The sequence below is a fragment of the Benincasa hispida genome, chromosome 3 (assembly GCF_009727055.1).
Source record: "Benincasa hispida cultivar B227 chromosome 3, ASM972705v1, whole genome shotgun sequence".
NCBI lineage: Eukaryota > Viridiplantae > Streptophyta > Magnoliopsida > Cucurbitales > Cucurbitaceae > Benincasa > Benincasa hispida.
The window spans coordinates 55,159,544-55,213,517 of NC_052351.1; the positions used below are offsets into that span (position 1 = coordinate 55,159,544).

General features: G+C 35.0%; 3 protein-coding genes across 8 annotated transcripts; 1 reads left to right on the plus strand and 2 right to left on the minus strand.

The window, feature by feature from the left end:
- The first annotated feature begins 14,002 nt into the window (after window positions 1-14,002).
- Window positions 14,003-20,571, plus strand: LOC120072646. Of its 6 annotated transcripts, none has more exons than XM_039025070.1 (9): window positions 14,003-14,228; window positions 14,342-14,439; window positions 15,646-15,806; window positions 15,877-15,934; window positions 16,022-16,105; window positions 16,234-16,568; window positions 18,626-18,832; window positions 18,960-19,163; window positions 19,314-20,571. In XM_039025070.1, the coding sequence occupies exons 4-9, from the start codon at window positions 15,898-15,900 to the stop codon at window positions 20,307-20,309; spliced, it is 1,863 nt and encodes a 620-aa protein (XP_038880998.1). In that variant the 5' UTR covers window positions 14,003-14,228; window positions 14,342-14,439; window positions 15,646-15,806; window positions 15,877-15,897; the 3' UTR covers window positions 20,310-20,571. The 6 variants fall into 6 exon arrangements, with proteins under 6 accessions (XP_038880998.1, XP_038880994.1, XP_038881000.1 ...); XM_039025066.1 differs by having other exon boundaries at window positions 15,646-15,734; XM_039025072.1 differs by lacking the exon at window positions 15,646-15,806.
- Window positions 20,572-25,300: 4,729 nt separating this feature from the next.
- On the minus strand, window positions 25,301-28,358 carry LOC120072495. The gene is made up of 4 exons (XM_039024852.1): window positions 28,206-28,358; window positions 25,859-25,901; window positions 25,645-25,736; window positions 25,301-25,540 (listed from the first exon to the last, which is right to left on the minus strand). Exons 1-4 carry the CDS (start codon window positions 28,284-28,286, stop codon window positions 25,460-25,462), a joined length of 297 nt encoding a protein of 98 aa, XP_038880780.1. The 5' UTR covers window positions 28,287-28,358; the 3' UTR covers window positions 25,301-25,459.
- Window positions 28,359-45,379: 17,021 nt separating this feature from the next.
- LOC120074568 (glycerol-3-phosphate dehydrogenase [NAD(+)] GPDHC1, cytosolic) lies at window positions 45,380-50,110 on the minus strand. The gene is made up of 6 exons (XM_039027725.1): window positions 49,741-50,110; window positions 48,461-49,523; window positions 47,668-47,889; window positions 46,769-47,016; window positions 45,923-46,062; window positions 45,380-45,727 (listed from the first exon to the last, which is right to left on the minus strand). Exons 2-6 carry the CDS (start codon window positions 49,095-49,097, stop codon window positions 45,604-45,606), a joined length of 1,371 nt encoding a protein of 456 aa, XP_038883653.1. The 5' UTR covers window positions 49,098-49,523; window positions 49,741-50,110; the 3' UTR covers window positions 45,380-45,603.
- Window positions 50,111-53,974: the final 3,864 nt, after the last annotated feature.

Below are 53,974 nucleotides of genomic sequence, written 5' to 3' on the forward strand. Positions count from 1 at the left end.
GACGATCGCGGAAGGTGGGTGTTATGCGGAGCACACTAAGCGATCGTGTACTTCAGGCTTCATCGCTTAGTAAAGGTACACGATGGTGTAGTAATAGCTAAATGATCGTTTAGATTTTTCTAAACGATCATGCAGTAAATGCTAAACGATCGTTTAGCTCTGGGAGCGTTGGTAAGCGATAGAGCAAAGCGTTTGTTTTTTCGTGTCGACGATCATGGGGTGCTTGGTACACGATGGTTGGAGACGCAATGCTTTACCCGAGCAGTTCAAGACCCGGTTCACCTGTTTGAACCGGAGACTCCTTGTCTTTGTAATAGTTAGCTTTTCTTTTGTGATTTTAAGGCAATTTTACCCAGTTTATCAACATTAGTTTTCTTATACATGTGATGTATGGTGTATATGCCAAAGTGTTTGTCATATAGTCAAAATCCACCTTAGGTTGTGCAATTATTCATGCATCATGTATTATAAATGTTATAATCGAGCATGAAGAAATTACGTGAAAGCATGCGCATGCATCATGAAATATAAGAGTTATATTTTGCATGTAGTGAGCATTCTCATGCATCATCCTTATATTCTAAGTTATAGTCTAAGGGTGAATGGAAGCATGTTTTGCTTGTTTCATTGCGGTTTTGTATAAGTGTTATATAAAAGAAGTAGCAATGAATGGACAATGCATTGAGCATGACACTTAGGCTGTTTATAAGCATTATGAATGCCTTGCATGTGTTAGCTTAGCATTGTGGTTGTTTTTGTTTATAAGTGTTATAAAGGAAATTAGACCTAAAATAAATAATTCAGAGTTGCATGCGTACTTAGGATGAACTTAATTAGGGTTTTAAAATTTGATTGAGATAAACCTAAGTTCAAGTGGTTCTAAAGAGTTTAGTAACCTAGATTAATCCTTTAAAATCGGTTTAATAGGATTAAATTGGTTAAATAAAAGATTAAATTTGTTGTAAACCTATCTATAAGGGACCTTTTGTCTAAGGCGGGTTCTGGCTAGGCTGGGATTCTTAAGTTGACGAAAACATAAATCCCTACCTGGGAACCTACCTGGAAAGGTGAATTAGATAGATTTTCAACAAGCATGCGACGATTTGGACAAAGATTCTATTAAAGAGTTTAATGGATGATGATCAAAAGTTGTTTCACTATCCAAGGTAAATGTTACTCTTGGGAAAACCTAAAAGTCACTTAGTTAAAATCCTTAGTCGTGTTTTTTCTAAGTAAGCTAAACCCTAGGTTATAAAATACTCAGTGGGAGGAAGAGGCGTATCGATATGTCTATGATTTCACTCACGTTTCTCCCTATATGTTCACATCGTGAGACTCATGCTTGGCCTCGTGGTGCCCTAGGAGCATTCCCCTTCGTATGGTGTTTGCATGAGTCAATATCAAGGTGTACGGAGAGAGTATTTATAGTAAGTGGGTGAAGGGTGTGTGCCAACACATCCTATGGTCTCTGTCATTGGTTCACACCGTGAGATCATTCTTTACTCCCTCGTGTCGCCTTTGAGTGTCCCCCTTTGGATGGGTTTTGTGCAGTTAGTCAATATCAAGGTGAACTCCAAAAATGGATAGGGTCGCTTTAGGTTTTGCCCCAATCGGATTTTTTCCCTTTGGATTGGCCTTTTGGGATGAACCTCTAAGGCTTAAAATGGCGGGTCACATTTATGGGAGATTGTTAAGTAAGTTAATGATCTCTTGGCCAAATCAATGATGGCTAGTCGTTATAGGAGCAAGAGTTGTTCTAGTATTAATGACTGGTTGAGAACTTCTCAATTCAGAGGAAGGATAACTGACCTTCTTTCTGCGGCTTTTGTCCTAAACCTTTGAAGTGTCTTTGTGAAACTAGATGTCACACGGTTTTCATGTTAGTTTTGCTAAAACCTTATTGGATTTTGTTTTGTATTACAACGGGTATTTGCTTAAAACTAACGTAGGTCAATGTGTTTTTCCTTTCAGCAACTCGTTAGAATTTCCGTCTAAAGCTTTTAAAATGACCGATTATATATAGTGGAAAGAATCATGTGAAACGAATTTCATGGCAAACGACCTCGATCCCACTACTATCTAAAAGAGGAGACAAGACAGTAAATATGATTTATTGGTCTTGAAGACATGTCTGGTAGAGAATGATGATTCTGCCTGGATCCTAGATTCAGGTGCTACCAATCATGTCAGTTCCTCTTACCAAGGATTCAGTTCCTGGCAAACGTTGCAACAGGGAGAGATGACTCTTCGAGTCGGTATTGGTGAGGTTGTTTCAGCTGTTGCTATAGGCAGGCTGAAGTTATTTGTTGACAAGAAACGTTATTTGCTACTGGATAATGTTTTTGTTGTTCCTCATATTAAGAGAAACTTAATCACGGTTTCTTGTCTCATTGAACAAGGCTACACTGTCTCCTTTTATGAGAATAAAGTGTTTTATTTTCAAGAATGGAATGGAGATTGGTTATGGTTCAATGGAAAATAACTTATATGTACTAAGGTCGTTAGTCATAAAAGCCTTGTTTAACACTGAAATTTTCAGTACGGAAACAATAGCTAAAAGACCAAAGGTTTCTCCAAAGGAAAACGTCCATCTTTGGCATCTTAGGTTAGGTCACATCAACCTCAATAAGATTGAGAAGTTGGTGAAAAGTGGACTTCTAAAGAGTTTAGAAGAAAACTTCTTGTCGGTATGTGAATCCTGCCTCGAAGGCAAGATGACCAAATGACCTTTTACTGGAAAAGGTTACAGAGCCAAGGAAGCCTTAGAGCTTGTACATTCAGACCTCTGTGGTCCGATGAATGTTAGAGCTCGAGGTGGGTATGAATATTTCATCTCTTTCATAGATGATTATTCAAGGTTTGGGTATCTCTTCTTAATGCAACCTAAGTCTGAAGCCCATGACAAGTTGAAGGAGTATAAGGCTGAAGATGAAAACTTGTTAGGTAAGAAGATAAAAACACTACGATCTGATCATGGTGGAGAGTATATGAACCTCCAATTCCAGAACTATATGATAGAACATGGGATTGCGTCCCAACTCTTGGACCCTGTTACATCTCAGCCAAAGTGTATCAGACAGGAGAAACAGGACCTTGTTGGACATGGTTCGGTCCTATGATGAGTTATGCTCATCTTCCATACTCATTTTGGGGTTATGCAGTGGAGACTGCATGTTATATCTCTGGACAACGTTCCCTCAAAAAGTGTTTCTGAAAACCTTTGAGTTATGAGAGGCCGTAAAGAATAGGTTACGCAACTTTAGGATTTTGGGGCTGTCCAGCACATGTGCTAGCGAGTAAACCCAACAAAAGTTGGAACCACGTTTGAAGGTTTGCCTCTTTGTAGGCTACCCCAAGGAAACGAGAGTGGATACTTCTACGATCTAATGAGAACAAAGTGTTTGTTTCCACCAAGGCTATCTTCTTAGAAGAAGACCACATGAGGGATCATCAACCACGAAGTAGCTTGTTTTACGTGAGATCTCAAGTGAGACTGAGACTATTGAGGGTTCAACACAGGTGTTGAACAGGCTGACAGATCAACAAGAGATGATCGGAACATCTAGTCAACCAGTCAAGAGTTTGAGACTGCCTAATGTAGTGGGAGGTTATGAACCCACGGATTCGCTACATGGGTTTGACTGAAGCCCAAAACATCATTACGGAATGATGGGGCGAGATTTGTGTCTTTTTAAGAAAGCAATGGAGGATGTTGACAAAGATGAATGGGTTAAGGCCATGAACAGAGATGGAGTCTATGTACTTAAATAAGTCTGGAGAGCTTATTTGATCCACCTGATGAGGTAAGACCTATTGGGTGTAAGTGGATCTTAAGAGAAAAGAGAGGTGTAGATAGAAAAGTGCAAACCTTTAAGGCTAGGCCGTGCAAAGGGTTATACCCAGTTTGAGAGAAGTTGACTATGAGTGAAACTTTTTCACCTGTTGTCATGCTGAAGTCTATCAGGATTTCTCCTGTCCATAGCCACATTTTAATGATTATGAAATATGGAAAATGGACGTCAAGACTGCCTTTCTTAATGGTAATCTTGAGGAAACCATTAGATGACTCAACCAGAAAAGTTCATAGTTCCAGATCAAGAGCAAGAGTTTGCAATTATAGGCCATTTATGGCTGGAAAACAAGCAATTCTAGATCTTAGAACATCAGATTACATTGCTGTCAAGTCGTTTGGCTTTCACCAGAATGTTGATGAGCCTTGTGTTTATAGAAGGATCATCAACGCTCAGTAGCTTTCCTAGTATGGTATGGATGATATCCTACTCATTGGAATGATGTAGGGTATCTTGACTGACATATAAGAAGTGGCTAGTTGCCAGCTTTAAATGAAAGATTTTGGGTGAGGCACAATATGTTTCTCAGGATCCAGATCTTTGAGATCGCAAGGAACAAATGGTTAGCTCTGGTCTCAGGCATGGTACAATGATCAAATTTGATCAGGTACAGGATGCAGGATTCCAGAAGGGTTATTACCCTTCAGGCATGGAATCGTTCTGTCTAAGGATCAATATCCTAAGACACCTCAAGAAGTTGAGGAGATGAGATGGATTCCCTATGCTTCTGCTGTAGGAAGCTTGATGTATGCAATATTGTGTACCAGACCCGACATTTGCTATGCAGTAGGGACCGTCAGTCGGTATCAGTCCAATCCAGGATTTGATCACTGCACGGTGGTCAAGACGATCCTCAAGTATCTTTCGAGAACAAGGGACTAAATGCTTGTGTATAGAGATAAGGATCTGATCCTTACAGGATACACAGACTCTAACTTTCAGACCGATAGAGTTCTCGCAAATCGACATCGGGGTCAGTGTTTACTCTGAATGGAGGGGTTGTAATCTGGCGAAGCATCAAGCAAGGATGCATCACGGACTCCACTATGGAAGCCAAATACATAGCGACTTGTGAAGCAGCTAAAGAGGTTGTTTGACTGAGGAAGTTCCTTTCAGATTTGGAAGTTGTTCCAAATATAGATTTGTCTATCACTCTTTTTTGTGATAATAGCGAGGCTATGGAAAATTCGAAGGAACCTCGAAGTCATCGTCGAGGTAAGCAGATAGAACGAAAATATCACCTGATCAGGGAGATTGTGCATCACGGTGATGTGATAGTCACGAAGATCGCATCGGAGCACAACGTTGTTGATCTCTTTACAAAGGACCTCACGGCTAAAGTGTTCGAGGGTCACCTAGTGAATCTGAGTCTACTGAACATGCGGCATCTTGTCTAGGACAAGTGGGAGATGATACTGGGGTATGCCCTAGTTTATTGTATATTGTACATTTTTATATTGTATTGTACATTAGTCTCCCGAGTCATTAGGACAAGTGGGAGATTGTTGGGATTGGTGTCTTAATTCTCCCGGAATCTCGTTATTTTGTAAATACACATTGTTCGTTGAATAAAATAAGTGTTATTTAATTCTGGTATTTACTCATATCAAATAAACAAAGCTCCTTAGTTATCTTATGTAAACTTAAGCATATATATGTGATATACAAGTGGATCATGCCTTAAGTGATAAACTAAATAGGTCTGTAGTATAAAGATTAAGGTGGGATACCTGATCCTGGTGACACTACGGATATGTCCCACTTTGTAGAAGTTTGCAAGTTTTGTAAACTGCTACAGATGGTAGATCCTGACGATTCATGGGGAGACGTGCGAGCGGGGGTGTCCTATACAAAGAGTTTGTATAAAACTTGGACCATGAGATGACTAGACTCTGTATATAATACCATTGATACTAGAGACTTACATCTCACCTAAAAGACTATAGGTGACACGACCTCAATCCTGAGTGTTTTGGGAACTCTTTCCTTTGAGGACGATCCTTTGATTAGTATGGGTGAGAGTGGCCAGATTGCCAACTCAACATGCCTACCTTTTTGGAGACTTGTCTGATCTGGGAGCTGCTAACTCAATCCATAAGACGGAATTCACTCCTTTCCCGAAGCAGGAATAAGTAGAGAGATGGCTCCCTTAAGAGCTGATTCTAGGGCTTGAACATAGTGGCCACAGCTTCTCTTTGGAAGAGAAGACTCAGTCATAGTAGGACTATGACTTATGTGCATTAGAGGGATCAATGGTACTTAAGGAGTTAGATGTAACTACAGGGGCATAACGATTATCAGCCCAGTTGTACTTACGAGCGATCTGTGAAGGGTTGTCGCACTGCTGATTGGTTAAGATGGACACATAATATATCTGTGGTAAGGAAAGTTCAGTTGTGGGTCTTTTGTGGGTGCCTCACAGTTAACGGATGGTGGATCCCGTGACTAAAGAGTTTAGTCAATTATTCACATACCGTTGGAGCTTCGAGCTACAGGTCCATATGGTCCCCTTGGTAGCTCGATGGATTCAATTGAGGATCAATTTTTGGTGTTAATTTGAAATGTTCAAATTGACAAGAGATTTTTTTTTATTATATATGATATAATCGGTATAATGTATGAGATACATCTAGTGGAGGATTAATGTAAATGAGATTTACATTAAGTACCATATGGAAAAAGAACTATGGTTTATATGTTTCATGAGATGAAATATTAAATTATAGGTTATAAATAAAGTATGATAAGTTGGTTATCATTTATTTTTATAATAATATTAATTATTGGATAATTAATTCTTTTTCTCTAATAACCAATTGAGTGGGTGGTTATTGGATTTTCATGGTAACCGTGAGTTAAAAGGAAAATGATTTTCCTATTTTTAGTAAGTTTTTCATAAAAATTTTTTGAGATTTCTCTCGGCAAAAAAGAATCTCACGGAATTGTCAAGTAAATACAGATTTACTAAACGACAGCTTGGGTGAGCTAAACGATCGTGCAGTGGCGAGCTAAACGATCGTAAAATATTTACTAAACGATCGCATAACTTTTGTTAGACGATCGCTTGCCCAAAGTAAATGATCATGTAATGTTTGTAGGCGACAGACTGATAACCGGCAGAAATGCATGTTATCATAGTGCTAAGTTCTTAAACAATGTTAGATTTTGTTGATAAAATGTGTTAAATTGCGTCCATTAAGCATAAATTATATAATATTGTGGTCGCATGCGTCCAACGCATTAGAGCAGTTGATCTTTATATTTTTGTGCAGAATATGGGTTAACGCAATGTAGAGATTGCGATCATAGGAATACATTGGTCGAGCGCAACTTCACCGCAAGACTTTGCGTTGATCGTGCTCACAAACATTCGCCCAAGAAGAATCACCGCAACTTGGTCAGCGTGACAGGGTGGGCGCATCCAGGTGAAAAGATAATGAAGAGCGATGGGACAGAAAGCTGACAGCAATCGGATCCAAATTAAGTTGACAGCCAATAACGGTCACAAAGTACATTCAGCTTTATCGTTGACAATTATCCGGCGCATCATTCAGGAATTAAAGTTGTCCCATCTGTACAACCGGGAGAGAGAAGCCACCTTTCACCATGGAAACTCTATAAATACCAAGTGCATTCTTCAGAGAAGAGGTTAAGCAGTCGATTACTTCATCACTTTACAAGTTCACGTCTCTGTCCATAGTTTTCTTTCATTTTAAGGCAGACACGAGGAAGAAGGTGTGTCGATAGATCGTTCCGGTAAGCTTGGAAAAGCACCGGAAGCTTCAAGACAGAGAGAGGGTTGACGCCTGCAGAAGTAGGAACATTTGTAGATCAGAATAGAGATTCAGTGTAAAAAGCCTCGGTCAGCAAGGAATTGCTACCAGGCTCTCTATCTTTATTTTCCATTATCATTTTGTACTCAACTCAGTTATAAGAATGGAATGTCTTTCTCTATATCTGTTCACTCTCTGTTATTTATGCATGAGTAACTAAATTAGTTGAATGGGTTGAGAAGTAGTTAGCTAGCATAACGAGGTAATCTTCATCTTTGCGATTATCTTGTTTATGTATGTTTCATTCGTCTATTAGAGATACTCGAGAGGGTAGTCTAAAAACAAGATCTAGACTTGAGAAGGTCAGGTCAGAATCTAGGTTTGGAAGAATCATATTAGAATGCATAAACAAGAGATAGGCGCTTAGGAATGAGCACTATTTTTGCATCAATGCATCACATGCATCTTAGCAATAAGGTATGAATGTATGTGGTCACCTTGCTTTCATGCATTTTGCATCAATGCATAGGACAAGAGTAAAGACTTAGAGATAAGCTCTATGGACATTTTGCATTCAACACATGCGTCCTAGACTTAAGAGCATCGCATTTACATTGGGAAATGACTTACTGTGCATGGTTGTAACATGATTGCAAGGTTTGACGCATTCCCGAGTAACGCTCGCTAAAAGACCTTCTCAACTCGTTCATCGCATACTCATTGCATCTATCAACGCAACTATCTTTCTCAAACCCGCCGTCTTTATTTACTTCTTTTTCATCAACGCAACAACACACCCAAAACTTATTATTTACTTGGTTACCGGTTACCACAAAGTTTTCATAAATATTACTAACGTAATTATTTTCACAAGTCTCTGTGTTCGACCCTGGACTTACCAGAAAACTCAGGGGAATTTCGACGTGAATTCTGCTGGGGAAACTTGAGTGCACAACGCAATCCATCAACGCATATCATCCATATTTCTATTCAATAAAATAACGCATCACAGACACTGAGCTAGACGATGAGCTAAACGATCACATAGCTTTTGCTAGACAATCGCATAACTTTAGCTAAACGATTGGGCATCGACCTATACAATAAGTCTCCGTCATCTCCCACTTGCCCAGTCGTGTACACAATTAGTGTTTCATCCTTCGCCTGCCTCATTCCAAGTCCAAACAGAGTCCACCCTCTGGATTCTCACACCGAGAATACCAAGGTAGCCTTCTTGGTGGTTATTTATTATAATAAAGTTGGTTATTATATATGTTATTTAAAATTCAAATTATGTTTTAAATTTATTTTTTAAATGTTAAATAATTTGAGAAGGAGAGTTAGTTTTTACAACTTTCTCCTCTTTTCTTAAATCTCTCATAACAACATGGGTGGTTTTTAACAGAGAGTGAGTTTTTTATCGTCTTCACTCTGGGAACTCCCTCACGTTATGCTCTCTGTGAAATTCATTGTGTGAATTCTCTCATCAAATCTCTTCTCCTTTTTTCCCAAAATTAATCTGATTGAAGCCCTCAAACTCTCAGTTGATTCTCATCCTAGAGAATAACGAGGAAGCCCTTGTGATGGTATTTCTCTTTTGATTTTATGTGTTGCTGCATTGGTAAGATCGGGAGAAAAAGGCAATCACTGTTCATGTTATGGATCGAGAGAGGAATTAAGAAAATGTGAATCTTCAAGGGTAAGATCTTGAATTCCCTATGTTTCCTCTCTCTAATTATTGTAGAAAACGTGCTTAATTGAATATGTTTAATCTTGTTCTGTCCTTTGCTTTTTATTGTTTTGTAAAATGTAAATTAGGACTCAATTGCATTCACGTGCTTCCGTTGTGAGTATTCAAAACCCTTCACTATACACGTTTTCACGGAGTGGGGATGACTTAAAGCTACTAAATTTTAGAGGAACTTTCATTCTTGAAGTTTTCTGACTGGGAATGTGAAATTTTGTCCAAGGTGGCCGAATTTGTAGATGCTTGAAGAGAAGGCTTCCCATCCTTTTATAGGCCCCAATCGACTAAAGGAAGATCGGAAATGGTGCTTCAATCTTTTACCAAGGCAATTTCCACATTGAAAAACGACTTTGGACCATGAGAATAGCTACAACAGACGACTAGATGCCATTCTAGGGTTTAGAGTTTGATGCAGGTGCATCGACTTAAAGTTTGTCGAACGGTCAAAATTTCCTGCAAAAGCTCATAAAGTCAACCAAAACTAATAAACACTAAACTTTTAGACTAAAAGGAGCTTCATAAGACCATTTTATCAATTTAAGACCATATGATGAGGTAAACCACATGTATCAAAAGATATAGATGAATTTAGACTACATAGGTGAAATGTTGTATCCTTTCATGGTATTCTTTCATTTAGTATAAATAGTGCGTACTTTTCATATTTGAAGAAATTATTAAAATTTGAATGAATTTATCACAGAGCTTGTTCTAAGCTTTTATGCTTGTTTTGTATTTTTGTATTCAAAATGCATGCTCTATAACTTTCAATCTAATTTCATCAATTAGATTGTGCAGAGTTTGAAATCTTGAAGGTAGGAACATATTCTCCTTTCTTCTTGATCTTTGATCAATCTTTCTAAGCCAAATTTGTTTATCTTTCTTGGGGTTGATTATCAATTTGTTAATGGGAATTATTCTTATTATTGTTGTGAGGATTCACCTTGAATAAGGAGAGTTCTCAAACGTAATTGATGTGGTTCCTTTTATCATTTGGAATACATTTGAGAACTCCGCTTAATTAGGTAAATCCTCGTAACAATAATAAGAATAACCCTCATTAACGAATTGATAATTAACCTAAAAAAAGTTAAACAAATTTTGCTTCGAAAGATTGATAAAAAAAATCAAGAAGAAATGAGAACGTGTTCTTAGCGTCAAGATTTCAAACTCTTCACAATCTAATTGATCAAACTAGATTGAAGGTTTCTAGACATATATGTTAAACACAAGGAAAAAAAAAAGCATAAAGCTTGAAGGAGATAACCTTCTTACTTCAAATGTGAAAAAGAGAGCACTATTTCTACTGAATGAAAGAACACCATCTAAGGTACAACATTTCACCTATGTAGTCTAAATTCATCTAACACTCCTTCAATTACTTTCTATGTAGTCTATGTAGTCTATGTTAGTATATAATGCATTAAGTATTGGGATGAATCTGGATTTTAAGATTCATTGTGTCTGCCAACAAGAGTGTAGCTCAATTGACATAATACTCGTACTATCGACCTTGATGGCTGAGGTTTAATTTCCCCACCCCACATTTTAATTACAATACATTTGTAAAAGAAAAAAAAAAGATCAAGTCTATTACTAGTATACTTTGTTATATTTGCAATTCTTTAATAATGTTATTATTCATTTAATTATTTAAGAATTATTCTTTTACAATAAATTTAGGTATGGGTGGTTCAGATGTATAACTACATTGTCCATTCTATTTTTATTAAATTAAATATTAATTGTACAAATTAATATTTATAACACAAGTACCCTATATGATCTCATTTTTTAGATTCTTATATAATCTCAAATAAATATTATAACTATTCTCATTTTTTAATTTTGTCTAAAATATTTCATTTAATTTAGAATTCTTTGTTTAGTTAATTTTAAGGTTAGTTTAGTAATTTACATTTGAATTTTGAGCCAGATTCAAATTTTAGTTAAAATTATAATTTTAAGATTCGGTTAAACAAATTGCCCTATAAAAGCAAATTCTTTATATCAAACTAATTAATTATTTTTGTTTTATTTTCTTAGGTTACACACTTAGTATTATTATCCATTTCGGTTAGTTACAATTTAATATGGTAATAAATGTTTATAGGTTAGAAATATAGTTTTATTATCATGGTCATTATTAAAATAAATTATTAAAATATTCCAACTATTAACAAATTAAACAATAAATTAAGTGTATAAATATGACAACTTTGTATGAGAAAAGAAATGAAAAAAAAACCAACAACAATAGCATCATAGTATATACATGAAAACTTCTCTAAAATGTATTTACCATTTTTTAAGGGAAATATTAATTATCTCTTACTTGATAATAGCTAGACAATTATTATTTATACAACCAAATATATACATAACTCAATTAATTTGGACCTATGTTATCAAATAAAAGACCAAAAGTTTGAATATTTAAACCCACATATTTGGGTGTAGGGTTTAGGAAATTGAAACATTGATTGATACATTCTGAACTACTTATAATATTCATCATGGATAAATATTTAAATTTATAGATAAATTTTTTCATATTCTTACGCCTTAAATTTCACCTTTCGGTATTAATTTAGTGGTGGATTCAATTTCTCGATAAAAATGATAAAATTTTAGGTTAATATGGTTGAATAAAAATAAATTATTTAAATCCATTATTCTATGATATGAAATTAAGTTAACTTTACTCTGAATTTAACAAAATTTTATAGCATGAAAATACATTTCAAAGTAGTATAAAAATGTAGATACATTTTCATTGATTAAATAAGATAATAAATATGGAAGTATTGGTTTTAAAAAGAATACCATTTTTAAATATAGAAAAATGAACCAAAATATTATAGCAAAATTTTAGAACTATTAATGGTAAATGTTGACACTAATAGAAGTCTATCGGTGTCTATCAACGTCTATCATTGATAGTTCTAAAATTTTGTTATATCTTGTAAATATTTTCAGTAATTTTATCATTTAAAATAATTTTCCTTTAAAAAAATTGAAATATTGAATATAATTTTTTTCTTAAAATGAAGAAGAAGAATGTAACTTTCACTTTTAAAAAAATCTAAAAATAAAAGATAATGATACAATTTTCTATTGTTTTTTAAGAGCATATTATTTCTTGTGATTAGAATACTGAGAAAAGAAACACAGAATCATATTAAGTTGATATGATAGTTCTCCTGAGATCAAAAGTAATTGTATTAAAATAAAGTAGCAAATAAAAAATATATATATATAAATAAATAAATATTGTATTTACTCTTCTAATCCACGTCTATAAATTTCTCTCTCCTCTTTTCTCCCATCTCATAGTCACAATTATATTATTTTCTCTTATTTTTAAGAGAGTATTATTTTCTATTATTAGAAGGGATGTTTTTAAATATAAAAAAAATCACAATATTTACGAGATATAACAAAATTTTGAAATTATTAATGATAAACGTTGATAGACACGGATACTGATAGACATTGATCAGTATCTCTCAGTGTCTATTATTGATAGTTCTAAAATTTTACTATATTTTGTAAATATTTTTAACAGTTTTACCATTTGAAATAATTTCCCTTATTAGAATATGGAAAAAAAATGAACACAAAATGATATCAAGTTAAGTTGATATGATAATTTTTTCAATAAAAGATAACTATATTAAACTAAAGAAAATAAAAAAAATAAAAAAAAATTAAACAAACATTGTATTTGCTCTTCTAATCTCACCGTCTCTAAATCTCTCTCTACTCCAGCTTCCTCCCACCATCTCATAGTCGAAGACTCACAATTCTCTCCAATATCTTCTTTCTCTCCTTCTTTGCTTAATGAATTGTCGTTGGTTACCCAAATATAGTCTACAATTTTATTAGATCCTCAAATTTTATTTGATCTTTCTCCATTTCAATCTTCTTCAAGTTTAAAACTAAAATCAATAAAAGATCAAGAGAACTAAATTCTAAATTCCAAATCAAGATCATGAAAGAAAAAAAAAAAGACTAAAAAGATAAAATATACCTCTAGAATGGTGCTATCATCATATTCAAAAAATACAATAGATTTGAAAAGAAGTTGCAAAAAAGAAAATACTTACAATTCAAATTTAGGATTTATTTTTTTCAGTTCTTATGAATTTAATTCATTTAGTAACGAAAATGTCTAAATTTAATTGATGGTTTTAATTAAATGCTAAGAAATCAAACTAAATGAAATATCAACATTAGCGTAGCTCAATTGATATAGTATTATTCTTTAGATCAGAAGTTCTACTCCCCACACTTTAATTACAATACTTTGAAAAAAAAAATCAAACGAAATAATTGATGTTTTTTTTCTTTTATATTCTAATTAAATGCTAAGAAATGAAACTCAAAAACAAGGTTTGATAGATGCAAATAGAAACTGTCTCTTATACACATCTAGATGTGTATAAGAGACAGTATATGTCCTCTCCTAATCCAAACAGTGGGCCCAGAGAATTTTCTGATCCAGTGGGCCCAAAACTTCTAGGCGTCAACGTCCTGGATTGAATTTACGATTTTACCCTCAAAAGGATCCCCTCCTTCGCTACGTGATTTCCGAAAGAGACCGTTCGTCTCTTTCAGTTGCACCCTCCTTCCTCTGTCAGGGAAAGAAATTTTCCTTGGCGCCTTCTCTCTCTCTCTCTCTCTCAAATTTCAAGACTCAGAAACCCTAGACCTCTCTCTGCTCCACATTCTCATTTTTGTCTATGTGGATTCTACTGGTGAAGCAGCTCCTTGCATTGTCCTCTCACTCGTTTCTCCTCTGTTGCAGTTGCAGTAACAGTAGCTGTAGCCGTCGCAGTACTCTCTTGCTCTCAGGTATCCTCCTCCTATGTCCTTGTTTTTTGTTGCTTCGTTTCTTCGAACATGCTGCATTTCCTCTTTTTATGCTTTTTCATCTTTTTTTTTTCTTCTGCTTCTTTGTTGTGTAGATATTGTTCTTGGAAATCGTTGCATTCTGAGCTTCGATTTTTAGTTTTCGGACTGCATTTCTGAGAATTCGTTTGCTTTGTTCGGAATTTGCGAGCTGGTTCGTTTTTACTGTTTTCTTTTCATTTCGTATTGTTTCTTACTCTCTTGAGCTTTCATTTCGAGAGCTTTTTTTTGTTGATTTTCTTTCTTTTGTTGTTTGGCTCCGTAAACTGTCTGCTAGCTTCGGTTTGTGTGTGTGTGTTTTTGTTCTTGGAAATCTTTGTTTACTGAGCTTCGGTTCTTAGTTTTTAGTCTGCTTTTAAGAGAAATAGTTTTATTCTTCGGAATTTGAGACTGGCTGGTTTGCTTTTACTGTTTTATTTTCATTTCGCATTATTTCTTTCTCTCTTCAGCTTTGCATTTCGATTTTTTTTTTTTTTTTGGTTACTTTCCTTCTGCTGGTTGACTCCGTGTCGCTAGTTTATTTTATTTTTGGTGCTTTTTATTGTTCTTGGAAATTCTTGGTTTTTGAGCTTCGGTTTTTAGATTTTCGAGTGCATTTCTCAGAATTGTTTGCGTCCTTCGGGAGCTGCGAACTGGTTCGCTTTTACTCTTTTCTTTTCATTTTGCATTGTTTCTTACTTGCTTGGGCTTTGTATTTCGACAACTTTTTTTTTGGTTAATTTTCTTTTGCTGGTTGGCTCCGTCAATTATCGCTAGCTTTGATTTGTATTTCTGACGCTTCTTATTGTTCTTGGAAATCATTGTTTTCTTAGCTTTGGTTGTTAGTTTTTGGACTGTATTTCTGAGAAATAGTTCGCGTTTTGAGAATATGCGAGCTGGTTGGTTTTACCGTTTTCTTTTCATTTCGCCGTGTTTCTTACTCTCTTGATTCTTTTAGTTACTTTTACTTTTATGTTTAGCTTTTTCATAGCTTTGAATATTTTCTTTCTTTGGTATTTCCAGTTTGATCTGCTTCGTGTTTTTTCCGTTGACTGACGGTAGTCTACCATTTTGCGACGTTGGCTATGCTTTTCAATTTGTGAAAAAATCAAGTTATAATTTCTCTGAATGTTCTGTGGATATCTAGTACTTTGATTTGCCACTCTTATCGTTTTGTTTTTGTTTTGTTTCCTTTTTTTTTTTGTGAGTTTAATGATAAGAAATTGTTCTCCCAAAATATGACAAGGAATTATGGAACTTTTTTTTTTTTAGTTCAATTGTTTTCAATATTCAATTTGGTAGTGAATGCGTCATACTTTCAGGATGTTCATCCTGGGGATCTTGCATACTGAATGTTGTAGAGTACTATTCTTTTATTCAGATTGTCAAAAGCAGTGAAGTGAAAGCGAGACGATTTCCTGATAAATTTTGAATGTCACTAAGCTGAAATGTGGTTGAAATAAGCTGATGGTATTGAGTTATCTGGTTACTGGGATGATGGCATCATGAGACTACTGTTCATTTATCCGTTGATTGACGGAGGTGTTCTACTGCTGTTCTTTTCTCTTGTGCATGGATGAATTGAGATGGTGATGGACATTTGTTTTTGCAGGATAAATTTTCTGAGACTTTCATGGACGGGGATCTGTGGGATTGGCCATATGATCAAGGTTCTACTGATCTCTCCTTTGTCACTTCCTTCTATTCATCTGAATAATCAAGCTTCAAGTTAATTTGATTATAAAGGATTGTTCCAGGTTTCTCCTTTTCCGATGCTGATGAAAGTAGTTGCAATCTGGAATCTGGATGGCAGGCTGATTTTTACTTTGATAATGGGAAAGGTAAACTTGATTAAAAAAATTTTTATTTAAAAAATTCGTATGCATTCAGTTGTTCTACCATTTTTTTTTCTCTTTTTTCACTGCGGCAATTGGGGGTACTTACTTCTGTTATAATTTTATGGTCGTAGATGTTATAGAAGAAAATGCTATGAATGAGAAGTATTGCATTCAAGTACTGAAGATTTTGATACGGAAGGCAGATGCTGACATCGATGATCTTGAAGAAAATCTAGTGTTGCTTCAATGTGACCTCGCATGGACAGAGAGTAGAAACCAATTTGAAGCATGCTGTACTGCTTTGAGAGAGAATATTGACTTTCTTGATCATTCATTGAAGAGCTGGAGACAAAGTGATCACATTAATACAAATGATCAGTTACCATTACATCGACAGGCGGCAGAGAAATTGTACGAGATTTTGAAGCCTTTTCTTGGAGATGGTCGTGAACAAGATGATGGGCAGGTTTTCTCTGTACCCTCTGACATCTAAAACTTCAGTGTTCATCAAGTATGAGAAAGAAGACTACAGAAAATTTCATGAAAGCATAAAAGCATGCATATGTGATTTCACTTTCAATTGTCAACGGTCCCATAGGTTACTGCATATAGAGATTTTTGGAAAGAGGGTTTTTTTTATGACATTTTTACTGATTGATTTGATCTTTGAAAAGTTTTTTACGTTGCATTTAGTTTTAGACGCTTTGTTATTTTAGGTACATTTTCTCTATGAAAAGAATTCCAAAGGTTAAGGACCTTATGTTTAGGTGTCCATCTGAGGATTATGTGTGCCCTATTTGCAATCTCGTTGTTGTTTATTTCCTGTGTTTTAATGCTCAAGGTGCCCTAAAATGCAATAGCCCTCTGAGGCTTAAGCACGAGGTGGAAAACAAAGCATGGGTAAGAAAAGATATCTTTTGTTCGATGTTGTATGGAAAAAATAATATCTTAGGCATACTTATGTGTTTTGTCCTAAAAATTGGAAAAATAAAGTAGGAAGTCAGGCTTGAGGCACTGAGGCGTGTGCTCGTTTGAAGTGAGGTGCAGAGGCTGCACCTTGAGCCTAGGAACGTGCCTTTGTGAGCTACTGTCCATTTGGATGCATTCATTTACTTCGACATTTCTCAATATGATAACTTTGAATTTAAAGATATGAAATCTTGCAAATGAGATTTTGGGAGGAAAGTGAAGTTCATATCTATGAGCGAAGTGCAAATTCTGTGGATCTTAAAGCTTAGCATAGAGATTGAAATCATTAACAGTTTTTGTACAGTTTGGCCTTTTTTTACTTGAAAAGAACGGAAAAGAAAGGAGAGTGGAAAATAGAAACCATTTTGTTTGGTCCATCAATACATTGTGCACATTTATTAGTCCACACGTTTTTCTCGGTCATGCAATTAGTGCATCAAATTCAACAGTTCATTAGGAAGCTTCATCTGTAGTTCCAGAGTTCTTTATCGATCAATATGTGTTGACATTATATGCATTCTAGGAATTTTCTATAGAAACAACCATCAGCCTCTTTTCTATTTGAAGGAAATACTTGCTGGGAGTGTTTGAGTTCTGTGTTATGTTCTGCATATATATTATGTAGTTTATCATGTGCAGAGTCCACAGTCCTTCCTGCCTTTTTGAAAGCAAACAAAGAAACACAGGAGAAAATAATTCTTATAAGCTTAATTTTTTTTTTAAAAAAAAAAAACTAGAAGCAAGATAATTATTAAAGAAGGTCCTAACTTCTTATTTACCTTCTGTTTAATTTGTTGCATGTGGTCAACCATTGTGGATACTAGTGAATTTTGTCTCTGGACACACTTTAAATCCTATCCCTATTCTATGGCAGTGTTTGTACCTGATCTTTCTAACTCGATCTTCAATGGTTTAAGATTACAATACTCTTTTGGTCCAAGTACCACAACTAATCCCATTTTGGTTTCCATACCTTGAAAAGCTCCATTTTAGTCCCCATGATTTGAGTAAAAATCTTTTGGTCCTATACTATAATTCTATTGATATGATTTACTTGACATCGCTGATACGTGTAAAAAAACAGTATCTTGAGTTCAAGGTTCAGGGACCTCGATTATTGTGAAATTAATCTGAAATGATATGGAAAGAAAAGAAATATCATGGATTAGGTTATTCGCCAGTGTACTTGAGCCATTCTATTTATAAATGAAATAAATGGGATGGATCTAGCTGTATTGTTACATCCAGACAGTTATATATTTCAAACTGTTTAATCCGTTCTACTTTGTATAATATTATTTACTACTGCAATCATAAATTATCATTCTGATCACTTATGGTCAAGCCATAAGTAGATGCTTTACTCTAGTTTTGTACCTAGGGTAAATCTAACTAGAGTTGAAGTCCTTTTGGTTTGCTTAGTGGGAAGAAATTGTTCCTTGAATATAGTCTGCATCCTGGTAACTAGTTTATTGATTGATTGTTAATTTGTCATCTGAAATGAATTTTCCTTCCTTTTTTCCCCTTTAAAATATATGTTAATTCTGTTTCAAGGATCATCACACAGCTGTGAACAACCGAAGTACTGAAACTGAGATGCAGTCAATCGGTCTATTCTGTGATACCTCGAGCATTTCTGGCATAAAAGTCAAAAGCGAAGAAACAGGTGTCAAGAGCATTTTGTTGGCAGTGGATACAATATCCAATGGTTCAGTTCAAAAGCACAAGGAAGACGATAGCATTCGTGATATAGAAGTTAAGGTATTTCCTTTTCTGCTTTAGTTTCAGTTAATGTTTTGATGTGTTTAGTAGAGTCACTATGATGGAGTTGGATCAAAGGGAGGTGAAGCATTTGTGTGATAGCTCACATTTTAAATTTTCCTTGCAGCCTAAAATTGCCATTCACGGAGTTCGCATAAATTCGATCATGACTGAAGAAAATAGTTGCTCGAAGCCAGACAATCTGAAGCCTGTTTCAAAAGTAAAGATTGAGGAAGCTAAGGAACACCTTATAAGTAACTCATGCAAGAGCAAAAGATTGAAGTCAGCTTCAAATGTAGTTGGTGAACGTGGCCTTCTAAAAGCACATAAGGTTTGAAAGCTTGGCTTTCTTCTAATTTGACTAGTAATTGTTACTTTAAAACAAAGTAATGAAGTATCGGGTGTACTTCGGCTTTTCAATTCCTTAATTATACTTGCACTGTCAATTACTTTGTAACATAACCTTGTTTCAAACTAGCAGCAAGGAAAATCTGTTGCTGAAAAGGTCAACCCAGGTGTCCCAAGACAATCAGATGGATTTAGTGGCAGTAAAAGATCTTTTGATGCCACGTTAAGTTCTCCAGCACACTCGAAGAGTGGGAATTGCAATATAGAAGAAAAGCTAATTGATTTTTTGTTGAGAACAAAGAGGAACAAGAGCGATGCCGGGCCAGTTCTCCCTCAATCCATTGGAAGTGCTTCCTCATGTTTATCTTCGAACACAAAAGGGATGGTGGACAGCGATCTACAAGTTTTGGAGACACGAAAACCTAGTACATTTGACACTTCAAATGTTCTTATAATGTTGCTTGCGAAACTGCAAGATCAGCAGGGAAGTGTTATGGTCAGAACCCAGACCAAGGAGACCGACATGTTATTGCTTGAAGATTCTCAAAATGTTAATGTTTACTGTGAGAAGTCGCATTTGAACGTGGATCATAAACTGAAAGCATTTACTGAGAAGAGGCAAAGCAAATTATATACTTCTATTTCAAAAGCAAAAAAGAGTCGAAAGCCGGGAGCAATTGGAGATGGTACCTGCTTAGATCGGCCTCTTGAATGGAACACTTGTCAGGTCAAGGCCGAAATGCAGGATTGTGCTTTTAACGTTGAGAAGAACTTAGGTCCTTTGTCTCAAAACAAAGGGGCTTCAAAAATGCTAGTTGGTCAAGAGTTTATAGATTTATCTTTAGTTGATATTTCTAGTTCAGATCAAATCAAAACCGATAGCAGAAGCGGGGAAGACAAACAAATGGTGAAATCACGTGCCACCATTGACGATCAAATAGCCAAAATTTTGGCACTTTTACCTTCCTCAGCTGTCGAACCGAAGAAATTGACTCTAGTAGATCTGAGGATTATTGCAAAGGAACTGAATTTGACCAACTATCATAAGCTTCGCAAAACGGTGCTACTCGATCTGCTTGTCGGCCGATTGAAAAACGACCTGCTTGTTGACCGGTTGAAAAGCTGTTAGGACAAACATACCGAGGTTGGTATATTTATTTTTCTCTTTAATCAGTTTTTTAGTTTAATGGAAAATCATGAAAGAAAAAGAATACACATAGGTGTTGTGCACAGGGGATGAAAGTGAAATGTATGATATTACACTTCATTGAAATGAAAATGGGTAGGTTAAAAAAAAGAGACATTTAGGAGAATCAGATGTTTATATGGTGTATAGATGTTTTGGATTATGGTGGTATTTTGAAATGTCAGCTTTTGGTAAATTGATTGTAGGTTTTTTGGGTTCTGCTGCCATTTTTATGTACAGTGAACTTCAGCTTTTGTGAATTTCAGAAAGTTAAAACTTGTTGAGTGTTGAAAACTTTTTTTTTTTTTTTACTCCCCATGGAAGTTCTTTTTAATTCAACTTACTTTTCCTTGTTTGTATGTCTGGGGGCGTTTGACGTGCTGAGTTGAGTTAGTAATTATTGTAGGAGGAGAATAATTGGGAGAGTTGATGTGAATAATGAAGTGAGAAATGTGAGTTAATGCGAATAACGAGGTAATAAACCTCTTTAATAATTAGTAAACCAAATGGTAGGTGGGTTATTTTTACCCATCCAACCCAATCCAACTTGGGGGCCAGACACCCTAAGATGTTTTTTATATCAACTTCTTACATTTAATTACTTTTAGTTTTTCTTGGATGTTCCTAAAATTGTGATCTCTGTGTTTTTCTTTTCTTCTATTATTTATTTATTTATTTTTTGAGATTTTGAATGTAAAGGATTATGGATTTGATGATAATAGTCAATAAGAGCCAATAGTAGCAATAAAATACTATAAATACTACTTTTTTTACCAATAGTTTAAAAAATCAAGCATTTTTATTTTTTGGTTTTTGAAAACTAAATCTATAAATACTATTTCTACCTCTAAATTTCTTCTTTTGTTATCTATTTTTTACCAATAGTTTAAAAAACCAAGCAAAAATTTGAAAACTAAAATAAGTAGCTTTTAAAAACTTGTTTTTGTTTTTGAAATTTTTCCAAGAATTCAACCGTTGTACTTAAAAAAAATGTTTTAAAAAACATTTTTATTTTTTGTTTTTAAAGGTTATGATATTTTTGAAATAAAGTAATAAGTTGTTTCCATCCAAAGCTAACGGTAAGAGCATTTTATGAAAGTTTTAAGGGTATTGTTGAAACTTTTGAAAGTTCAAGGGTGTTTCTTTAATTAAGTACACAGATTCGGTAAAATCTAAAAATAAGTCATCAAATTTGCTTTTAAAAGATCTATGAAATTTTCTATTTCATGTATAATATGTTATTAAACTATATAAATATCTAATAGGCCCCTAAACTTTCAATTTTGTATCTATTGATCTATTAGATTTTATGTCTATTAAGATCCTAGACTTTCAATTAGTAGGTTTGTAAATTTTTTAAAAGAATGTTGCACGTAACCTATTAGATGCGACATGAACATTCATAGATCTATTGAATACAAATTGTAAAGATTAAAGACTCATTAGATATTTTAATGAGTTTATGGACTTATTAGAAATAAATTTAAAATTCAAATTACCTATTAGACATGTTTTAAAATTTCGAGAACAAAAAGACACAAACTTGGAAGTTCAATGATTAAAAATGATAATTTAACCTAAAAACATTGTTATTTTGAAATAAAAACAAGGTGTAGAAATTGTGTCATTTATTCTCTTTCTTAAATCAAATTATGTCGTAACATAAATGTTAAATTATAACAAATGCCCTTGAATTACCTCTATACTTACAAAAATTATAATATTACCTTTGAACTTTCATAAACATTTCAAAAATAATTTTGGAGTAGAAATTGTTTAAAATTTTGGACAAAAATTGAGCTATGAAATGGTGTAGAAATGACCTAGAACGAGAATTTAAGTCATCACATCATTCTAAGTTATAACCACACAATTCTAAGTCTTGATTTATATTCTATTTTTTTAAAAAAATATATATATTGTAAAGGTACTTTTGAAATATATACTAAAAATTGATGGACAATATTTATAACGACCGGATCCTTACATATTATGGTCCGACTGCTACGACATACATACTTAGACATTTCTATCATGAGATGAGTTTTGGTAAAAATCTCAAAAGAACATATCTAAGATTTTATTAATTAGGTAGAAAACTATATAAAAAGTTTATTTTACAAAACACCAGGGTCCACAAAACATTAGCGTAGTGATACAAAAATGCATATGCCTATCATAGTGAGTTTGATGGTTGGCCATTTGAACGACGTCTAGTTCTGCCACCTACGCTGTGTCCTTACCTACAAAGTCTGTAAAAATAGGATGAGTATATAATATACCTAGTAAGTAGTTCTCACATAGGATAGTGACCAAATGCACAATCACATGCAACATGTCCTGAAAATATATGATTGGAACCGAAAACATATAATAACATGTGGTGGTCGGTTATACTTCTAACGTAAATTTCTCCGCGCTAATAGGAAGATGAGGACTTAGGCGGAAACTAACTCATCTGATGATTAGCGGGTCATGCAGTCAGTAGGGCCAGAGTCGCATCCAACATCAACCATTAATATAAACGTAAGATTGGACTAGAGAGGTGCAACCATACATACCCTGTTAGTCCCTAGCATAAACTTAACATAGAATTGGGTCTAAAGGGGTGCAACCATACATGCCCTGCTAACTCTAGAAGCATAACCTTTATCTAATTAAAATTTACTCTTATTTCATCGTTGTGAACAAGCATAATGCATGGAGTCCCTTTTCGATAAACATATTTTAAACATGTAATGCAACATAACAATAACATAATTATGCAACATATTAAAAGTACACTACTATGAAACACTTAAAGAAAGGGTGAGATAAACTACTTACCTTGAATGCGATCCTAGTTATTCCTTATTATTTCTTATGGTTTAATCAGTAGAGCTTTCCCTCTTAAATCAGAAGGAAATTTGGGCAGCACTTCCCTTGATTTTCTCCTTCTAACTAACAGAATTACTTCACCCTTTTCACACGATTTTTACTACTGAGTTTTGTTTGAGAATCCATTTAACTTCCAGCCTAAATAGCCTCCTATTTATAGTCGTTTCCAGCTCTTCTCTGTGTGACAATTCATCCTACAAATGGCTTCTTTAAAATTACTTAGGTTTAAGAATTTCTCTTAATAAGACACCTAATTTTGGCTAACGTTTGCCCTTACATCATCAACCTTTATTTGTATTCCATTTTAGGATTCTCCATGTATAATTTATAAGATCGTGGCCAAATTCAACGTATAATCCACGCTTTTGTCCAAATCTCGCTCTTTCTGTTCTCCTGTCTCTTATACACATCTAGATGTGTATAAGAGACAGCTCTAAGATCGTGGCCAAATTCAACGTATAATCCACGCTTTTGTCCAAATCTCGCTCTTTGTGTTCTCAGAATCTCGCTCTCTCCAGCTTTCTCGCTGGTTTGGCTCTCGTGACTCTCGCTCCCGCTCTCGCTGGTTTGGCTCTCATGGCTCTCGCTCTCTCCGATTTTCTCTCCAATCTCGCTCTCTCCACTCTCGCTCTCTCCAATTTTCTTTCCAATCTCGCTAGTTTTCACGCGTGGGTTGCCTTCACCGCTTGTGGATTCCACTTTCCCTTTTTAACTCTTTCAAATTTTAAGAGTATATGAGCAATTAATTCACCTCTAATTCTTCCAATGAGCAGTGCCCAAACAAAAAGTTTCTTATTTTTTTCCAATTCTAAATTATTTCCACTCGATTTTCCTATTAAGTTTATATATTTTTCATTCTTAATTATATATTTTATTTGTTTTCCTGCTTTATAAATTAGGGTTAGGGTATTACATTTACCACCCCTTTAAATAAAATTTCGTCCTGCTTAACATTTGACATTTAATTTCCTGTGTAGTCTATGCGTACAAATTTGGATTGTTACAATATTGCAACTTTTGAAAGTAGAAGAGTAATTTTGAAATAAATAACAAAGTTCAGCGTAATGTAGCCCAACATAAAGTGACTGCAAAGTTTGTTTATTATTATTTTTTTTTTCATATTGTTGAGACAATGTATTTTCTTAAGGGCTTCTTGTAGATTTGGATTTTTTTAAAAAAAAAAATTAGGTTCAACTTGCAAAAATAGCAAAAAAAAAAAAACAAGCTCAACCCACGTGATACATTTATATCCCTAATACACTATTGATATATACTTGATACATTATTAGTATATGCCTAATACACTATACACATTTGATACACTTGATAAACTATTTACACACGGTTGAAAATGACTATTTATTTAAGTATTTAAAAAAAATCATAAAAATAATTTTATTGAAAAATACTTTCTCTATTTATTTCAAACACGACCAAATTGTCAAAATAAGTATATTAAATTGAATGTTAGTAAATTTTAGGTTGAATCTCCTTGGCCTATTATACATTTATACTTAAAAATGAAAGAAATAACATCATTTAAAAAGAAAAAAACTACAAAAAGGAATAAAAAAAAATGTAACAAATACAAAAATTAAAGTGAGTAATAATTCATATTACTAAAAACAAAAGATGCAAAAAGGTATACAATTAATGAAAAAAGTACACAATTAATATACTTTTAATGTGGTATATTAGTTAATTAATAAAAATGTGGGTTTGTTAAAATGGTAAAATTGAAATATGGAATAAACGAAAATTTAAATTTTATAATTTTACTATATCTACAATTTTCCATATGTTGAAAACATGCCCCTAATTATATATTTTTGGATTTGCACCCCATTATAAATTCCTTTTTTTAAAATATTGTATGTATTGTGTTTTGATTAGCAATGTTAGAGTGAAAAATATAGTAAACTAAATCAATGAAACAAAATCAAATTACTATTGTAATTCAAGTATCATTCGATCTCAATGGATCATTTTAAAAGTTGATTGTTCGATCTTCCATCCATGCAATTGTTGAAAAAAAAAAAAAATCCAATCACTCCGGGTTTGGATATAAAAAATTCAATTCACATTCTTCAATTTACTATCTCAATCTTCCAAATGTGTCTAAATTGTAAGGGAAATTATAAAAGAAAAAGAAATAACCTATCAATTTTCTTTCAACAAGAAAGAAAGAGAAAAAAAGGTGTTTCTTGCTCCAACTATTAATGGGTTTCCCTAGCTGTTCTCACAAGATGAATTATGCGATACTGGAGCTTAGCATTTTCTGCAGCAACCATCTCAGCCTGCAAAATAATAACCCCAAATAAACAAAACTCCAATCTTCCTGTTCTTTTATCTTTCCAGATATTAAGATGAAACACAAACATGGTGCACCAAATATACTTGCCTTTTTCCGTTCTGTGATTAGCTCTTCGTTTGCACGATCTAGCTTCGATTGGAGTTCGCTTATCGTATTTAGATATTCTTCGTTATGGACATCTGGACGGTTGCATTGTCCATATTCAGAAACATACAGTGTGAAAAAGACATTCATTTCATATTTTCATTCATGTTAATGCTGTTGGTGGTTTGGTGTGAGCTCTTAGAGCCATGAGACGTACCTTTCTTAGTCAAGAGTGCAGCTTCTAATCTCGACAAACGATCCTTGAAAGACATTAGCACATTACCATAAGTATGAATATAACATAATGGGAAGATAAACTGAACTCAACAAACTCTCAAAAACTTTTAGAAGAGGTGCCAAAGTGAAATTTAACTAAGAACAGAAATTAAAAATATAATATAATTTAACCTCGCTCTCTATACATATCATTTTCTTACATGGGAAGCATCCTTCTCTAGGCTTCTTTGCCTAAAACCTACAAGTGAAAGACAACAAATCTACCACTTATTTTCCTTTGGTCTAGGTTTGCACCACATTTTTTGTTTCGAGTCCAACATCTGGGATGAGGGGATTTGAACCTATAACCTTTTGGTCGAGGATAATGCTTTAACTAGTTGAGCTATGTTCAAATTAGTTGACACTTTCATTTCATATGTAAGAAATATAACATTTTGCAATATTAACCCATATGAAAAGGTCAGTTTTTTGGATATATTGTTTGAGACACTTAGCACGTGTTTGGCCAGGAGGAGTGGAGCTGCCTTGTTTGGCCCAAGGAGTTCTTAAATCCACCATGGGCATCATATCTAAAAAATATCAATTCCATGACTTTTTAACTCCTTACGTTGTGGACATCAAGACTAAACAAGTACACAGACTTAACTAACTTCCCAGACTAACCCAAATGCCCCCTTGAAATAAAATTGGAAAACCTAACCTTGGACAACCAATACCTCGCTACCTCTGCATTATTGCAATTGCCCCTACTCTTTTAAAATACTCGACAGAAACCACGCGTTAAGAAAAAAGAGGACAACGTAAATAAATTAAAAGCAAAATTCTTTTCGTACAACAGTATTCAGATGGATTCAACTTTAGTCTGCAAAACAAACTAGCAACAAGCGCAATATCTCTATTCAAGAGAAGAAATGGACCTTGGTTTCCATTTCAATAGAATTTCATTAAGATGATCCAAAATTTAAGCAAAAGTCCAAGTTCCTAATAAGCATGTTTACTAATCAAAGCAGTGAGTTCCTAGTACGACTCATAAATCATAAAATACATATTGTTGATAAGATATCCATCTTTTATATTTGTTCAAGAATGTTATAAATGAAACGGAACTATGGCAAAGTAATTATAGTCTTGTTCAAACTTAGTATTATAAGAGGAAAAAAAAATTATTGTTAGAGTACTTTAGATCAGTTGGAAGAGGTTCATAGGTAAACTAATTGCACTTGCAATTAATCTCCAATTCAGTGGTGCCTGTTGGGGAAAAAAAGGTTATAGTACACTAGGTCCCCTGCTTCTCTAATGTTGCATCACTGCAAAATTTATTATTTTATCAGTGCATTTCAAAAAATATATATATACTTTTGAGTATCTTGGTCATATAATGAACATCTTGACTAACTTTAAGGACAATTATCTGTTCCTACAAATGTGTGTGTATATATATATATATATGTTAGAAAACTCAGAGGACTTTAATTTCCTAAACATGTGGTAAGGAAACTATAGGTTTGATCCCATTCCCTGCAAGGTGAACTTTTTTTCCTTATTTTTATTCACCTGTTTGAACCCAAATAGCTAGTAGGCCAATTCATGATGAGTGGTTTCATAGTATTCTTTTGAATACAATAACTGCAGCAGGGGGAGGGGATCGACCCTCCAACATCTAGGGAGGAAGATCATGCCAATTATTGAGCTAAGTACACTTTGACTAGTTTCGTAATATTCTAATATCTTGATTTGGCCAAACATTATCTTTTGTAATAATCATGAATGTCTAAACTATCTTCCAAACAGCTCAGCCTATCACACAAGAAATTTGCTGACCTTACAATGCTTGGCATTCTTATAACACAAACACACACACACATACATACATGTATTTATCCCAGATAAATAGACACGATAGTTTAAATTAAGGTTCAAGACAAGCCTTGTAAGTGTACACCATGATATTTTGACAAGTGGTATGATATGAGTAAATATTAGTTCCAGACTACCATAGAGCTGGAAATTTTCCGTAATCTAAGTACCTAACTAATTGGCAGCCATAAACTTGAATTAAACTCCATTTTCCAAAACCTCTAATTGGCAGCCATAAACTTGAATTAAATTCCATTTCCCAAAACCTAGGAGACTAAATCCAAAGTTCATCAGTCACAGTAGCCCATTTTCCACCCGTTTCAAATCTTTCCACGGTGCTCAGAAAAAAAAAAAGAATCAAGGAAAATCGCAATGATACATGCCTAAAAATCCAAGCAAAGAAGATAAGAGGTGGAGGGTTTAGATTTAACGGGGAAAGAGGGGAAAAAAAGTAAAGTTTGGAATCCAACCTCGGCTTCAGAAGCTCTTTGAAAGAAGGGCTTCAAGATCTGCTCGAGATCGTGGTTGCCTACGCCAAGATGTTCCGCCATTGTTGCGAGAGCTCCAACTTCGTAATGAAGATGCTCAGATGGCGCTTTTGGGATAAAATATATTATTAGTTTAATTTGAGATTAGATTGCAAATTTGGTCCTTATCATAATTTTGGCATGGTTTTTACAATTTAGTCCTATTTTTTAATTTCTAATTTAATTCTAATTATTTGGCCAACATAGTCATAAAAGATTGTATCATTCTCTAATATGTCAATTCTAAAGGTTGATGATTTGATCTCCACCCTTATAACGGTTGAACTTAAAAAATATACCGTGTTCCACTATCATATTTACATGATTTGTTAATGAGATAATTGTTATGGATGAAAAAGTGAATGCTTAATTGGCTAAATATGGAGATCGGACCCATGGGGTCGGCCATGAAGCCAAACCGACACATGGAGTCAACCGTAAGGGTAAAAGAGATCAACTCCAAAAGTTGGATTAAAAGATCTACAAACATCATGAAGGCCCACCCATAGGGTCGGGGATGATGGACAAATTATGCTCAATGTTCATCTACTAGGCCAACTATATGTGTTTGGATCCTTCAATGCGATTATTTGTAACATCTAAATTAAGTTACTAATTGTCAAATTAATTGTTCAAGAGATTAAGTAGCCAAGTGACTGCTACAAAATCAATTTTCTATATAATAAAAAAGGTTTGATGTTGAGTTTTATGTCCTAAAACTCATAGCTTTGTAAAAAAATTAAACTTATTCTGAAAATTCAATAAGTTGTTATTGAATATATGAATTGCTTATTTCGTTTTAGAAATAAATCCAATAAACTAAAAGATCTATGACTATTACATGAATACTTGAACTTTATGTGGAGACATAAAAGTGGATCAGGTTCAAGTAAATAGTCAAAATGATCTATAGTATATGAATAAGGTTGGGTGCCTTATTCTGGTAGCACTATCGGGTGCAGTCCATTTTGTAGTTGTTACAAGAAGTTGTAAAGTGCTACAGATGAAGTGAACATGATTCATACATGTCATGACATGAGGAGTGGGGGCATCCTGTGCAATGAGTTTGCACTAAATCAGACCACGAAATAAGTCACTCTTACTTTATACTGTTGTTTATTGTTTAAGACTAACTATTTCAAAGCGATGACCTAGGTAACTTGACCTTAATCCTGAGCTAACTATAAACTCCTGTTTATTTGGGATTATCTTTAGATTTTCATAGGTTAGGGTTGGCTCAATAGCGTCGGCTTAATAAACCTCCATTTCAGGGTAAGACCGGATAGATAACTGGGAACATAGGGTGTAAGATGGAATTCACTTCTACCCGTTTTTAAGGATAGTAGAGAGGTTGTTCCCTTAAGTGCTGACTCTAGGTCTTGAACAAGAAGGGGCCCACCCTCTCATTGGCCCGAGAGGGACTCGGTTTGTTGATCGGATCACAAACCAATTGTTCATTAGAGAATCAGAGAGACTTAAGGAACAAGAAATAATCTCGGGGGTAAAACAACCATTTGATCCAGCCGTTATTACAAACAGCCTATGAACGGTTAACTTACTATTCATGGTTATATCGAGTGGACATAATATATCTATAGTGAGGGGAGTGCAACTCTGGGCTTTAATGGAGTGACCTAGTAGTTAACGAATGTAGGTTAATTCGGTGTAAAGAATTTAGTCAATTAATCTCAGATCGTTGGAGCTCATGATCTGTAGGTCCACAAGGTCCCCCTATTAGCTCACAAATGGATTAGCCTTGGAGTAGCATGATAAGTTAATTTGAAATGTTCAAATTCGAATTAAGGGAATTAGTAATTATATGTGATATAATTATGCGTTTAATTTTGTAACTAAACAAAATTTGAGAATCAATTAATATTTAAATATAATTTAAATATTAAATTCATGAATAGGGATTCATGATGGTGAAATTAGTGTAAAATTAATTTAATATTTGATATTGTGAATTAATTAAATTATTTATTATTAATTTTATTAGAAAATTAATTTTGTCAAATTAATTTTGTAAAATTAATAAAGATTTCATTTTTGAAAACAAAAATTGATTTTAGAAATCAATTAGAAAATCAAAAATTGAAAAGAGATGGAAAATGGAAAATCCCAAAAAGTGAGATTTTTCCATTTCCAACCAAGAAGTTCACACACACTCCACCATAGTTTTGAGTCAATCTTCCGAGCATGAGCTGCAATACATGCAGCAATGGTGTTTGCATGATTGTCGTGCAATAAATAAAAAAGATTGAAGTGGAAATTGAGGATGCACTTGAGTGGATTAAGCTGAAAATCTTCAAAGGTTGAAAAAGACTCTTTAGCTGATAAACCAGTAATCTTCTTCTTCATTTTTCCTTAATCCAAGCTTATTTTGAGTCCCACAACTCAATCTAAGGCACCAAGAGGATAGTAGGGAAGGCTTTGAGGTGGTTCACAAGTAAATTTGAAGGAGATTTATAGCTGGAATTCAAGTATCAAGTGGTTTTGCAAATGTATGTCATGAAACCCTCTTATTAGTTAATGAGCATGCTTAATTTAAAGCCAAAATTAAATAAATTAGAATGCTTAATGATCCGTTTTTCTTCCGTTGTGTATTTTCTAACTCTAACAATTGGTATCAGAGCAACATTTAAGCATTCAATTTGGTTTAATTTTGGCTTGGTGGATATTTTTTCATGAGTTATATGAAAATGGTGCACTTGTATGGTTTTATGAGATTTGGCATTTAAATTCTCTTTGATTCCTTCGTTAAAATTGTAACTGACTCTTGTTTGATGAGCTTATATGTGTGCTCAAGAGTCTTTAATTTATTTAGAGTCATTAGAGTTGAAATTAAGTTGTAATTAAAGAAAGAAATGAAGAAGGCCAAGTTGTAGAATTCAGATGCTGAGCTTCTGTCCAGGCAGCGTTGCAACGCTGCTCATATTGTTGAGCGAGTGTCAATCGAGTATCGAGTAAGAGCTAACGAGCAGCGAGTTTTGGATCAAACGAGTAGTGAGAAGCGAGTTTTCAACTAAGGATCGAGTGAGGACAAGTGAGTTTGGCCGGTTCGACCGATTTTCTTCAGGTCCTGTCCGGTTCAGCCTCAAATGGTTTTTGGCTGGTTCAGTTCAGGCAGTTTTGGTCCAGTTCAGGCAGTTCAAGTCTAGTTCAAGCTGTTCGGGTCCGATTTGGGGTGGTTGTGGTCTAGAAGCGTTTTGGAGCTAGTTTTTGCTGATTTTTATAATAATTAGGCCTTTATTTGCTTTAAAATGCCAAAATTAAAACCATATTAGTATGTATTTAATTGTTTATATATGTGATATATGTTATAAATAAATAAATCTTGTATGTGCATAAAGTATGCCATGTAGATTTAAATCCCACCATACGAAGCATGTTACATGCATTGAAAGTATGTTATAAAATGTTATAATATGTAGTACACATGTTTAAGGTTTCTTTCATTTAATATAAGTATTATATTAAATATTGAATGCCTTTGATATACGGTTGCTAAGTAGGTGTCGTTAGTTCTACCTAACCCAAAACAAACAATATTTATAAAGCTCGAACAACAATATAACTAACTCATAGTTAAAGTGAAGTAAGAGGTCGATCCACAGGGAAGGTTTTAATTTTTATCCTTTCTTAACTAGCCTTGACTATTAAAGCAATAAAATGGGGGGTTTGATTAAATTGGAAAAATACTAAAAATCAAAAGATAAAAGATGAATTTAAACAAGTGAGGAATAATCTTGCTTCCAATTCAAGTTAGATGTTTAATGCAATTCCTATCATCGAATTCTAAAAGTTAATTGACAATTGGATTATGCTCGCAACTACTCACTCAAGTCGATCAAGCTAGCCTCTACAAAGGCTGACAACTAGCAATAACCTAGTCGAGAGAGCGTCCTAATCATCGATTAAGGTTGGATAGTCAAACCCTAATCAACCTACATGCTCCTACTTCTGTTGGGTTCGATAGCGGCCATATAGAATAGAAAACATGGACATTAGGTTCTAGGATTCAATTGCGTTGATTAATTGTTAAGATAGTTTACTCAATTAACCAAAGTTTCTACAAATCTAGTAATTAATGCATCTTAGGATAGCCATCAAACACATAATTACTATTGCCTATTATAGATCTTGGCTAGACATTCCATCGAACACATTGAAAGCAACATATTCAACAATGATTGTGACAAAACCAAGCATCTAGGCTATACATGTTCAAGATAAAGATCATTCAACATGCATCAAGATTAAGCATAGATTTGTAGAAAGCACAAATCAGATTGCAATTGATAAGGAAAAAGAGAAAACTCAAAAGAATTTTCGAAATCTAGGAACAAGATTCAATCAAAACTTCACAAATTCATAGACAAATCTTATGAAGAATTACAAGAGTTTTGTTACATTTCAACAAAAATATAAAATCTAACCTAAATTGAAACAAAAATTACCAAAAAAAGTGAAAAAACTTGGAGAAAGATCCCAGCCTCCATGGAATTTTCTTCCTCTTTTTTTGCAAAAATGAAGGAGAACTTTTTATAGCTCACAGGGTAGCGTCACGACGCTGGGTAGCATTGCAACCTTAAATCGATGAAATGCCAAGAAGCGTTGGGCTTGTGTTGCAATGCTACCCCCAATCACTCGTCAACTCAAGGCGTGCACACATAGGGTGATTTGCGTCAAAGCCCAGAGCGTTGCAACGTTGTGGGGAGCATTGAAACTATTAGGATTGGTGTCCTAATTCTCCCGGAGTCTCATAGTTTGTAAACTGTACACATTGTTATGAATAAAATAAGAGTTATTTTATTTGGAATTTACACATATCCAATAAACAAAGCTTCATGGTTATTGTATGTATATTTAAGCATGTATATGAGATATACAAGTGGATCATGTCTTAAGTGATAACCTAAAAAGATCTGTAGTATAAGGATTAAGGAGGGATACCTAATCCTTGTGACACTTCGGATATGGCCCATTTTGTAGAGATTTGCAAGTGTTGTGAACTACTACAGATGGTAGATCCTGACCATTCATGTAGAGACATGCGAGCGGGGGTGTCCTATACAAAAAGTTTATATAAGATCGGACCACGAGATGATTCGTCTCTTTATATAATGTCGTTGATACTTGCGACTTACATCTCACCTAAACGGCCATAGGTGACATGACCTTAATCCTGAATGTTTTGGAAACTCTTGCCTTTGAGGGCGGTCCTTTGATTAGTATGGGTGAGAGTGACTAGATTGCCAACTCAACATGGCTACCTTTTTGGGGATTTGTCTGATTTGGAAGCTGGGAAATCAGTTACACAAGATGGAATTGACTCATTCCTCGAAGCAGAGGTAAGTAGATAGATTACTCTCTTAAGGGCTTATTCCGGGTTTTAAACATAGTGGCCACAACTTCTCTTTGGAAGAGAGGACTCAGTCATAGTAGGAATATGTCTTATGTTCATTAGAGTAATCAGTGGTTAAGGAGTTAGATGTAAATACAGGGACATAATGGTAAATTAGCCCAACTGTACTTATGAGCGATCTGTGAAGGGTTACCACACTGTTGATTGGTTGATATGGACACAAAATATATCTGTAGTAAGGAGAGTGCAGCTGTCAGTCTTTAGTGGAGTGCCCAACAGTTAACGGATGGTAGATCCCATGACTAAAGAGTTTAGTCAGTTATGCACGTACCGTTGGAGCTTCAAACTACAGGTTCATAAGGTTCCCTTAGTAGCTTAATGGATTCAAGTTGAGAATTAGTTCCTGGTGTTGATTTGAAATGTTTAAATTGATAAGAGGAATTTTAATTATATATGATATAATCGGTGTGATGTATGAGATACATCAGGTGGAGGATTAATGTAAATATGATTTACATTAAGTACCATAAAATAGTAAAAAAACAATGGTTTATATGTTTCATGAGATGAAATATTAGAACTATAGGTTATAAATATAATATGGTAAGTTAGTTATCATATATATTAATAATATTATTAATTATTGGATAATTATCTCTTCTCTTCTAATAACCGATTGAGTGAGAGGTTATTAGTGGTTTTATGTTAACCGTGAGATAAAAGGAAAATCTTTTTCCTAATTTTAGAAGAGTTGCTTAATTCGAAAAGAAACTCATGGAAAATCTACCAAGTGAAATTGTTTCACTAAACGATAGCTAAAAGAGAGACTAAACGATCGTGGAGTGTCACTATACGATAGTTCACTCAACTGGTCGTAGCTAAACAATCGTAGGGTTTTGTCTATACGATAAGCTGCCTTCTTCTACACGATTGAGCATTCGTCTATACGATAGACACTTCTCATCTCTCACTTGCTCAATCGTCTACACGATTTTTATTTCTCCGGTCTCTGCCTCTAACCAAGTCCATACAGAGCCCACACTTCTAGATTCTCACACCGAGAATACCAAGGTAACCATTGTGGTGGTGTCCTCACTCAACTCGACTATGTGTTCGCGTTGTTTGTGCGGTGGTTGTTGTTGATCATGTTGTATTGCGATCGTTGTGTTCGAGCGTTCGTGTATTGCTGTCATGAAGACTGAACGAGCATTCATGATTGAGGGAGTTTGAAGCATGAGTCTTCAAAGGTATAATGCTCTATCCCTTGATCTTATTTTAAAGCATGTTGTAATTTCGTATTGTGCATGACCTGTTAGTTTCCGTTTCTTGACTGTAATTGTTTATGTTCAATTTCGAATGGAATTTGGAATGATCATTCCTCTACTCACGGAAATCCTCATGTCTGATTTAGTTTAGCAACGCTGCCCTGTTTTGCAGCATAATGAGTTGTTCTATCTTCAAGTGTTACACAACACCTCTCCTAGGGTCGTGACACTGCAACTCGATGGCGAATACTTGATTCTCGATGGCATTTTGGTAATTTACTCGATTCTCTTCAATTTGTTGATTTTCTTGGTTATTTTGGATCCTTTTTGGCCCGATCGTCTCTTAATGACTCCTAAATACCTCGGGGATTGTTTTGCCTGCAAAATTAGCATTTAAAGCAAACAATCAACACAATTTTGGGGGAATTAACATAGAAAATATGCATCCTTTAAAAACCTAACAAAACACCCCCAACTTAGCTCTTGGTCATCCCGAGCAAGTCTAAACTAGAAATATGCATACATTCAACCAAAAACATGAATATCAATTGTGCATTCATTCAGAGAACTCATTAAAAAATGTTAATATATTCATGTGGTTTACTAAAAGATTTGATTCATATCTCTCTTTTCAACAATCAAGCAAATGAATGATACAAAAATTTGATTCATATCTCTCGGATCATTGGAGCCCATGATCTGTAGGTCTACAGGGTTCTCTTACTAGTTCACAAATGGATTAGTCTTGGAGTAGCGTGATAAGTTAATTTGAAACATTCAAATTTGAATTAAGGAATTAGTAATTATATGTGATATAATTACGCGTATAATTTTGGAATTAAACGAATTTGGAGAATCAATTAATATTTAAATATGATTTAAATATTAAATTCATGAATAGGGATTCATGATAGTGGAATTAGTATTAAATTAATTTAATATTTGATATTGAATTAATTAGAATTACTTAAATTGTTTAATTAATTATTAATTATTAATTTTATTAGAAAATTAATTAATGAGTTGATTTCTTAAAATCAATAAAGATTTCATTTTTTAAAACAAAAATTGATTTTAGAAATCAATTAGAAAATCAAAAATTGAAAATAGATGGAAAATGGAAAATCCCAAAAGTGGGATTTTTGCACTTTCCAACCAAGAAACTCACACACACTCCACCATAGTTTTGAGTCGATTTTCCAAGCATGAGCTGCAATACATATTGTAATGGTGTTTGCATGATTGTCATGCAATAAATAAAGAAGATTGAAGTGGAAATTGGGAATGCACTTGAGTGGATTAAGCTGAAAATATTTAAAAGTTGAAGAAGAGTTTTCAGCTGATAAACCATTGATCTTCTTCTCCATTTTCCCTTAATCTAAGCTTATTTTGAGTCTCACAACTCAATCTAAGGCACCAAAAGGATAGTAGGGAAAGCCTTGAGGTGGTTCACAAGTAGATTTGGAGGAGATTTGTAGTTGGAATTCGAGTTTCAAGTGGTTCTTCAAAGGTATGTCATGAAACCCTCTTATTAGTTTATGGGCATGCTTAATTTAAAGTCAAAATTAAATGAATTAGAATGCTTAATGATCCAGTTTTCTTCCACTGTGTGTTTTCTAACTCTAAAGCTTGGACAATGGAGGAACATCGAAACATATCCCAAATTTTCTACTCTCTAGCTCTCTCTCTCTAAATGATTACTAACTTGATCATTGGAGTGTTGGTGGTCAAGTAACACACTGGTACAATGTAACATCCCAAATTTTTGTTAGTAATGTAATTTCAGTAATTTTTTAAATTGGGTATGTTTTTGGAATTTTGGACTTCAAGTGTAATTGCGGGAATTTAATTATCGACGTTGGAAATCATTTATATTGAAAATGATTGGCAGAAGGTAATTCTTTTTCTGAAAGGAAGGGAATTTAAAGAACTATGTGGATTAGGAAAAGAATAAAATAAAATAAAATATATTTTATTATTTTATTCTTTCCTTTTCTTTTATGTTTCTTTTTCTTTTCTCTCCCTTCCCTTTCTTCTTCCTCGCTTAGACACCCTCAGTCTTCTTTTCTTTGGCGCCACTCGAAACCCCAACCCTTCACCCGCCGAACCTCCCAGCTGTTGCATCTACTATCGAGCCCAGCACCCACGAGCAGTTGCCTCGATCCGCGAGCAATATGTGTCGTCAGCCGCCCCAGTCGCCAATCTCCACTCCAGCCACGTCACTCGTCGTTCATGGGTTTCGTCCGATAGATCCGCCGGTCAAACTGCGCCACTCAACCGTCAATGACTCATTCCCCTAGTCATTCACGCTGAAGCCGTCCAGCTGTCAGTGGGTTCCAGATCTATAGTTGTGCGCTCCACCTAACGCACACGTCTTTCTCCGTTCGTGGGTTTTGTGCCATTTTCTAAATCTATCCAGCCGTCCATCGCCGTTTCTCTGCCTGGCCAGCCACACTGATCCATCACCACCAAGCCCCTGCCGCCGTCGATTGCTGTTGGTTTGGTGGTTGGGTAAGTTGTTTGGCATATTGGTTAATTTGGCTTACTCACTTGATTTTGGGTTGGATTGTTAATTTACCAATTATGGTTGAATGCTAGATTTTTGGGATTTTGGAGGAGAATTTATGCACTGTCCAGCGGGTGTTGAAGTTCCTTCTTCGTTGCGATTTGGTAAGTTCCAAGGCTTGTAACCCCCATTGTGTTTTGGTTTGGGGATTGTTAGATTAAATTTTATATGTATTGGTTTTGGATTAAAATTGTTAATATCTCTTGGGTTTGGACTTTAGATTCAATATTTGAGACGTTTAGGGGCGTTGCTCATCAAAGTAAAGGCCAGTTTTCTTTTGAAGTTTGGTAAGTTTGGATTAAGTTGTTGGTTGGCTATTTTGAATTAAGATTAATTGTGGAGAATTAAGTTATTAATTTTGGAATTTGTGTATGTTCAGGTAGCCAATAAAATTGGGTTTTGGGATTAAGTTCAGACCGAGCCATAGTTTAGTTAAAGTTAAATTGGAGGTCTTTGAATAATTCGGTTAATTGGAGTTAGACCCAAAATATTGATTTAAATATTGGATTTATTTTAGGTGTTGCTTGGCTAGAAAAGGATAAGCTTGCTTGGGTTTCTTTGGATTTAACTTCGAGGTAAGTAATCTTACTAGTGGAAACTGCCCTCGAGCCATACACTAGATGTATGCTAGCATGATAGATGAATATTATGACAGAACGATAGTATAACGACCCGACCCCCTAAGACTTAAGTTAGACCATTACTAAAATACATGCATGCATGGTGTCACGGTCATGCTTGATACTGGCTTGGACTACGGTGGGTGTAGATCCGGTAATGACTAGACATTTGGCGCGGGGCATTGGTATGACTTTATGTTCAAGTAGGAATTCCATCCCCAATACCACATCGAAATAATCCATCTTGACAATCACGAAGTCAACGAAGCCCTTCCAGTTTCCTAACTTCACTGGAGTTCTCTTCGCTATCCCCGTAATCGGTAGGACTGCGGAATTCACAGCTTTCATCTTCTCTGCATCTCTTTCCCAAGTCAAGTTCAGGCGGCGAGCTTTCGTTTCAGCCATGAAGTTATGGGTGGCCCCGGAGTCAACCATAGTGTTCTTGGCCGATCTTTGGTTGACCCAAGCGTCCACATACATGAGTCCTTTCTCTAGTGGCTCCGTCGCCTTTCCCATTTTCTTGAAACAAGACAAGGGGCAATTGTAATTGTTATGCTGTTGCGGTGGCCCCCGTCAGTTGTTTCCTGATCTCGGTTGGGATGATTTAAAGTCCCCCCTATGTTCTTGTCTCCTCCCTCAGGTCTGGGAGGACTGGAACGGCTGTTTCTGTTTCCCCCCATTTGAGGAAGTTGACTACTTCCTCACATCTTGTGAGTCAGTGCTAAGGTCGTATAGCCATTCAGCTGCCGCATAGGCAGAGGGGAGATCCTGTACTCTCTGTTCATATAGTTTTGATTTCGCCTATGGTTTCAGCCCTTCAACAAAGCAAAAAACCTTATCTTTTTCAGACATATCTCGTATGTCCAACATGAGTCCTGCAAACTGTTTTACGTAGTTCCTGATGTTACCTGTTTGCTTCAGCTCTCGGAGTTTTCGTCGAGCCAAGATCTCGACATTTTCAGGGAAGAACTGCGAGCGAAGTTCTTGTTTCAATCTATCCCAAGTATCAATAGTGCAGATTGTTCTTCCTGTATGTCTGTAAAATCGTGATCTCCACCACAATTTTGCATCTTCATCTAGATGCATCGTTGCTAGTATGACTTTCGACTCTTCAGTCACTGTGTTTGTCGCCTTGAAGTATTGCTCAAGGTCGAAGATAAAATTTTCCAGGGCTTTCGCTTCTTGCACCCCACAGAAAGGGTTTCGGTTCTGGATTTTATTCTTCTTACTGCCATTGCTCCCCTAGATGGGGCTTGGTTCCCTACCGCTCGGATGGTGAGATTCATCCTAGCACTCACATCCGCTATCTCGGCTCTGACGACGTCAAGGGCCGATCGAAAGTCTTCAGACAAATTGGTTACCATCTGAAGTATTGCTTTTTGGGAGCCATCTAGCTCTTCGACACGCTCCTCTATGTGCGCAACAGAGCCCGATGAGCTATCGCCTCGTTCAAAGCTGTCGGACCGTGCTGTTTTGATCTCGAGGGTCTCTACCCTCATCATCAATTCTCTGATGGGTAATCTGTCTAGGCGGCCTACTACCGCATCAATTCCACGGCTTTCTCAGCAACTTCTTGTAGCCGAGTCTCTAGGAAACGGACATTATCTGGGACCACTCTCAGGTAGAGCATTTGCTCTTCCATCTCTACCAACTTGCCACACTGGGACTTGTTCAGGTTCTTCGTCGCCGACATGATCACTGATCTTCCCTATGTGAGCCGACTTGGCTCTGATACCAACTATCACAATCGCTCTTTCGGAAGCTTTCTCTTAGCGATTTTGCGGCACTTTGTTCCCGCTCACGAACAACAGTCAGCCAACTCGAATACGGACTGCCGATGGCACACCGAGTGTCTCTCGCAACCTCCACCCCCGTTTTAGGGAAAACGGTTTAGAAAACTAGTTTGGAGAAAAGGTTTCGTAAGAAGTTTTTTGTGAGTGTGAATAAAGAAAAGAAAGATTGTAGTAGACTAGAAAGCAATAAGCAACAACAACAGCTTTATAGAGTACTACTCCGGGTATTAGGAAGTGATGGTTAGTCTTATCCCCATATAGTGCATTCTGAACAAAAACCACTGCGCCTTGCATATGCAAAAAGGCGAGTGGTCACTTATAATGAAAATGTAAAGAAAGCAAGCTAACTAAGCTAATACAATACAAGATATGAAAGTATGCTAGAAGTGGGGTTGATCGGGCATGTGGCATGGGCAACAGGCCTTGGACAAGCATACCGTGACACATGGCACTTAAAACAACACTCCTTTATGTTGAAATAAATGCTAAATAGACAAGAGAAGTTCAAAAGCCATTTATTAAATGCAATTGTTAAAACAATAATAGGGTACCCATGATTCGTAAAGACTATTAAAAGTATAAAAAAACAATCCTTCATAATAAGTTTCAAATAGTAAAACTAAACATTAAGGGAAAAATAAGGACTCTAAATTTCATGATGCGGAAGTGTAAAAACTAGTCCCAGTGGGCGATCACGAATTTCGCTGCGCCATCGTTGGTGCATCTCTACCCTTACCTGAAACATCAACATAAGAAAGAATGAGCATGAAATACTCAGTAAGTAAACCCACCACTAGGGTCAGGCTAGGCATCTATGTCCTCTAGATACCCACCTATGGAACATATACACACATGAAACAAGTAAGAGACTGAGTTTAATCCTACTGTAGTTAAGTATGCCCACTACCTCTGGTGAATCCCATTGGAAACACAAACTGGTGAATCCCGAAGGAGACACAAACTGGTGAATCCCGAAAGAGACATAAACTGGTGAATCCCGAAGGAAACACAAAACTGGTAAATCCCGAAGGAAACACAAAACTGGTGAATCCCGAAGGAAACACAAACTGGTGAATCCCAGAGGAAATACAAACTAGTGAGCATCTAACTAATCAGTGAGGACATTCACACAGTCTCAACATTCAAAAATCAATATCGTACGAATCTATGACATACATGTAATCCTTGATACCATGGCTCTACCACATACACATAATCCTCAACAACATATTCTACAACATTCATGTATACCTTAACATCATAGTTCCACAACATACAAGTATGTCTCAACATCAGCAGATCAGATACCAACATATGGAAACACATACCACCTCATACTAACGATCAAGTGCCTAGGTGTATAGTAAACAAATCAGAACTCGTGCCAGAACATACTTTCATTCAGGTCATACTATCAATCAACATGCTAATATTTACCATAACATACACTCATCATGCTAGCATACAACTAAAGCCTAGCCCGTGGGCAGTTCCAGTGATAAGATTACTTACCTCGAAGTCAAAATTATGTCTAAGCGATAAACAAATTAATCTTCCTCCTAGTTTAGATGGAAATTGAATTAGGCCTAAACATAATCCAAATTTCAATTAATAAAAGATCTTAGTTCCAATAACCAAATTAGCCAAATAATTCCCAATAATCTTACCCAAAACTTGTCGAAACCACAACTAAATCCTCTTGACAGCACACTTTTAACTTCAAAGCTTCTCCAAAACTTGATTTTTAAAGCCCAAACAAACACGTGTCAATAGATTGAAGCAGAACACCATTAGCCAATAAATCCAATTAAAAAAATGGCACAATCTTACCCAAATCCACAAGTTCCGACGACCCTTACTGTTGCAGCACAAATGACGAGATACGACGGATTCGAAGAACTTTGCGTGACTGACGGCAAGCGACTTGGCCGTCGAGTTGTGAATCTCTTTCAGACTTGGCGCGGATGACTGTGAATCTTGAGACTTTGGCGACGAGCTGCAATCCATAGACACTAGATGGTGGGTTGGCGACCGTCGGGTTCGACGATCAGAGACGCGACTGATCTCGTTGATCGAGTGGCGGCGATTGCTCGTGGCCTAGACGACTGAAGGAGTCGAGTCGACTTAGAGGCACGCCGCTGAATAGATGCTCGCGGTCGGAAGAGGGGAGGCACGACATTCATGGGTTTGGATGGAGGCGGCGTGCGGTTGGGAGGAAAAAAGAAAGAAAAATTGGGGATGGTGGTGTTGTCGTGCGATACAAGGAAGACGAAGGAGAAGGGTTGGTGGGGGTTTAAAAAAAAAATAATAAATGTAATAACTAAAAAGGAAGGTATAATTATAATAAATTCTTTCCATTTCAAAAGGAAAATTAATTTATGCCATAACTTTCACATTGAAATTCAAAATTGAATAATTTTTCGCCAAACTTAAATTCCCGCATTTATACTTGAGATCCAAAATGAATTATCAAATAATAACTTTACTGAAATTACATTATTATATATATAAAAAAAAAGGTGCGGGGTGTTATATTCTTCCCTCCTCAAGGAACTTTCGCCCTCGAAAGTTCATTCTTGAAAAAAAAAACTCTGGGTACTGGGCTTTCATCTCATCCTCTCGCTCCCAGGTGGCCTTCTCGAACTGGTATTCTGCCACAAAATCATTACAACTGCTATTTCCCTAATGTGTAACATCTTCACCTCTCTGGTGAGAATTTTTACAGGCCTCTCTTTATAACTCAAGTTGTCATTCAATCACAATGGCTCAAATTCAACTACATGGGACGGATCTGTTACATACTTTCTCAGCAAAGACAAATTCTTGATCATTAAACAAAGGTTGCACGATCGTTTAGTAAAACGGGGCTGAACATTTAGGTAAATCGCTCGCGTGTGCGATCGTTTAGAAAAAGCTATGATCGTTTAGGAATGCTACACGTGTACATGGTCATTTAGGAAAACTTGAGCTATCGTGTATGCTCTAGTTAGCTAGAAGATGGGCAGTGTACTAATCATGAAGCAATTGTCCGATCTTTTTGCAAAATGAAAATTATTTTCATTTTATCCTTCAGTTATGAAAACTGAATGCAATCTCCCACTATCTCATACGGTTATGGAGAAAAACCACCAACAATTATATCATAATTGTTTAACTAAAAAAAATATAATCATATTATATTTATAACCTATAGTTTTAATATCACATCATATGCAACATATAAAGCATAGTCCTTTTCTCCTCTACTAGATATAAATCATATTTATATTATTTTCCTTCAGTTGATGTATCTCATACATCATGTCAACTATATCATATATAATTGACCAGTTCAATCATATCATATATAATCAAACTCCCTCTCGCCAATTTGAATACTTCAAACTGACTCAAAAACTGATTTTCAACTTGAATTCATTGAGCTACCAAAGGGACCTTATGGACCTATGGTTTAAAGCCCCAATGGTACGTGAATAGCTAACTAAACTCTTTAGCCACGAGATCCACCATCCGTTAACTGCCATGCATTTCACTAAAGACCAACAACTACACTCTTCTCACCACAGATATATTTCTGTGTCCATCAGATATAACCAATCAACAGTACGATAACCCTTCACAGATGCTCATAAGTATAGCTGGGCCAATTTACCGTTTTCCCCCTGTAGTTACATCTAACTCCTTAAGTACCACTAATCCATCTAATGAACAATACAACATAGTTCTACTATGTGTGGCACCACATCATTCAAGCTCTAGAATTAGCCCTTAAGGGAGCAATCTATCTACTTACCCCTGCTTCGGGGAAGGAGTGAATTCCATCTTGTGTAGCTGAGTTTCCAGCTCCGAAATCAGACGAATCCCCAAAGTGGTAGGTTTGAGTCAGCAATTTGGCCACTCTTACCTTTGCAAATCAAAGGAACGCCCTCAAAGGTAAGAGTTCCCAACTCACTCAGGATTAAGGTCATGTTACCTATGGTTATCCTAGTGAAGTGTAATCTCTGTCATGAACGACATTATATAACGAGACTATAACACTTTATGGTCCGGTCTTATACAAACTTCTTTGTATAGAACGCCTCCGCTCGCATGTCTCCACATGAATGATTAGGATCAGACCATCTGTAGCAAGTCACAACACTTGTAACTATTTTACAAAATGGGCCGCATACGTAGCATCACCAGGATAAAGTTTCCCTCCTTTATCCATATACTATAGACCATTTTAGTTATCACTTAAGGCATGATCCATCTGTATATCTCCACATACATGCTTAAGTTACAATGACAACCAGGGATCTTAGTTTATTGGTTTGTGGTAAAGCAAATAAAACATCTCATATGTTTCATAGACAATATTGAAGAAAAATATTATATATTATTACATCACAAGCTTTTGTTCAATACAGTGTTTACAAACTACAAGACCCAACAAGAGTTTAGGGCATTATCCCCAACAGTAGGTCGATAAGGTCTCCTTGCTAGCTCACGATGAATAAACAAGGACCAAGGCATTGAAAGAAAAATTTGAACATTTCAAATTAGTTTAGTAATATATATATATATTTATGGGGTTTTTTTTAATATAAAAAAATATTTAAAAATATTTAAACTTCATAGCAAAAAGTTCCAAAAGTACATGCATTTTTGGAACTTTTTTTTATAAAGTATAAATATTTTTTAGATTTTTCTATTTATAAAAATTTCTCTATATTTATTGTACATATACAATTAATATTAAATGATGTATGTAGATACATTATTACATAGTTAAATTATGAATATGATTCAAGTTTAAACTATAAGTATGGGAGAATGAATATATTTGAATGTGATTCAAATAATAAGTTAATATGAATAAGATCCATACCAAAACTATAGGTTAAAAGTTAATAGGAATGAGATTTATATATATATAATTAAGAATGAGATTCATATTAAAACCATATGTTAAGAGAGAAATATGTATTTAAATATGATTCAAATATTTATTTAACCAAATATGATATATTTAATAAATAAATATAAGATATTTAATTTTAATTAATTAATTAATTTTAATTAATTAAAATGACTTCCCTTTGATAAAGGAGAGTGGAGAAGTGGAGAAGTGGAGAAGTGAAGAAGTTAATTTGATCTTTGTTACTAATTTCCATATCATTTTATTTGAAGTTTGAATCTCATTTCAAAACCTTTATACATGTTTTAAGCACTTTTAATCTCATTTCAACACTTATGTACGTAAAATATAATTCAACACCTTGAATATGTTACGAATGTCCATTAGAATATTTTCATTTAGAATCAAAATGAAACAAGCATAAAACTTTGAAAACCGAAATAAGATTTGGAGCTCATAAGAGATTCACTATATCATTGGAGAGAACTTTGACACCAATTTTCTTTCAACATTCTATATATAAGGTTTCTTGCCTATATAAAAGAGAAAAAAAAAAGTAACAAAAGTGAGTCACAAGTATTAATTTGAATCATCAATGGTGAAACTTTAGTAAATGGGTGAAAAAAAAACTCTGCATTATGATGTTACAACTTTCTCCATATGACATATAACTGTTGTCTATAGGATTAAGAAAGAAACCTATAGACTATACATTACCAAACAGTTCAAAAGTTCAAAGCTCACTTCTCTTTTAAGTCAAATGTTGAAAGAACTTCCATGAAGTCAGATGTCTTTACTCAGTTTTAAGTTTTGCCATGGAATCTACAACTCAAGGTTGACCAAGAAGTGAAGGCCTGTAGAAAGCATGGCTTTGTGCTAACTCGATGCGGTCTCGGGGGTCATTCAAGGTCTCATCTCGCAATGCTTCAAGTATAGCTTGAGGTGATCCATCCCTAATGTCCCGAAACACGGAGAAAAGAGAAACAATGATTGAAAAACTTAAGAGTTCAAGATTGGATTGGGTTTAATTGAGCATGAAGTGAAGTTCATACCATTTCTGCATGCCAGTAATTTTTCAGAATATGATGTGCAAATTTCAGAATACTGACTACATGTTGTATGAGTATTCCTAAGTTTAAGGAAATTACCTTTTAATCAGTATTTTATATAGCGTCTTTAAGATGGGACAAAGCTGCACAGGAGCAACAGGCTTGTTGTCTTCAGGATGTAACACATTTAGGCTTGACTGACTCAGAATTTCATAGAAAGCACTAACAGCAGATACTCCCTGCAAAACAGAAAAGCACCTTTTTAGCACCATATATTATATGTACGTATGTAGACACGTATTTATTTTAGTGAGTCAGTGTGTATAGGTAGATACGGATTATTGTAGCGAGTTTGCATGTGTGTATGCATAGGTGCATGTGTAAGTGTGTGCACTTGCATAGAGGAGTGTCTTTTTTTTTTTTTTGTCTGATGAAAATAACAATGAAAAAAATGAAAGAATACAAGGGCATAAAAAAATAAGTAAAAAAAAGAAGGGAAATCCCTAATGGACTCAAATTATGCAAAATAACATCTATAGAGTAATTACAAAAAATCTTTGAAATCAAAGTCCAAACAGAAACATGGAAACAAACAAGGGACCAAATCTCAAAAGAATTCCTTTCCATCCCCTGAAAAACCCTACTATTCCTTTTAGCCCACAGAACTCATAAGATAGCACACACCCCCACTAGCCACAAAACATGACCCTTCTCCCCACAAGGCGGATTGTGGAGATCGTAGAGGAGTGTGTGCGCACATTGTGTGCATGGTGCATCCACAAAAATCAGTCTTCTTGTGGAGATCATTACCGAATATAGAGGCATTTCTTTCAGAAATTAGTGCTTCAAAGTTCAAACGCAGTTGGTAAAGCTTTAACTAAGCAAAATGAAAATGATTCTCACATGAACTCATAATGGAGCAAGAAAGAAATGCAGCTATTTTACCTGAATCATCCCTTTGCCACTAATGCTATCACCCATATCTAGGTTAAGTTCACCCTTGGCCAACATTTGCCCATACCAGGCATTACGACCTTTCAACAAGGTCACATACGTGTCAGCGAGCAAAGGGCCAGCTAGCTTCTCGGGTTCTTCTGCTAGCAAGTAAGTAATGAATATCATCTCTGAGGTACAATGAGCAAAATATACTGATTTACTGGTAGCACTCTCATTGGTAAGGGCTGCCACCATTCCTGAAAGTTCAAAATGGAAAGCAATGAATATGGTATAATTGTAATACTAACAAAATTGGATCTCTAAGAAAACCACAGTTTTGAGAGAGAAATCAAAATCAAGAGAGAGAGAGGAAAAAGAAAGATTTGGTCCTAGGCCTAGGATGTTCTATAAAGATTGAGATGCTCGACTATTATGAATGTATAATGATAATGACAGAAATGCAAGACTGCCAATAAAGTTGCAGATAGCCATTCTATTCATAAAAGAATTTGTTATAGCATTGGCAAAGATCCAACTATTCAAGCTAGGCAGTTGCAAAATGGGATAACCGTCAAAACAGCTATACCAGAGTGCTACCAAAAACAGTGATTGCACTGTAAACTGACATAAACTACAATGGACGTGAAAAAGAACAAAAGCAATTGCTATAACAAAGTGAAATGTGAAAGATTTTATAAATAAATCGTTGCAATCAAACTGGTTGTCAATTTGTTATTGGTTATTTTCCTAAGGATTGAGATGGCATATTATTTCAAAATTCTTAATACAACTGGAATATAAAGAGATGACCAGTCTCCTCAATCAGAAGCACTTTTTTATTATCAGAAATTCAAAATCACAGTTCCAACATGATTGAGATAATTGACGAGAAAGTATCTACCACTTGCCTGCTCCAATAGCATAGACGTTTTTCAGACCACCCATGACTTCATGTGTCACAAGGTCACTATTATCCCAGACAATAAATTGAGGTTGCCTCAAAAAGTTTGCAAGCGGTTTCCTCCACTTCTCAGCTCCGCAAATTCGAGCATTAGCATATTCCTTGTTATAAATCTCGGAGGCAATATTTGGTCCACCAAGATACAAGATATTCTCTATAGGCACTCCAGCTGGGAGAAATAAATGTCAAAGTTAAGAAGATTTGGGGTAATGGTTCTTTTCTGTACAGATAGATGGAAAGGAAGGAGAAGAGAAAGGAATAATAAGTAGAAATCTTTTTGTTTCCTTCAATATTTACTATCATTAACAGCTTGGTAACATTAAACTTCAAGAATCATGAGATTTTAACAAAATTATTACTAAAAGAAAGATTCCAGAGAGAGCCCAAAATGACTCCAGTTTTATAGCATAACTGATAACTCTTATGTTCGTAATTTCACAAACACAAGACTCACGAAACTAACAATCAGATACATATGTTTTAATTTGAACTTTCTCAATACTCGAGTGTCCCAGTCTTTATAGAATCTTTATGAGATAATATTCCTTTCCCTGCTAAGAACTCAAATCCAGACAGACAATAACTCTTTTTCAGCTAGCAACGTTCTAATCTGTTTATTTTCATTTTGGGTTTTAGCATACAATCAAAGAAAATAACCCCCATATTTAAAGAGCATGTTATGCAGATGAATATGTGAAAATAGAACAGATGAAATGGCAAACTTGGTAAGAATATCTTACTTGCACGATTGATCATCAGAGTAGGAGTTATTATGTGGGGAACAGGCTGCAGAGCAGCTTCTATACCCTTTGCCAAAGAGATAATAATAGGCACTGTGATTCTCTCTTTCCAATATTTACTTATCTCTTCAAAAATCTCCCTGGTTTCAGTGGAGGGTAGGCCATTGACCACAATGTCAGCATCCCAAACAGCCTCCTGCAAGTTAGTCACCACTTTCAAAGGACAAAGTGGTGTGTCAATCATGTTCAAACAAAATCCATCTTTCAAAATCTCATCTGCATAGAGCACCCGGTCGCCTAGCCTTGCTTCGACATACTTTAGATAAGCACATCGCCTAATGAGCCTCCTCAGAACATCTTCCCTTGAATTGATCACTTCAAAGAGGTGTTCTGCAGTGGCTTTATCCACAACTCTTCCTGCTCTTCTCCATATCCTGATTTGAACCTTCTCTCGAAATTGGCCATAGCTGTCCTGAAGCAGAGCTGCAAAAACACTCCCCCAAGCTCCAGCTCCCACACCAACAATCCTCAGTGGATCACCATCAGACTTACCTATAAGCCTTCTAAGTTCATCAAGCTTCTCTTCCAATCCATTGCAGTTATGAGTTGAACCATTTGAATGTGAGGGACTCATCATCTCACTCTATGAAGAAAAATCAGCCCCAGAGAAACAAAAGAAAAGAAACAACCCCAGGAGAAGAAGATAAAGATTTTGAATATGAAATCCTTCAAGAAGCTTATATTTCTGGGGGTTGTTCAAAGAATCTACAGCATACAGATCAAGTTGTTGGAACTAATGTCCAAATCAAATGAGTTAAATCAGAGGTGTCTAGATTTTTAGATTGGTTGACAAGCTTGTTGGCCTATTCTTCATTCCAAGTTTCAGACAAGAATGCTCTGCTTTCTTCTAATCACCATTAAGAAAGCGAAAGAAGAAAAGGGTTTTTAAATTCCACCAATTTCTAAACACTTCATCCAACCACCACATGAAAAATTATCTCCAACTTCAAAAGAATCGAAATATTCAAATGCTGCATTGCTCTTTCCGATGGAGTTCGTTCATCTACTCACACCCAACAACAAAACACAATTAAAAAAACGAAAACACACGACGAAAGATCAATATATTCAAAGCAAAGCCCAGTAAGTGTGAAAAGGGACAAAAAAAGTCAATTAAGTCGGTCTGATCTTCAGCTCGACGGAAACTACAAAGTTGGGAGGGGGGGGTGTTGTTAAATACGAAATCACAAGATCAATCTCTTCAAAACAGCAAGACTCACCTCATACATTAGAAGATCCCACAGCCCCACCATTAATGGAGGACAGCACAAGATCTCACAAACCCATCAGACAAAGACAACGCTGAAAGAGAAGCTCGAAACAGCAAATTCAATAGAACAAGAAAAGGGGAAAACCCCATTGGAGGGAAAGAGAATAGAGCCAAAAATAGTGGCGATTGAACCCGTGAAAATGGATTTAAGAGATGGGTTTCTATCAGAGATGAAGAATGTGACGGGGAAAAGAGGAGGAGGAGAAGAAGAAGAAGCGAAAGGCATTGATGACGGTATGGTGGAGTCAAGGCTTTAGGCTGCTCTATCTGTACAAAAAACAGCATTAACTGAAGAGGGGCCAACTTCCCAACAAGCAAATGCATATGCTTGTAATAACTAGGGATTATTATATATCCAATCCCTTTTCAAATTTTTTTGATATTTTCATATATATAAGATTTAATGGATCGGATTAAAATACCATTGAAACTGGTAGATGGCTGGAGAGAGAATGTGGCATTATAAAAAATTTTCATATTTACGAAGCACTCTTAATGTTTGAGAGAGAAAATACATTTATTGATATTCTATTTTTTTGTTTAATTGAAAAAAGAAAATGCATTGATTTGTTGAGATTTTATTCATTTGCTTAATTGGAGAGAAAAAATTGCACTTTATGAAATTTTATTTTCTATTTAGGTTGGTTTCATGTATCGATTTATTGGTTTATTTGATAGATTCATGGTTATTTTAAATATAACTTACAATATTTTGTTAGGCATTTGAAAAATATCATAACCAATATATGTAATATATCACAATATATAAATTAGAGTTTAACTCAATGTTTGACATTAATCACAGTATAAACCAATATATGAATATCAGTATATAAATCACATATTAGCTTAATGTTCGAAATAAATCACATTATATATTATAATTTCATTTACATCACATTGTTATTTGGTTGTATGACATAAAACTCAGTCTATAATTTTAAACATATTCTATTTACAATAAAGATGTTATTCTCAGTTATTCAATCAAATTGTTGTTGAATATGTAAATTGCACTTGTATAAACTAAATCCAATAGGCTAAGATCCATGGCTATTAAATGAATACTTGAACTTTATGTAGAGACATAAGAGTGGATTAAGTTCGAGTAGATAGCCAAAATGATCTATATTATACGAATAAGGTTGGGTACCTTATTTTGGGTACACTATCGGATGCGGCCCAATTTGTAGATATTACAAATGTTGTAAAGTGCTTCAAATGAAGTGGTCCCGATTTGTTCATGTGGAGACATGGGGAGTGGAGACATCCTATGCAAAGAGTTTGTATAAGGTCGGACCAAGAAATAAGTCACTCTTACTTTATAATGTTGTTTACTATTTAAGACTGATTATTTCAAAGAGATGACCTAGGTAACTTAACATTAATTCTGAGCTAACTATTAACTCTTGTTTATTTGAGATTATCCTTAAATTTTCATGGATGAGAGTTGACTTAATAGCGCTGGCTCAATAAGCCTCCCATTTCAAGGGTAAGACTGGGTAGATAATTGGGGACATAAGGTGTAAGATGGAATTTACTCCTGCCTACTTTTAGGGATAGTAGAGAGGTTGTTGTGCTGACTCTGGGTCTTGAATAAGGGGCCCCACCCTTTCATTAGCCCGAGAGGGATTCGGTTTGGCGATTGGATCACAAACCAACTGTTCATTAGAGGATTAGTGGGACTTAAGAAACAAGAGGTAATCTCGGGGGTAAAACAGCTATTGACCCAACCATTATTACGAACAACCTATGAAGGGAACTTACTAATTATGGTTATATAAAGTGGACACAATATATCTACAGTGAGGGGAGTGCAACTACTAGGCTTTAGAGGAACGTCACAGTAGTTAATGAATGTTAGTTAATTGGGTTAAAGAGTTTAGCCGGTTAATCTCAGTTTGTTGGAGTCCATGATATGTAGGTTCATTAGGTCCTCTACTAGCTCACAAATGGAATAAACCTTAGAATAGTGTGATAAATGAATTTGAAACGTTCAAATTCGAATTAAGGGAATTAGTAATTATAATTGTTAGGATATACTAGCATGCAACGGATGCATACCAATAAGCACTCTAATTACATTTAATTTGAGTTCTAAAAGCATGCTTAAACAGAAACTTTAGAAGAGGGTTTCTAAACTACATACCTTTGATGAATTCTTCCAAATCCAAGCTGCTCTTCACATGATTTCAGCTCCAATTCAATAGTGAACCACCAAGAGATCTTCTCTACTATTATAAGCCTTGGATTTGAGTGGTGAAACTCAGATTGGAGTGAATTTGTGAAGGAAATTGGATGAGTTTTCAGGTGAAAATGATAGTTGTAGCAAAAACCAATTTTCAGCAAACTTCACCCTTCTTTAGCAAAAATGAAGAGTTTTTTTATCAACTCCCTATATTCAAGCATTGATGGAGCATCTGAGTGCTAGCACTAAAGTTGATTGTTCAAGTGGATAGGTGGTGTGATTAGGAGAAAACAGCTTCTCCAAAGTGATTTTGTGGGAAAATCCCACTAAACCATACATTTCCAATTTTTTTTTTTTTAAATTAAGTAATTCCAAAATTAACTAAAACTTAATTTAATTAAATTCAGAACATCAGAATTCAATTTCTCAAATTGAATTGAAATTGAAAACTAATTTAATTTTTAATTAATTAAATAAAAATTTAATATCAAATATTAAATTAATCACACAACTAATTTTAAACATGAATCATATTCATGTAATTAATATTTAAATCAATATTTAAATATTATAAACTCCCCAATTTCATTTAATTTCAATAAATTAAACGTTAATTAATCATATCAAGTATAATTATACAAACCCTAATTTGAATTTGAACTTATTCAAATTCAAACCCTAATTTCAATTTGAACACTTTAAATTGATATCATTCCAAATTCACTCAATATGTTAATTCAAAGTGTTCATGTTTTACAAGCTAATAGAGGGACCTTGTGGACCTACAGATTATGAGCTCCAACGATTTAAGATTAATTGGCTAAAACTCTTTAGACCAAATTAATAAGTATTCGTTAGCTATCAAGTCACACCACTATAGCTCGATAGTTGCACTCTCCTCACTGTAGATATATTTGTCTCCACTTGATTTAACCATAATCAATAAGTCGACCCTTCACAAGTTGTTCGTAATAATAGCTGGGTCTATTTGTTGTTTTACCCCCGATATTACATTTTTTTCCTTAAGTACTACTGATCCTCTAATGAACAATTGGTTTGTGATCTAATCACTAAACTGGATCCCTCTCGGGCCAATGAGAGGGTGAGACTCCTTCTTCAAGACCTGGATTCAATACTTAAGAGAACAACCTTTCTTCTATCCCTAAATCGGGTAGGCGTGAATTCCTTATTGCACCCTATGTCCCTCTCTATCTACCCGGTTTTACTCCTGAAATGGGAAGATTATTGAGTCGGCGCTGTTGAGTCAACCCTCACCTATGAAAATCTAAGAATAATCCCGAATAAACAGGAGTTCATAGTTAACTCAAGATTAAGATCGAGCTACCTAAGTCATCTAAGCAAAATAGTCAGTCTTAAACAATAAACAACATTATAAAATAAGAGTGACTTATTTCTTGGTCTGATCTTACGCAAACTCATTGCATAGGATGCCTCCACTCCTCATGTCAATACATGAACGAATCAGGATCACTTCGTTTGTAGCACTTTTACAACAACTTGTAACAATTACAGAGTAGGCTGCATCCGATAGTGTTACCAGAATAAGGCACCCAATCTTATTCGTATATTATAGATCATTTTGACTATTTACTCAAACCTGATCCACTTTCATGTCTCCACATAAAGTTCAAGTATTCATATAATAGCCATGGATCTTAGTTTATTGGATTTAGATTTTATAAGTGCAATTTATAGATTCAATAACAATTTTATCGAAGTAATGTCGAATAACATCTTTATTGATGATAAAATATATTTTACTTTACAAACTGCGAGTTCTAGGATATACAACTCAACATATATGTGATATAATTACACGTTTAATTACCGAATTAAATGAAATTGGAGAATTGGTCAATATTTAAATTTAATCAAACTACATGAATAAGGATTCATGGTAATGGAATTGATGTTTAATTAATTTAATATTTGATATTGATTAATAAAATTAATAAAAAAAATTAATTAATTAATA

Coding starts and splice junctions, on each gene's coding strand:
- LOC120072646 (XM_039025066.1), top strand. Junction 15,935..16,021: donor GGATTGGCCATATGATCAAG/GTTCTACTGATC, acceptor GGATTGTTCCAG/GTTTCTCCTTTTCCGATGCT. Junction 16,106..16,233: donor TTACTTTGATAATGGGAAAG/GTAAACTTGATT, acceptor TTATGGTCGTAG/ATGTTATAGAAGAAAATGCT.
- LOC120072495 (XM_039024852.1), bottom strand. CDS start 28,286: ATGGCGGAACATCTTGGCGTAGGCAACCACGATCTCGAGCAGATCTTG. Junction 25,902..28,205: donor AAAGAGCTTCTGAAGCCGAG/GTTGGATTCCAA, acceptor ATGTCTTTCAAG/GATCGTTTGTCGAGATTAGA. Junction 25,737..25,858: donor TGCACTCTTGACTAAGAAAG/GTACGTCTCATG, acceptor GCAACCGTCCAG/ATGTCCATAACGAAGAATAT.
- LOC120074568 (XM_039027725.1), bottom strand. CDS start 49,097: ATGATGAGTCCCTCACATTCAAATGGTTCAACTCATAACTGCAATGGA. Junction 46,063..46,768: donor GTGGCAAAGGGATGATTCAG/GTAAAATAGCTG, acceptor TCTGTTTTGCAG/GGAGTATCTGCTGTTAGTGC. Junction 45,728..45,922: donor TATAAAATACTGATTAAAAG/GTAATTTCCTTA, acceptor TCGGGACATTAG/GGATGGATCACCTCAAGCTA.